Here is a 72,089-nt window from a genome sequence, read left to right on the forward strand (position 1 = left end):
CAAAATGTGTGTAATCTGCAAGTACAATAACTTGTGCTTCTCTATTTCATTTTTTTGTTGGAGAATTAACTTGAATAAAAGGCTATTGAGCAGCTCCCTGTTGGTCCCCACTGGGTTAGTATGCATATATTTTAGAGGCACATTTGTTTCAATTCAGCTAAAATAGTCAGACAAAGATAGCAGAGTATTGCATTGTTTATCTTGTGCCAAAGACACAGTTTGCATGGGTGTAGGTTAGAAGCCAAGGAGAAGATGGAAAGGGTGGGGCTTCCATTCTTAGCCTTTGCATTTTGAACAAAGGAACCTACTGCAAACATGATCCGAAATCTTTGTTGCTGTCATATCTTGTGGTCCATTAACAACCACCATGGTATTCATGTGTGTAATCTATTACCTCTTATTATGTGGGTGCCTGTTCATCTCAGAGGAGTTTCTGAAGGTTTAAAAAAAGAAGAAGAATATGGATGCAGAGGGAAATTTTGATTTGTACCAAAGAGACTGCCAAGAGTTGCGGTTAGACCATCAGGAACATTAGTTGATGAGTCCACCATCAACTGTCTTGGCATGTAGGCTCTGAAATAACAAGGCTGGAGATGACTGCCACCTCATGTCAGCTGAGGGAATTCCCAGGAGACACTGTGGATAGCATTGCATTCAGAATATCCCTTAGTTCCCTTGCAGAAGATGAACTAAAAACAAAGAGTGAAATAAACATTCTACGCCTTTGTGTGGTGTGGAAGGAGGGCTGGGAAGGCAATCTGTATAGGTAGGTTGCGGGGAGGAGGTGTTAAGAAGCAGGGGAGTGCGTGAGAAAGAGTGTGTGTCACGGTGCTGTCAAGGTGATTTTTAAAAACATCCTAGGGAACAAGCCCATGTATCCATCTAGAACTACTGAGTGCAGAAAGTGATACGTTGGAAGGGATGATCAGAGAAAAACAGAATTAGGGCTCCAAAACCTTGCAAACATCATTTGTTCAAGGCCTCCCAACACTTTCTGAAACACTGAACTAGGGAATTCTAGAAGAAAATGATAATAAATAATAAAGTCTGATGCTGTCCTAACTCACTCTTAGGAAGCATCCTACCAGGGGCATTCTTGTCTTCAGTCAGCCTGAGGTGTGTGGGCTGATGGCACCTCCCACCCATGAATACTCAGGATAAAACAAACCTGTCCTCCTTGGGATCACAGGGTCTTTAGAATACAATCTATGACTTAACTATAAACCAGCAGATAAGGCTGAATTATAAGAGAGCAGATTACAGTGCTATGGCTGAGCTACTTTTAGATGAGTGGGTTTGCTTTCATCTATTTATTGTTGTTTGGTTGGTTTCAGAGATAAGATAATTGTGTCCAAACAAGCCAATCCCTAAATACTTGGCTACTCTACTGGACTAATCCAATCCCCCTTTCTTTGGGAATATGAGTGAACTGGATTAAAAAATAAATCCGTAGTTAGCCATTGCAGTTGTACATTGTGATAGTCCACTTGTCTTAAATAAAATCAACCAACCATCAAGGAAACAACCCTACTCCCTAAAACCACCCCACTGCTTGGAATATAGAATTCTGCTAGATAGATTAAGGTAAAAAAAATCCATTGTTAATAAGAGTCTGTATAGCTACAATAAAACAGTGGGTAGCATTTGTCCCATGTTATTCAATAGATACTTATGCAGCATGATTAAAAGATTGATTGACTGATGAATGAATGAATTTTATATGTACTCTAGATTACAATTTTATTTTCAAAAGAAATAGCAACTACATAATCAAATGTTAGAATAAGGAATCTGTGTGTATTCCTGATCCTACATTTTATTAGATAATTGTTGTGTCTGCACCTGGGTGCATACGTGTGCATGTGTGTGTGTGTGTGTGTGTGTGTGTGTGTGTGTGTGTGTGTGTGTGTATGTGTATGTGTGTGCACACACGCGTGCATGCATATGTGTGGACTCCTTTCGGTGAAGGTTTCCTGCCTTCTGGAACAGCTCCTGCGTGATTTCTCAGGAACATAGCAATTTCAGCTTGTACTAATGTGCTTCTGAAATGTGCGATATCCTCCTTTCACTCGACAGAGACCTGAGTGAATGGGACAAAGGCTGTTTAGAGAATCTGCTGGCATCTCAGCAGGATCTGGCTCAGTGTCTATTTCATAGAGACTCCACAGAATTTTGCAAAGAACTGTCTCCTTTCTGTGGATGTGAAAACCATAGCACAGTAAAGAGTAGTGTGCCTGGTCCACAACAGAATACAGCTTCCCTGCATTGTACGCATTTGATACAGATATTAATACAGAGGGGGGCATGGAGAAGGCTCACTTTTATCAAGAAAATCTCACTTATAAAAGTGTACATGCACCTATGCGTATATACATAATTTAAGAAATTTAAATCATGATAGTCTAAGGGACATTTAATTTGCTCTACTTCCAAATTCAAGGTCAGTGCAGCTGTACTTTGAAACTGGCATGTGACAGCAGCCTTCTGTGCCCAGGCTTAACTGAGCTGCAGTTCAATACCTTTTTTTTTTCCTTCTTTTTAAATCCCACCTCCCCACTGTGCCTAGAAAATGATATTACCTAATTGCCAACAAAGCACTCAGTTTTCCTGAGGAGTGTGTCCTAGAGAGGAGGTAGGAATATCATCATCCCTAAGAAAACAGAAGCCTGATGAACTGGGACTTCTCGCCCAAGCCAACTGGATGCGTGGTTTGCAGCACCTCGCTTTCCAGTGTGCTGATGAACATGGCTGAGACATTAAGTCAAGTCATACTGTACACAGCTTGACTACGAGATGTAATCAAAGCCAGGCCTGCTGCTTGGGACTAGGATTTCGGAGTAAGCACTATTATCGCCGACTCTTATTTTCGCTGGTTCTCATGTGACTTACGGTGTAAGAGAACAAATGTTGCAAGCAATAGGGGAAAGCAAGCTAGGGAGGAGCGTGCCTGTGAGCTGGCCGTTCTGTTTTGGTTTTCTGTTGTCCACTTTCCAGATGCCCTCTTGGGATCAGGCATCGACACTATGCAAATCCAATTGCAAACTTAACAAGCAGAAACTACAGGGGGCTGTGTCACAGTTAACCCTGTTAATGTCAGGCTGGAAGCCGTCGGCATGCCTGATCCTTCATTAAATCAATAGTAACTCACTTTAGATAGGAGAAAGAGGGAGGGGATTATGGGAAAATGTTTCTTCCAGATCCTTGTTGTGTTTCTAGATGACTCTCTTAACACTTGTAACAATAAAAAGTGGCCTGCTGAACCAAGCACTCCAATAGGCAGGATTTTTTCCTTATTAATTTATTTATTCACTTTACATCCCAATTGCAGGCCTCTTCCTCCTCTCCTCCCTCATACCTCCTTTCCCCAAGCCCTTATGGGTACCAACCCAACCTGCCACATCAAGCTGTGGGAGGACTAGGTATATCCTCTCCCATTGAGGCCAGGCAAGGCAGCCCAGCTAGGGAAAGAGGGTCCAAAGTCAAACAATAATCAGAGACAGCCCCTACTCCCATTGTTAGGGGACCCACACATTGACCAGGCTGCCCATCTGTTACATATGTACAGCCGGGGTCTAGGTCCAGCCTGTGCATGGTCTTTGTGAACCTCCACTGGGCCAGATTAGTTTACTTAGTAGGTGTCCTTATGGTGTCCTTGACCCCTTCAGGTCCTCAATCCTTCCTCCCACTCTTCCACAAGACTCCCTGAGCTCAGCCTATTGTTTGGCTTCGAGGTTCTGCATCTGTTTCCATCAGGTGCTGGATGAAGCTTCTCAGAAGACAGGTATACTAGAGTCCTGTGTGCAAACATAGTATAGCATCATTAATAGTGACGGGAGTTGGCTCTCTTCTATGGCATGGGTCGCAAGGTGGGCCAGTCATTGGTTTGCCTTTCCCTCAATCTCTGCTCCATCTTTATCCCTACACTTCTTGTAAACAAGACAAATTTTGGGTTTAAGGTTTTATGGGTGGATTGGTGTCCCCGTCCCTCTACTAGAAGTCCCACCTGGCTATAGGAGAAGGCAAGTTCAGGCTCTTTAATCCCCACTGCTAGGAGTCATAGGCAGGGTCTCTCCCGTAAACTCCTGGGAGCCTTCCCTGTCCCAGAGATGCCCACACACCGACTTATGTTCTCTTTCCCAGTCCTTCCCTTCTTCAACCACCTCCATCTCCTCACACCTGGTCCTAACTCTTGTTACCCTCCCCACCCCCTCTCCTATCCTGTTCCCTCCCTCCATCTACTTCAGAAGTCTAATTGTATTTCCTCTTCTGAGTGAGATTCAAGCATCCTCCCCTGAGTACTCCTTGGTTTCTTTGGGTCTGTAGATTGTTGTATTGTTATCCTGTATTTTATGGCTAATATCCACTTATAAGTGAGTACATACCATGCTTGTCTTTCTGAGTCTGCGTTACCTTACTCAGTATGATCTTTTCTAGTCTCATCCACTTGCCATCAAATTGTAGGATATCTATGTTTTTAATAGCTGAGTAGTATTCCATTGTATAAATGTACTACATTTTCTTTATCCATTCTTTGGTTGAGGGACATCTAGGTTGTTTGCAGTTTCTGGCTATTACAAATAAAGCTACTATTAAAGTAGTTGAGCAAGTGTTCCTGTGGTATGGTAGAACATTTGTTTGGATATATGCCCAGGAATGGTATAGCTGGGCCTTGATATAGAAATATTTTTCAATTCTCTAAGAAACCCCACATCGATTTGCAAAGCGGTTTTAAAAGTTATTATTCCTACCAGCAATAGAAGAGTATTCACCTTGCTCTATATCCTCACCAACATATGTTGTCACTTGAGTTTTTGATCATAAGACCAAGCCATTCTGACCAGTGTAAGATGAAAACTCAGAGTTTTGTTTTGTTTTTTTGTGTTTGTTTTTTGTTTTTTTGTAGTTCTCTGATGACTAATGACGTTCAACAATTTTTTAGTGTTTCTTGGTCAATAGAGGGTCCTCAGTTGAGAATTCTCTAGCTCTGTGCCCCATTTTTAATTGGGCTATTTTGTTTGTTGGTATCTAATTTCTTGAGTTCTTTATATATTTTGAATATCATCCCTCTGTCAGATGTAGTATGGTTGGTGAAGATATTTTCCCAGTCTGTAGGCTGATGTTTTCTTCTATTGACTGTGCCTTTGCCTTGCAGTTTCATTAGTTCCCATTCATTAATTGTTGATCTTAGTCTGAGCTTTTGGTGTTCTGTTCAGGAAGTTTTCTCTTGTGCCAATGAGTTCCAGGTTCTTTCCTACTTTCTCTTCTATTAGATTTAGTATACCTGGTTTTATGCTGAGATCTTTGATCCACTTGGACTTGAATTTTGTGTAAGATGATAAACATAAATCTATTTGCATTCTTCTACATGCAGACATACAGTTAGACCAGCACCATTTGCTGAAGATGCTTTCTTTTTTGCATTGTATAGTTTTGGTTTCTTTGTCAGAAATCAAGTGTCCCTGTGTTTGGGTTTATTTCTAGGTCTTTGATTCTCTTCAGTTGATCAACCTGTCTGCTTTTATGCTTGATATCAATGGCTTTTATTACTACTGCTCTCTAATATGGCTTGAAATCATGGATGAAGATACCTCCATAATGTATTTTATTGTATAAGATTATTTAAGGTATCCTGGCTATTTTTTCCATATGAAGTTGAGTATTATTATTCTTTCAAGGTCTATAAAAATTGTGCTGAACTTTTGATAGGATTTACATTAAATCTATAGACTGCTTTCAATAAGATGACTATTTTTACTATGTTAAACCTACTGATCCATGAGCATGGGAGATCTTTCCATCTTCTGATACCTTCTTCAATTTCTTCCCTCAGAGACTTGAAGTTCTTGTCATACAGGTATAGGCACTATTATTTTTAAATCTACCTTATTTGGGGTTCCTTAAAGCCTCTACCTCCCTTCCAACCCCTCAACCCTAGGTAGCAGAGAAAGAAGGTTAGAAGGGAAAGGAGTGTAGACCTCTTTAGGCTTAGTTCCAGATGGCTGGGGTCTTTGGGTTCTTCGGAAACATACCTATCTCAGTCGTCAGGATATCTAACAATCAAAGGCCTTGTAGCATCTAATGAGATGATCATGTGTTTTTTTTCTCTCAGATTGTTTATATGGTGGATTACCTTGGTGGATTTTCATATAAACTCAAAAACGTTAGTAGAAATGGCAAATGCAGCAGGACAAAACAGCAGCTTTATTCCTCTGTCCATCTCCTCGAAGCCCCTGCCTCTCTCTGACTCTGATATTTATACTCTCCCTGAATCCTCAGAACTCTACTAACCCCAGGTGGCAAAGACCATGCCTATCACAAGGCTGTTATCAGCTGTGAATAAACTAATGCAGTCCTATATCCCACACTTAGAATTAAAACAAAAACATATTTATGTAACATAACTGAGTTTTTAGAGAAACCAAAGATTTTCATTACATACAGGTCTTTCACTTGCTTGTCTAGTGTTACAACAAGATACTTTATATTATTTTTGGCTATTGTGAAATATGTTATATTCTTAATTTCTATTTCAGCCTACTTATTCTTTGTGTAAAGGAGGGATACTAATGTTTTTTAGTTAATTTTGTATCCATCCACTTTGCTGAAGGTGTTTATCAGCTACAGGAGTTCTCTGGTAAAACTTTTGGGGTCACATATATACTATCATATCATCTGTGAATAAGGATACTTTAACATCTTCCTTTCCAATTTGTATCCCCTTTATCTCTTTTAGTTGTCTTATTGCTCTAGCTAGAACTTTGAGCACTATATTGAAGAGATACTGGGAGGGTGGGCAGCCTTGTCTTGTCCTTGATTTTAGTGGAATTTGTTTAGGTTTCTATCCATTTAATTTGAGGTTAGCTATTGGCTTGCTGTATATTACTTTTATTGAGTTTAGGTATGGGTCTTGTATACCTGATCTCTCCAAGTTTTTAAAGATAAAGAGGTGTTGCATTTTGTCAAAGGCTTTCCAGCATCTGATGAGATGATCATGGGTTTTTTTTTTCAGTTTGTTTATATGGTGGATTTCATGGGTGGATTTCCTTATATTGACCCATCCATGCATCCCTGGGATAATGCCTACTTGATCATGGTAGATGATGTTTTTGATGTTTTCTTGGATTTGATTTTTGAGAATTTTATTGAATATTTTTACATCAATGTTCATAAGAGAAATTGGTCTTAAATTCTCTTTCTTTATTGGGTCTTTGTTTGGTTTTGGTATCAGTGTAGTGACTGGTACCTCATAGAATGAGTTTGGCAATGTTCCTTCCATTTCTATTATGTGAAATAGTTTCTGGAGTATTGGTATTAACTCTTCTTTCAAAGTCTTGTAGAATTCTGTGCAGAAACCACCTGGCAGTGTGCATTTTTCTATTTTTATTTTTGGTTGAGCAACTTTTAATGATTGCTTCTTTTTCCTTAGTGGTTACAGGACTATTTAGATTGTTTACCTGATCTTGATTTAACTTTGGTCTGTTGTATCTATCCAAAAAGTCATTCATTTTGTTTAGCTTTTCCAATTTTGTGAAGTGCAGGCTTTTGATGTAAGATCTAATGATTCTTTGGATTTCCTCAGTATCTGTTGTCATGTGTCTCTTTTCATCTCTGGTTTTGTTAATTTGGATCTCTCTCTGCCTTTTAATGAGTTTGGCTAAAGGTTTATATATCTTGTTGATTATTTTCAAAGAACCAGCTTTTGGTTTTCTTGATTCTCTGTATTGTTCTCTTTTTTTCTAATTTATTGATTTCAGCCCCGAGTTTTATTATGTCCTGCCTTCTACTCCTCTTCGATGTTTTTGCTTCTTTTTGTTTTAGAGCTTTTAGGTGTGATTTTAAGTTGCTAGTATGAGATAGCTCTAATTTCTTTATGAAGGCATTTAGTGCTATGAACTTTTCTTTTAACACTGCTTTCACTGTTTCCCATAAGTTTGGGTATGTTGTCCCTTCATTTTCATTGAATTCTAGAAAGTTGTTAATTTCTTTCTTTATTTCTTCTCTGACCCAGTGGTCATTGAATAGAAAGTTTTTCAGTTGCCATAAATTTTTAGGCTTTCTGTTTCGGTTGTTGAAGTCCAGCTTTAATCCCTAGTGGTCTGATAAGATATAAGGAGTTATTTCAATTTTTTGTATCTGTTTCAATTTGCTTTGTGACTAACTATATGTTTAGTTTTGGAGAAAGTTTTGTGAGATGCTGAGAAGAAGGTATACTCTTCTGGGTTTGGGTGACATGTTCTATAGATATCTGTTAGGTCCATATGATTCATACTGTTGGTAAATTTTGTTATTTCTCTGCTTAGTTTCTGTCTTGATTCCTATTTATTGGTGAGATTGGGATAATGATGTCTCTCACTTTTAATGGATGGATGGGTTTTGGTGTGTGATTTAAACTTTAGTAATGTGTCTTTTACAAATGTGTGTTTCCTTGCATTTGGAACATAGATGTTCACAATTGAGTGTAATCTTGGTAGATTATTTTCTTTGATGAGTATGAAATGTCTTTATCCTTCTCTTTTGATTAATTTTGGTTGAAAGTCTATTTTATTAGATATTAGAATGGCCACACCAGTTTGTTTCTTGGGTCTGTTTACTTGGAGAACCCTTTTTGAGCCCTCTACACTAAGATAATGTCTATCTTTGTTGCTAAGGTATGTCTCTTGTATGCAGCAGAATGATGGATACTTTTTTTCCATCTATTCTGTTAGTCTTTGTCTTTTTATTGTGGAATTGAGTCCATCAATGTTGAGAGGCATTAATGACTAATGATTGTTAGTTCCTGTTATTTTGAGGTTGTTGTTGGTGGTGGTGGTGGTTGTGTGGTATGGTGTGTGTGTGTGTGTGTGTGTGTGTGTGTGTGTGTGTGTGTGTGCATGTGTCTGTATCTTATTTTGGTTTTGCTGGTGTAGAGTTATTTAATTCCTATGTTTTCTTGGGTGTAGTTAACCCCCTTGGATTGGAGTTTTCCTTCTATATACCTCCTATAGGGCTGGATTTGTGGATAGATGTTGTTTAAATTTGGTTTTGTCATGGAATATCTTGTTTTCTTCTCTTTGGTGATTAAAAGTTTTGCTGGTTACAGCAGTCTGGGTTGACATCTGTGGCCTCTTAGAGTTTGTAAGATATCTGTCCAGACCCTTCTGCCTTTTAGAGTCTCTTTTTGAAAAAAAGTGTGTTCTAATTATGATAGGCCTGCTTTTATATGTTACTTGGCCTTCTTTCCTTGCAGCTTTTTAATATAATCTCTTTGTTCTGTACATTTAGTGTTTGATTATTTGGTATCATAGCTGGAGGATTTTATTTTCTGGTTAAATATATGTAACGCTCTGTAAACCTTTAGTATGTTTATAGGCATCTCATTTTTTAAGTTGAGGAAATTTTCTTCTATAATTTTGTTGAAAATATTTTCTAGGCCTTGGATCTGGGAGTCTTCTTCTTTTTCTATTTCTTATTCTTAGGTTTGGTATTTTCATATGTCCCCGGTTTCTTGGATGTTTCATGCAGGTACTTTTTAGATTTAACATTTTCTTTGTCATATGTATCCATTTCTTCAATTGTATCTTCTATGTCTGAAAGTCTCTCTTCCATTACTTTTATGCTCTTGGTGCTGCTTATGTCTGTAGTTTTTGTTTTCTTCCCTAGGTTTTCCCAGGATTCCCTCAGTTTGTGTTTTCTTTATTGCTTCTATTTCCATTTTCAGATCTCGAACAGTTTTATCCATTCCCTTCGCCTATTTGATTGTATTTTCCTGTATTTCCTTAAGGGGTTTATTCATTTCCTCTAGAAAGGCCTCTATTATCTTTATAAGGTTGGATTTAAGGTCATCTTCTTGGGCTTCAGTTGTGTAGGCTATCCAGGGTTTGTGGTGTAGAATAGCTGGGATCTGGTTGTGTCATATTATCCTGGCTCTTGTTGATTGTTTTCTTATGCTGTCCTTTAACCATCTTGTTGTCCATGGTAATGGCTGGTTGGTTGTGATGCTCTCAGGACTCCTTGGGCAGGCAGCTAGCCATGAACTTGACACTGGAGCTCAGAGAACAGTACTGTGGTCATATCTGCTAGCTATTCCCCAAGTAGACCTAAATGTTCCTGGGACCCCATAGGTTTCAGTGGGAAGGCAGGCAGAGCCATGGAACTCAGAGAACAGCATGGAACATTCAGCACATAGCTCCAAGAGGCAGGATTTTAAGGAACAGTTTTTAGATGCTGGTTTGATTGACATAAATGACATAATGAAAATAAAATGGCTATTGGTTTGATCATAACAAACCCAATCTAAATAGAAATAAATACAAACAACCCTCACCTGTCTTAGGAAATAGACCAGAGCACAAACTGAGTCCTAAAGCTTAGTCTCAGACCAGAAGCATTACTTGGGGATTTACTAGAAAGCCCAACTCCTGGGACACAGTATGGAACCTTTGGTATCAGAAAGTCTGACTAATAGCCACCATGTTTTCTGTGATGCACATTGAAGTTTGAGAACCATTGAATTTATAAATACACAGCTTTTCCCTGAAATTCAAGAATCTCCTCTTCTTGAGCCAGAAAACTTGAGTTCATCAAAAACAAAAACAACAACTATAAACAATTTTAATTACTATTTGAAATAGCTGGTTTTGTTACAGGATTTATATATTAATTAAAAATAATTATATGGTCATAGGCTATCATGTCTTACCTTGGTATCCTGCTTATTCTTTCTCTGAGTGCCACCAGGCCTCCCCACCAAGGGGAGGTAACCATATAGTGGGGGAGGAGGTCACCCTCGGTCATAGAACTGGGGGAGGGGAATAGGGTAAAAGCGAGAGGGAGGGAGGATACAAGTGATGAGATGGCAATTGAGTTGTAATCTGAATAAATTAATAAAATTTTAAAAATTAATTATAATGATAAAATTAAAAAGAACAATTTACCATTTAACTAAAAAAAAACATATGGGATTCCTCCATCTCAGCAATATATAAGATGTACAATGATCATCTTTTGAGGCTGTCATGCATATTCCAGGCTGGTTCTTGCGTCCCTGGCCTCTGCACATCAGCTGTGATCATTACTTGTAGGCATTTTTTTTAAAATAGATGTTTTATATGGCTTCTTGTATCTCTACCTGCCTTCTAACCCTTATCCCTTCTACTACCACCCTCCCCAATGCTAGGTAGGAGAAAAAGAAGGTTAGAGGGGAAAGGGGATGTAGATCTCTTTAAACTGCTTTCTGCTGATTAAGGCCTTTGGATTCCTTGAGGCAAGTCCAATCTTCTTTGTCAAAATATCTCCAGATTCTTCTCAAACTCAAGGAGGGCAAACAGGAGCAGCAGGGGTAGCAGCAGCCTTTTCTTCTTCAGAGGACCCCCCAGCCTCTCTTGGGACTCTCCCATTTATACCCTCTCCAGAGTACCCAGAATTAGACTAGCTGCAGCTGGCAAAGATCATGCCCTTGCTGGTGCACAAGGCAAATCATAGTCACCTGCTGTGAAGCAGCCTCTTATCCCACACCTGGGATTAAAATGAAAGCATAGTCACATAACATAACTGGGTTTTCAAATAAACAAAAACTCTCACTGCAAGCATCTTTCTCTGTTACTCAGAAAAGGGAGTTTTTTCAAATGTCCTTTCTGGTTCACGCCGGACATATGATGAGAGTCACAGATCTAGTTGATCATTGAAAACGACTTCATTTTTTTCATCAACTTAAATGCCTGGATCTATTAAGGCCTTGCTGTTTTCATTGGCATTGTATCTGGAAGCAGGGTATTCCATGGTATACCAAATTTTCTCAAAAATTACTATGGAAACATCTTTGTCTAGATCTAAACTTGGTCATTTTTTTCCAAGTTTGTTCATGCCACTCTTGACCCTAAGAGAGATAAATGATGAGGCTTTATGCTGTATTGGAAAAAAGTAATAATCATAAATTAAGAGAGGTGCCTGTGGCTTGCAGTTTCATCTCTATTACTAATTAGTTATAATGTCCTGGAAACATCATCAAATCTTTTAGGTATAATTTATAATATTGTCACAAGTTGTATAATAATATTCAACATTGGTCCACCCATGCAGAGTGGTTGTCCTAAAAGATCATAACTTCTGGTGGCATCATTAAATTGTGTCAGATGGAAGAAGGAGAACCACCTCTCCCTAGAGGAACAGAGCATTATCAAGCGTTGCTAACTATAAGTATTAATGGTGAGAACTTACTGCTCATTTTTCTGTAAATAAGAAAAGGTCTTGGGGTAACAGAACCACTGCCCTAATTGGCAGTTATTTGGCCCTTCCTGGCTTCCCTAGCTGCCTTGAGTGAAGAGATTGACAATCAAATAGTCAAGCCTACTATCCTTATATTGACACTAGTCTTCTGGGTCATTCCACAGACACTTTGAAAAAAAATGGCACAAGGATAGCAGCTGAATGTCTTGATTTATAAAGCCAAAGCTTCCACTAGGGCTATTTGAAATAGATTATACCATGCTTCCTACTGTCACAACCTTGGTGAGCTCTAAATGACCCTGCAGCCATTTCTACCTAGGCCAGAGGGAAAGCACTTTCCTTGGTGGCCTTGTAGAGGGGCTTCTGTGACTAGTGCTTAAAATACAAAGCTAGTCCAATGGTTGTGAGTGGTGCTCAATGGTGAAGTTATGGTAATTCTATAACAAACAAGTGTGATTGGAATACAAACCCTTTCTATGGCTATAGGAACAGGCTGCTCAGGCTTATTGGATAAATCACTTGGGAGGTACTCTCTTATTCTACTCCTATGGTGTCTTAGTATTAGACTCAGTAAAAGGCTCATCTGAAGTTGTATTTCCTTACATTTATCTTCAGAAATGCAGACATGGAGAAAGAGAAAAGAGAGGGGCCACTATAGCAACTGCTGTTGGCACCCTAGGTTGCAGAAGAGATTGAGAGCTGAGACTAAAGAAGCCAGAGAGTATGCCAGGAGTACACGTTAGTAGCTTTCCAAATGAGAAGATGACAGAGACAGTTTGCTACCTGAATAGTCACCCAAAACTCTCTATAATGTTGAAGCATCTTCTTCAGCCTTCTGGCCCAATATATATGACAGTCAAATTTGTGAGTCAGAAACTATTGAGGACTTGTTTACCCTGTCTTGGCAGAGTTTGGCCATCGACTTTGCCTGCATCTAGGCTTGCCCTTTTTTAGGCAGAATTCTGTTTGTGGTAGAAATGAGTACATTTTGCCCAGTGGCTTGTTTGCCACATTTGAAGCCATCTCCATAAGGAGGTTCTTTGATGCTCATCATCCTCTTTGAGGTAGGCTTGGCATTGCCAAGAGTTAACCTGTCTCATTGTCAGTGAATCTTTAAAATAAAAAAAATTTCAAAATGCCATATTCTGCATGTCTCTGAGGTTATTGAAGCCCTTACCTAACTATCCTACCTTATCTTTCTATAGAATCATATCTATCTGCTGAACCTAAGATTTATATTCTTGTGATAAAAGTAAACTAGTAATTTATATGACCATGATTGATCAACTAACAATTAACTTGTATAACTTATTTATCCTAAAAGCTTGCAATAGCACTTTCAAAGTATTGGAAATAAACCTTATTTTATAAATGAGTTATATGGGTAAAATACCTCATATTAGAATAGAAATATATAGAATGTGTGTGAAGAATAATCTTACATTTGAATTTTATACCACTGTATTTATTCCTTCTCAATTCTTTAATGGAGTTGAAGATGAGGTAGCTTAGTTTTACAATGAATCTTAGTTGTTTAGGGGTTAAGATGTTTTTAGGTCTAGGTAGATGTTTTAAGTTGATAATGCCAAGATGTGATGGAGACTGATTTACATTCAAAATGATAGATGCACCAATATAGGAAAGATATATTTGACAAGGCTGTCAAATACAAATAGCCAAAACACTAAGAATGTAACATTTATATAATTCCTGATTGTGTCATGGTTCTTCTTGCTATAGGTAGTGTATTATAAATATGTGTAATAATGTATATGCATATGTAAAAATGTTTAATTAATAGAAAAAAGACAAAAAATTAAATATAATAAAAAAGAAGCCAGAAAGAAGCAAAACCACAGGCTCAGAAGAAATTCAAAGAATAAGGAGTCTTAAGGGCCAAGGATATCAGACTGCTGACTGACCGCAAGAGACACTTGGCACAGCCAAATTCTGAGAACTTCCAATAACTAGGCCTGGCTAGAAGTGACTAGACCAAGCTCCACCAAGGGGCAAGGAATCCTACTTTCCTAGGTCTACAAAAGAGCTGTACCACATGTACACCCAATGGTCCAGATTCCTGGCATCTAAAGGCTGCAGAATTCGAGGGTACCACCTACAGCTGTCCCACCTGCCCACTGCAGTGGGTGCTGCCAACATCTGAGGGAAAGAAAATCTGCCCAAAACAGAACACGAAGATCTTGTTGGGTAGAAGTAAAAACCCCTCAGACAGCTGATTGGTAACATAAGTACACTTCACAATGTTTGCCTAACAAAATCCCGAGCAATGCATCTCTGAGAACTTACCCCTGTGTTAAAGCAGAGAAAGGACTGTTTGTAAACCAAGGTGGGTGGGCTCTGTGATCTTTACAATGGCCTCTGCTTTTCATATGCCTATAAATAACACATATCAGTCATACTCCATGGTAACTGATGTTTGATTAATAGCTGGGAGCCACACTCAGCACATGTGTTTTCTCTTTAATTTTCCCATCAACTCTCAATTTGTCCAAAATACCATCAGTGGGGGCCAGGCAGCTCTCAGTTATGTTCGAAGTCTACATGGCAGTGTCTAGGCAGCCTTGCAGCGGATTTAGTTCTTCTTACTGTATTGGAATGATTTATATCCACCAAACCTGATGGCTCCGAAAATGTGAAGTGATTGTCATAAGGCACTGTGGAATGAGGAGAAGATCAGGCACATGTCATCTTGAAGTAATTCTGTTTTACTTCTAATAGAATCGACAGAAACAGAAACAGCACAAGCATATGTGTAGCAGAGAGCTGGTTCTTCCACTCCCAAACACCCATGGAGCATCTGACTTATCCAGGCAAGCTTTGGACACATCTGGATCCTGATTGAGATAGGAGGTTCAGAAGTCTGTCAGTGTCTTGAACCTGGATGTAGACCTTGCCTGCTTTTCATTAAGCATCAGAGGAGCCTGCCATACCCAGTGGCCTGCTGAGCACACCTCTTTATTTTTCACTCTTTTTTTTTATTACTTTATTCTTGTTACATCTCAATGGTTATCCCATCCCTTGTATCCTCCCATTCATCCATCCCTCCCATTTTCCCCTTATTCCCCTCCCCTATGACGGTTCCTGAGGGGGATTACCTCCCCCTGTATATGTTCATAGGGTATCAAGTCTCTTCTTGGTAGCCTGCTGTCCTTCCTCTGAGTGCCACCAGGTCTCCCCCTCCAGAGGACATGGTCAAATGTGAGGCACCAGAGTACGTGAGAAAGTCATATCCCACTCTCCACTCTACTGTGGAGAATGACACCAGTAGAATTTGCTGAAGGAGGCAGAGGCAGGAGGATCACGAGTTTGAGGCCAGCCTGGACTACATATTTTTCACTCTTAATGGAGCAGATGGAGACTAAAATTGTACTTAGGGAAGAGAATCCAGAAGATGTCTGCACAGAGTTCAAATGCACTTCATAACCACTTCCAAATGAAAATAATAAGGAATGGAAGTTTTGAGATGGACTTTTGCTTATGCTCTTTCTTCATAGCCCCAGGAGATGGGATGGCCATAGGTACCTGTCTCTGTGCCTAACTCAGTAGCTGTCCAGAGCCCTGGTGGGTTTTTCTGTAGGAGGCTTTGGCCCTTTCCAACCCTAACTTCATGACATGTGTGTCTAACTTTGAGAAGCTGAGACAAAGTTCTTCTTGCTCAATTGCTACTGAGGAAACCAGTCTGTCCTGACCCATGAAGTCATAGCTAATTACTCCACTCAAGCTCATTGCTGCAACATCTGACACTAGGAAACAGGAAAAGGGTCAGAGTCTGACTTCAGGCACCCCCTCTCTCAGTATCAGGTACAATCACACATCGCTGCTGAGAGTCGTTGTTAGAACCGGTACTCCTCGGAGCCTGGAAGCAGTGAGGTGAACTTTCCTCTTTTGATGCAATTTGTTGCAGAACGTTAAGTGTGTCAGCTGCTATGGCACTGACCTGAGCTTCACGCCTGAGAAACTTCTCTTTCCCAACAGCAACCGCAGTTACGTCAGCATTTCTCACTCAACATTCAGCGGAGCTTTGAGGATCTTGTTTCTGTTTTATGACTATAATAAGGACCTGGAAGGAGAAGGATGAAGAAAAACAGAGATAAAGGTGACTGAGACCGGGTTTGTTTTGTTTTCTTTTTTTTCTGAACTTGAGAAAGAGCTTTGTCAGGCGATCTGCACACAAATTGCAAGCCCGGTTGAAGCCGGGCTCCTGGCAGAGTGTTGGAACGGGCTTTCACCATTATTAGTATTCTTCATGGCTGTTTGTTGTCTGCTGGGACAATTATCTTGCTTTAATTTAGGTCACTAATGATATTATGAGATAGTTTGATGGTGGTGTAATTTCTTTTGATGTTGTTTTCGTTGCTATTGCTTATATCAACTCATTGTGATTCCATAAAAGACTGAATTCTATACCCACCAAGGGAGGGCAGGGAGGGGAGTGGGAGGGAAGAGCCAAGGAGCAGAGAAGTAGAGATGCAGTGATTGGCACAGCTTAGCTGCAGGATCTGGCAGCTCTGCTTCCACAGTGACGATTCTCTTGTGTCCAGCAGGAGAGCTGAAAGCTAGACATCGCACCGTACTGTTTGGCATCCTGTCAGGTCTGAAATTACTTCTGACAGGCTACCAAAAGAAATGGTCTCTCACCTCAGCCTCTTTTTACATTATTTGGAGTCTAGTTCATAAGATAGATCAACCTCTCCTGTGCTCCCACCCTGACCCTCCTAAGTGATGTTATACTGAGACTTCATCTTAGAAATGCAAAGCTTCTCCAAGCCCTGCAAGCTCTGCTCTTCTGTCTTCCCTCCCAAACATGGCCTCCTGGAATGGACAGTGGGGAGGCCTCTATTGGTTATTGCTCAATGTCAATATTTTCCTTGGCGTGAGGATTTATTTATTCTTTCAGGAATGTAAAGCATAGTGTTTACCTGAAATGCATGTGTGCTGGATTTTAACGTGTTTAAATGGAAACCGGCTCTGGCATGTGTCTCTTTTGTCTAATCCCCCCCACCACACACACACACACACACACACACACACACACACCTCCCACATCCTGAAGGCCTGGAGATGGCTCTGTGTTGGCTTAGAGAGAAGGCTCTTCCGCAACACCCTGGCTTTCCAGGATCCTGAGTCTTCCAAGGAAGCTGCAATCTAAAGGAAACGGGACTTGGGATTCTCTGTAGGCCTTCTGGTTTGAAGGGAACCCAGAATAAACAAAATACTGAAATATTTAGGGATACTATTGAAAGGTGTTAGCATAGAATAGCAGTACCTAGGAAATCAGTGATGCTTTGAAATGTTAGTACAAATAACAGCTCGGAAATAGTGATCAACGCATGGGTGGGTTTTGTAAAAGGTTGAGCTGTGGAGCTTTTGGTTGTGCAGCTTGTCAAAGAGTGATTTCCAAACACTGTGTTTCCACCTCTAGCCTCAGCATTTCAGGAAACTAAAAACAAACTTCTCCTAGGAGAATTTCAGCTGGGGCCCTTCTCCAACCCGTCTCTATTCCGGCTGTACAATGCCGCACAGCACTGCTTAAAACTCTTATCTAATACCTAGGCAGCCAAGTAGATTTCTCATTTACACAAAAACTACAAGCCAGGCGAGCCCCCTTGTTCGTGGGCTCCTAACTGGACCCCAGAACTCACATTTCTTTTGGCTTCCCAAGATTTATTTGCTGGCTGCCAGGCTGAGTATAGCTTCAAGTGTTTTCAGAAACAGGGAGTGGTTATTTCTTTCACTGTTCTGGGGGCATACCAGACAACTGATAAAAACCAGCTGTAATGTCAGAGGATTCAGGGTGAGTTCAACCTAGCTGATAAAGGTGATATGAGGAGAATTCTCAGGCCATTTTATTGTGGAGCCAACAATTTAATAACCAGAGGTGATCATTGTTTTTGTATGTTTGGTTTTTTGTTTTTTGTTTTGTTTTGTTTTTTTGGTTTTTTCGAGACAAGGTTTCTCTGGGTAGCCTTGGCTGTCCTGGACTAACTTTGTAGACCGAGCTGGCTTCGAACTCACGTGCCTCTGCCTCCCGAGTGCTGGGATTAAAGGCGTGCACCACCACCGCCCAGCTTGTTTTTTTTTTTTAAATAGTTTTTTCAGCATGCACTTTGACAACAAAATCTTGATTTTTTTTTATTAAAAAATAAAATAAAAATGTAAAAGTTAAAGAGCAAAATATCAGAAGGCATAAGGCCTGGGAATGATGATGTCTGAGATGAGAATAGGTAATCATCATTCACAGAGACTGTAACTACAGAAAAAGGAGGAGATAAATCCAAGGAAGTTGAGATTAACACTTTGTCACAAAATGTGCGTTCTACCAATGTGGCCAGGCTAGGTAATTCAGAATTCGCAAAGAGAAATCTGAAAAGAATCAGTAAATGCCATAAAACACTCTTGAAATCCCCCTGCCTATGCGTAGGTGAAACTTCAGGTAGACCAATGTGATACATGACGTATTGACTATACACGTTAGGGGTTAACAGGCTAGCCAACCATAGGCACTTCTGATTTAGGGCATTAGTCTAGTAAGATCACAATGGGTCATCTGTCTGTAATCAATGGAAAGTTTTAGCGTTCATTTTCACCCAGGAGTCCTGTCTCATTTACATAGATTTCCTATCCCCCAGTGGGTCCTAAAGTTTCCACCCTGCACTTGAACCACAGGCAGGAATTTATACTGCTTTTCTTGACATGCCATTTTTAGCTTTGTGGAGTTTTGTTAGTGTCTTAGGCACTATCAAAATCATGAATAAAAGAGAAATTTCAAATTTAGTTTCCCTGGAACTTGTGAAGAAGTGGAGGTAATGTACAGGAGTGACATATCACCTATATCCCACTATTTCCCTTTCAAGCTCTACCATTCCTCATGGTCCCTTTATAACTTTCCGCTTTCCTCAGTTCCTCCATGTCATAGGCTCACGGCCGAAAATTCGCAGTTTGTCTTTCTGGGTCTTGGCTTCCTTACTCGGTATACAAGTCCCTAGATGCATCCATTTGTCTGCAAATTTTATGATTTTATTTTTCTTTATAGCTGCGATGGAAAAATGGAGAGAGGGATCTAATTTGAGGACAAAGAAGCCAATAAAGAAGGAGAATAAGTGGAAAGAGACAAACATCACCAAGGTTTTTTTTGAGAAACATTCAAGTAACATGCTAAATATCTACTAAAAAACTATACATAGTACATATGTAATAACCGGTAGATGTCTAAGTAAACTTCAGGCTCACTCAACAAGAGGGAAGTTATACCTGGTACTAGAAACCTGGAGCTAGTGAGAGAATGAGTCTTAAAAGAGGATCCACATCCACCATTTTCCTAGGCCAGCATAATTCATGATTACATTACAAGTCATATCACTATGCCCACAGAAAAGTGTAGCTGTCACCTCTCCTCAAAGAAAACTCTCTCTATAGCAAAAGGAGACTATTACAGAAAACCACAACTGGACATAATGCGGAGATCAACAGATTACAGAAGAACCCAGCTCCAATGGATACATCTACATCATCTTTGGTTCCTGCATCCTTGGCTCAGGGAGCATCACAGAAGAAAGGATCCAAAGATACTAAAAGCCAGAATACCAGGGAGTTTACTTTGAGCTGCCTCTCATAGAAATGGCTGCATCAGCAAGATCTGAACAATGACATTATCAATAGACATGCTAACGAGGAAGAAGGACAATCTCAATAGATGCTGACTGAATTGTTGGGATGAGCTAATGGCAAGGCAGAGTTATAGTATATAAAAGCAGGTTTATTGGAAGCAGCTCTCAGCTGCCAGGCAAGGGCATGGGGGAGGGAGGGATGGAGGGAAGGAGAGAGAGGTGTGATGAAGAGACAAGATGGAGAAGAAAAGGAGAGACTAGGGGCTGGAGAGAAGGCTCAGTGGTTAAGAGTGCCGCCTGCTCTTCTAAAGGTCCTGAGTTCAATTCCCAGAAACCACATGGTGGCTCGTAACCATCTGTAATGTGATATGGCGCCCTCTTCTGGCTCGCAGAAGTATATGCAAGCAGAGCACTGTATACATAATAGTAAATAAATAAATCTTTTTAAAAAAGAAAAGTATATATATATATATATATATATATATATATATATATATAAGAAAAGGATAGACTAAACACACAAAGAAGGAAGAGAAAGTGAAATGAGAGAAAAAAGACAGAGGGGGAACCAAAATGCCTGGATTATATAGTGTAGGGGGAAGGGTAGGTCAGGAATGAGTTATGCCAGCCGTGCCCTGCAGCAGACAGTGACTGAGGGATGTCTGAAACCAAACATTCTAGCCTTTTATTGATCATAAATGGATAAGGGGCAAAACAATTATCTTTAACTACTTCCTGCTGACATTGTGGGACATCAATATTGGGAGTGGGAAGGCAAAAAGCTGGAATGTTGGCCAAGTCTGGGAAGAGCAGGCTCTTCTACTCACTGTCCAGGATCTATGAGACCAACTGCAGCCCTAGCTGGAGCAGTCTGTGAGGTTTAGGCTGGAGCATTTGAGTTCTGGATACAGCTCTTGGGGAAATCACCTGAACCTGGCAGGATGCTGGACCATATATACATACATTTGAGACTTTTAGGCCCATGGTTTTGATAGTTGGAGGGCAGTGGGTACCAGGACCGGGGTAAGGGGAATAGATCCTATCTTCAGCCAAATAGGCTAATGACTGGCAGTACTGACCTGGAGTACATTTGTTCCATGAGAAGTGTTTTTGAGAAGTCCCTTAAGCTTACAAAACTCTTTTTAGGTTTACAAAAAAACAAGGCAAATTTTAAATATGTCAGCATCACCTCCAACCTTTATAACTTGCACCTTCTTAGACCCTTAAATACTTTCTTAGGTCCTCAGACCTCACATAAATAATACACTTTTCTGAGAAGGCAACTGAAGCCTTAGTTGCTTCTACTAAAATAATCTTTAACCACATCAGAGACCTATGAAGAACAAATTACCACAGGCAGCATAACCCAAGTGGCCTATGTATTGATTAATACAGCAGAGGTATACCCATTACCCCAATGGCCTTCCCACCAGGCTCCTGTGGTCTTTGCATCTCTGTTGTGGGCACAGGTCCTAGGGCAGCATCAGTCTTCAGCTGCCAGGCCTGGCAAATCTGAGAGGCCTTTCTGTGGAGGAGGAACTTGGAGGAGGAGACAGACCTGCCTTATTTTGTCTTGCAAAATGGAGCAGTCAATTATCCAGGTGTCCTGTGTGTCTGCAGTCCAGGCAGGGCCTTCACAGCAGGCAAGGCATTGGGGGCAGTCTTTCCCGGTATCACAATCTGGGGGAAGTCCTCTGCCCTTGTGTCCTAATTTTCTCTGCCAGAAGCTGGGGTCTCTGTCATAGTAAGCTTTTTTATTAAGCATCTAAATGCCATATTTTCCAGATTCTCTGAGAGATGTGAGGACCATAATCTATTAAGTACAGCTGAACTAAACAAACATTGCAGGTTTTTAGTTACCCAATCTAGGCTTAACCTTGAAAGCATAAAACAAGGGAATAGGTAAAGCTTAATCTTGTAATTAACTGCATCAGTTTTTAGCACGACTTCAAATATATTTTGAACTAGTACTAAAGCAAAAATTTCAATCATAAATACACCTCATTGACATGACAGGCATCCATGCTGATCCTACCATATTGCATCATTACAGACCAAACAGCCAAAGCTTAAAAGACAGAAGTTATATTTGGCAGTCAGCAAGGTACCGGATACACCTGGCAATTTCTTAACTGTCATCTGACGGAGGAGGACGCAGCCCACTAATGCAGTGCTATGTCTGGACAATTGGTATCTGGGCAAGCCAGCATACAACATTCCTCTGTGGTCTCTACAATTAAAAAAAAAAAAAAAACTAAAGGAGGAAGTGATGTAATTATATCCAAATTAAACATTTGAAAATAATATTTTAAGAAAAAATGAAGTAAACAAAAAGAGGCCAATACTTTGTCATTTGAGAAGAAGGAGGGCAAGATAAGAGCATAAAATTAAAGAGTCTTCCTCATTGTCCTGAGAGCCTGTCATGGGAATATCATTAGTCTGCTTTACCTATTTGAGCATTCATTTCTTAGTTACTACAATGAGAGAATTTGACTGGAGCACATCTGAGGTGTCTTTCAACTGTGAAGACTTATGATTCTTTTCAAATCAATTGCAAAATGAGATTGGGCAGAACTATGACTTTATAACTCTTATCTGGGGTAAAAACTATTTCCTAAGCTTTCTTTTGTTTAGGAACTTTTTCTGTTTGTACATTGATATTCTCCAATAATAATAATAGTAATAATAATAATAATAATAATAATAATAATAATAATAATAATATAATAGCAACAACAACAACAACAACAGTTACTAACAGTCCTGCTGTAGGCCAGTCAATCAAGAACACAAACAAACAAACAAAATAATCACATAAGCAGACACAGAGGAAGGGCCCTAGACCAGCTAGGTTTTATGCAGTCTTTTTCAATAAGAACTACCACATTCCAGCTGTGTATGGTGTAAATGTCTCCTTAAGTGAAGCTGACAGGAATAGAATAGCAACCAGTTAGCAAGAGGTTCCTCCCTAGCATCTGATAAGCTAGCATCTGGACCTTTTGATAAAGGCACTCTATTTTTAGTGCCATTTACACCATCCATTAATTCCCTTTTAGCACAAACAGCTGACTCCTAAAATGCCCCAGGGCTGCAATGAATTGTTAGACAGGTGGCAGACAAGCATTACCTGAGAGGGAAGAATTTCTAGGTACACATTAGGATTTGCACGTTAACATCGCACACGAAAATACAGAAGAAAACTTTATTAGTCACCCCGGCTGTTAGAACACCCCCAAACAATGATTCCCATGAGTATACCACAATTGGATGACTATAACAATGATACTGGTGATGCTGAAAGGTTAATTACTGACTTAGATTTGCCTGCTGATGTCTTGAAAAGCACACATGTCTAACAAAGCACCGTTTCCCCTTTTGGGATCATATGTTCCTCTTTTAGAAAGGAAAACAATTTTCTTTTCCCACCGTTTACAAATGTCAGACCCTCAGGTTATGTTTTTATTTACAAGATCCTCACTCCACCTCCAATTTTCCTGCCAGTATCTCCCTGGTTTATGTTGTACAACAGTGTCCTTCGGAGCCTACATCTGTCAGCAATCACCCCTCTCCTCCTGCTTTTCCACATAACACACCTCCTGTGTCTTGGTGGTCTTCAGGAAATACAGGTCCTCTGGTAGAGCCAACTCTTTTCCTGAGAAATTTCTATTACTTTTTATCACATGCCCAACCCCTATGTTCCATAAGGCCAGAGGGAAATATTGTTTAAATCCATTCTCTCAGGAGCAACCTATTTTCTAAGGAACCTCCCACCCTACAGTTGCTTTTACCAATCACCACGGCCAGACATTTTCCCCATCTGCTCAGCCTCCTTTTTTTTTTCAGTTTTTTTTTATTAATTTATTCATATTACATCTCAGTTGTTAGCCCATCCCTTGTATCCTCCCATTCCTCCCTTCCTCCCACTTCCCCCCTACTCCCTTCCCCTATGTCTGTGTCTGAGGGGGACCTCTTCCCCCTGTATATGCTTATACAAACTCTGGTGTCCCATATTTGACCATGTCCCTTGGATGGAGATGCCTGGGGGCACTCAGAGGAAGGATAATAGGTCAACAAGGAGAGACTTGATACCCTATCACCCTCCTTTTGAAAGGACAAAAAAAGAAAAGAGTTCTTACTCCGGAAGGACTTCCAAAAGATAGGGTCTGGAGTGTAGTGTTTGAGTCAAGTCCTTCCTTAGATACCACACAGGATCTGAAGTCTTTGGCTAAAAATGGCTGGGTAGGTAAATCCATAGCATCCGTCACATTTAGATTCAGTTGTTAACTCAAAACACCTGGGAAAAGGAAACCTCAGTGGAGGAATTGCCTCCTTTGGGTTGGGCTGTGCTGATTGATGGAGGAGGTCCCGGCCCATTAAAGACAATCTTGGCAATTGGTCCTCAGTTCTATAAGGAAGGTTTCTGGGCAAGCCAGTACAGGGCATTCCTCTGTGGCCTCTGCTTCTGTTCTCCTTTAACCTTGGCCTTATGTTGCTGCACTAGCTTACTTGATGGTGAACTGTAACCTGTAAGAGGGCATTAGACCCCATGACAACAGGAAGGCAAACCAGGACAGCGACTTTCCTCCAGGGAACACAGAAAACTCTAAAAGAGAGCAGAAGTCAACGTTTGACTATTAGTAAATTCATAGCCTAGCCACATCAGTGTTAACTATTGAAGTGGGTAAGGAAACATTCAATATTCTTTTCAGCAGGAAAATGTGTTCATTCAAATAAGCTTTGGGCCATCAGCCCGAGAAAACGTGTAACACAACTGTCTTGCCATTTGATTGCAAACAAAGAAACAGTAAACAGTCAGGTATGGGGTAGGCATCTCTTCCAGGTTTTAACAAGCAAGTGTGAGAAGTAATAGAAATTTTAGTACCAGCTCCCTGCACCACATTGATCAGCCAACATCTCCCTGAAACTCTATTTGAGCAGATCTGAAACCATCTTCTGTAATCAGAGGGAACCTGTACTCACATGTGCATGCAGTAAATGTACATCTGGCCTTCAGTAAATCTGAAACAGAGTACTCCGAACTGCCACTTTACTTTCCTGGAAAACAGAAAAAGGTGAGTTATTCATAAAACAAAAACAAAAACTCTACAGTATCCAGTGAGACAACGAAGCTCATGATGCCTGGGAGTTTCCACTCTCCCCTACACCCAGCTCAGTTGTCCTGATGGCATGAGGAGAGGGTAGTCTGGGACAATGAGGAATTGTGTGGAGGGATAGGATTGGCCTTAGCACAGGACAAAATCCCATAACAAGTGGAATTGTCAATGAAAGCAACAGACATAGCAGAAAATGAAAAGTAGGGTCTTGCCTGGGCAAACAGTGGAAAAGAAGACGGGAGAGATATCTAACATGAGGACCCTGGGAATGAGAGAGTCACAAAAGAGCCGAGTAAGGTCTAACATGAGCTGGCTGAAGGGGTTCATGGATCCAGGAATTTCTGTGAAAGCCCAGCAAACATTAGAGGGACCATGGCGGTGAGGTGTGCTTGCATGGCAGTACAATCTTCTTGGCATTTAAATGGATCTCACTATCAGGTGAGAACAGAGGCCTAATTGCTATGAAGTGTTTGAGCTAAACAGTTGGCCAAATGATTGGCTAGTAACCATGCTATTTAGTCACAGGGGTGATGTGTAGGATTTCGGACAGAAAAAAATTAACGTAAGAATTGGAAAAAGTGAACAGAAACACAGTGGCTGTGTACTATAAAAGGAGAGAAAGCATACAATCACAATCCAGTTTAGTAAAAAACTAAGCCAAACAGGCAATAACCCCCAGGTAAAATAATCATAATCTAAAGTAGCTACAATAACTTACAGAGAATTTCAATGTTGTCATCCAAAGGTTACTATGTTTGCACACAGGAGGAAAGTGTGACTTACAAACAGGGAGAAGTCAAAACAAAGTGGTTGTGAATAAGTAAAGATGTCAGTTGCACTAGAGAACGTCTTCAAAATAGTAGTGCATTTCAAGGACCTCAAGTGAAATGTGATGTCCATGAATCAATAAATAGGGATCACAAATAAAATAATAAATAAATAAATAAATAAATAAATAAATAAATAAAAGACCCAGATAGAAATTTCGAAGTTGAGAAGGACAGTCCCTACGTGGGTGCAACAGGAGATACAGCAGCCATGAAGGCTGGGCCATGACTTGCTCTTCTTGGCTTACTCCACCTGCATTCTTATAGAACCCAAGACCACAAACCCAGGGATGGCACCACCCACAATGGACTGACCCCGCCCCCAGGAATCACTAATTAAGGAAATGCCCTATAGTCCTGCCTACAGCCTGATCTTATGGGGACATTTTCTCAATAGAGATCCCTCCACTCTTATGATTCTAGCTTGTGTCAAGTTGACACGCCCACTTTCTCCAAGAGGGAAGATCCAGGACACAGACACAGGGAAGAAATCAAACAATGTAAATAGTTCAGTCTCCAAATAGCTGGGATTCACTCAAGATCTTCTGTGCTTCTTCAATGGGGTTGGGCCACTTCTCCAGCTCTGCCTGCTGCAGCACACGGAGGAGGAATCTTCTAGACTCGAGGTAGCTCCACTCCACCACTATTGCTGTTCTTGGTGTCCATTTCGTATCATTGGAATCACTAAAACTCCCCGGGTCCCTTGCTGCAACTGGGCTACACTTTCACCAGTAGTTTCTCCTGGGCTCTCTTCAGGGACTCCAAAACTTTCACATAGTGCTAAGCCTCAGTTGCTTTCCATGACCTACTAATGCCTTCAAAACCAGTACTACATGGGTAACTGTTACATGACCAACTTCAGCTGTGAAAACAAGGTACAACCTTGGCTGCTTCTGACACACAGCTTCTGTGTGCCGACCTTGAGGAACCACTTCCCAGGTCTTCATCTCAGTGCTGCCGGTCTCTTCTTAAGCTCTTCAGCCCCAGCTGACCAGCATCCATTGTCCTAGCCAAGCAAAGAGTTTCCTTTAGTGGTTCTGATCTCTTGTTAACCACAACCAGTTAATTATTCAGCCTCAGACACCAGAGATTGTTCATGGAAAAAACCCATTAAAGTTTTTGCTTCCCTCTGAAATGTCTCAATCCAGGCCTCCAGGCTGTAGGCAGGACTACAGGGCATTTCCTTAATTAGTGATTCCTGGGGGTGGGGTCAGTCCATTGTGGGTGGTGCCATCCCTGGGCTTGTGGTCTAGGGTTCTATAAGAATGCAGGTGGAGTAAGCCAGGAAGAGCAAGTCATGGCCCAGCCTGGTACCAACTTGTTGTAGTTAGGATTACTAGTTCTGTGATGAAACACCATGACTACAATCAGCTGAGGGAAGAAAAGATTTACTTTATTCACAGTTCCATATAATAGTTCATCATCAAAGGTAGTGAGGGCAGAAATCTGTACATAGGAATTGATACAGCAGGTGTGGAGGAGTGCTGCTTACTGGATTGCTTCTGATAACATGATCAACTTGCTTATAGAACCCAGGGCTAGCAGCCCTGAGATGGTACCACCCACAATGGGCTGGCCTCTTCCCGGAAGAATTACTGATTAGGAAAATTCCCTATAGGCTTGCCAACGCCTTATTTATTTATTTAATTATTTAATTCACTTTACATCCTGGTCATATCCCCATCCCTTCTCACCTCCCACTCCTACCCTCTGTCCTTCTTCCCTATCCTCTTCCTCTATTCTTCAGAAAAGGGGAGCACCCCATCCCATCCCCCCCTTCCCAGCCACCTTGGCCCATCAGGTTGTATCAGGATTGAGTGTGTCCTCTTTCCCTGTGGGCTGGCAAGGCAGTCCTGTTAGGAGAAGCAATTGAAAAGCTCGCAAGAGAGTCTGTGCCAGAGACAGCCCCGGCTCCCCTTGCTAGGGGACCCACATGAAGCCTTAGTTGCCCATCCCATCAGCTACCTCTTTGTAGGGAACCTAAGTCCAGTCTGTGCAAGGTCCTTTGTTGGTGCTTCAGTCTCAGCAGGCCCCTCTGGGCTCTGGTTAATTGGTTCTGTAATTTGCCTTGTGAAGCTCCTGTTACCTCCAGGTCCTTTTCTTCTTCCCCATACTTTTTCCACATGGCACTCTACACATCTCCCAATGTTTAGGAGTGAGTCCAGCATCTGTTTCAAGGCACTGCCAGGTAGAGCATCTCAGAGGACAACTCTGCCTGATTCCTGTCTACAAGCATTGCAGAGTATCATTAATAGTTGGTTCTCTCCCATGGGGTTGGGTCTTGGGTTGGGCCAGGCATTGGTAGGACCTTCCTTCAATCTCTACTATATCTGCTCTATCCCAAAGCCCAATATTATGGAAATATTTTCTTAATTGTGGCATCCTTCTCTCCAATGACTAGAGCCTGTGTCAAGATGACATAAAGCTAGCCAGCACAGATAACAAAGAAAAAGGAAGAGACCATCAGAAATTTGTATGTCAAATGCAGGTCTATCAACAAATGTTCAGAACTGTACAGAAGGGGAAAAAAAGCAAACTCATTGTTAAGATGGTTACCATATTAGTTACTTTCCTTGTTGTAATGTCTGACAGGAGAAATGAAGAAAGTTATGTTTTGATTCATGTCATGGACCAGCTTAGTTGGGTATAGGTCCTTGGGAACCGGAGTGCTTGAAGAGAGGGTGGTCAGAGACAAGGCGAAGTGTCACGCAGATATAAACACTCCCCTGGGTTTGTCTGTTTGTCACTTCACCTTATCTCTGTCCACCAACACCTTGACAACTCCTGTTCTCAAGGACCTATACCTGACTGAGCCGGTCCATGGCAGTTTCAGAGCTATTTCAATCCACTACGCTGAGGTGCCACAGTGCTTTCATCTGTGGTGGCAGAAGCCTGACTCAGAAGCTATTCACACCAACCAGGTAGTAGAAACAACTCAGGACAGAAACAAAAGCAGACATCCCTTTCCTGCCCACATCTATTAGCATCGTCACATCCTTCAGGCTCAACAACCTCAAAAAAACAGCACCAATAGCTGAGCATCTCATGGGCTATCAAGCTTGAACCTACAGAAGAGACAGTGAATTAAAGCCCTGAGAGAAGTGACTGCTAGCAGAATTGTTTTAGGTGATATATAAAGAGTTTTACAGACTGGCAAAGAACCACTCCACTGAAATTTAGAGGAAAAGCTTATTTTGCAATTTATTTAGAAATCACAGACAGTGACTATGCTTCATTTGTTGCCTCATATACACATATTTGGTTATCAAAGCTGTAAGGATTAGGAAGAAAGAAGCCACATCAACAGCTAAGTTCTAATATTTTACCAAAACAAAGTCAGCATTAGCCTCAGCTAGCTTAGGAAATGTTAGTAGCATATTGTGATGAAGAGCAACTCCTGTATTAAGAATCATGCTGTTGTAAGGCATACTGTACTTACAAAATCTCCAGAGGCATGTGGTAATCCATAGACAAAAAGTGAGTTGTTGCTTTTGTTTATCATATGAAAAACAGGTAGAGAAATTTAATTATATCATTTGAGAGCTCTAATCAGGAAATATAGCGAGAACTCGTATAAAAAGATAAAATAAAGGAGAAACAAAATATTAAGCATACAGGAACAAATGGCAATCACCAAATGACAGACTCAGCCTTATCATAAACAATTACCATTCCTATTACCATGCAGTGTGATAACAGGTAGGGAAGACTAGGTTAAAAAATAAAAATAAGACAACAGCAAGATTCAACTGTCTAGTAGAGAAATAGGAGGTCCTGAGATTTAAATGGAGATTGAAAGCAAAGCTATAGATGTGAATCTAAACGTATCAGATAGCTAGAACAACTGTAATAATATCAGGAAATATTGTTTATAAAACAAAAAAAATATTACTAGATGCGAGGAGAACCACAACATACCAGGGAATCGTCACATTGACATAGAATGATCATAGAAACACCACAAAGCATACGAAGTACATAAAATAAAAAAGCAACACAAAGGTGTCATGAAAAACACACCCACTAGGATGTAGCCTTTCAATCTCAGAATTCCAGTAAACAGTAGAAACTAACAGAAGACAGGACAGTTGAATAGCTTTGTCAGCCATATTGACTTTGGGGTTAGAGAACGCTAGTCCAACAACAGTGGAGCACAGTTTCTTCTTTTAACTCACATAATCTTTTTAAGATAGCTCTAATTTTAGGCTTAAAACAATTCTCCATACATTTCAAAGGATTAAGTTGTTCAAAACACATTCCCCAGCCTCAGTGAAGCAAAACAAAACTAGGCACCTGACAAAATTTCAGGAAATCTGTAAATATTTAAAAATCACACAATATGCATCTTAAAAGCCCCACAGAATAAAGAAGACATAGGGGTCACTTGAATGTACCTGGAACTCAGTGAAAATAAAAAGTACACGATCTCAAATTTTACATCACGGGTTCCTACATGGAGGAACCTCAAAATCATGATGACTAACTAAAGGATCCAGATGAAAAGAGTCCAATTACATACAGCGTCTGGAAAGATCAGGCATCTGGAGTGTATGGAAGCAGAAGCTGTAACAAGAGGAGGTGAATTTTCAGGGTGATGGGGTTATTCTGAAGCAAGCCTTTGTTGACAGTTGTCCATCTCTAGGTGGCCTATGACTCACCACCCACTTGTGTTCGTAAAGAAGAGGCTGTCTTGCATGTGTGGATCACATCTCAACGGAGCTACTACATAAATGGACATATTTATAAAAAAACAAAAAAATGTGTACAGAAAACAGAAGTCATGCTTTAGAGTAAATTGATGGAATTTTGTTCCTAAAATATAATCTCACAAATCTTTGAATTAAAAACAGATTTTCAGATGAAATTATTCCATATTTTCTTGTTATTATTATTAATTCACATTACATCCTGATTGTAGTTCCCTTACTCTTATCTTCCTGTTCCCACCCTCTCTTCCTTTTCCATTCTATTTCCCTTGCAATGACCTCTAATAGATGGGGTTCTCCTTCCCCGCTGTCTGACCACAGCCTATCGGGATAGCCTGTATCCCCTTCCTCTGTGTTCTGACAGAAACTTTCCCCTAAGGGGCAGTGATCAAATCGTGGGCACTAGAGTCCTTGTCAGAGGCAGTCTCCCATTCCCCCATACCCTGCCTCCATGTGGTGAATAAGTTGTCCCTTGGCTACATCTGATCGGGGGGGGGGGTCTAGGTCCTCTGCTTGCCATGTCCTTGGTTGGTCTATCACTTTGTGCAGGCCCCCCTGGGTCCAGATCTTTCAGCCTTGATAGTCTGTTTGTGGAGCTCTTGACAATGCCATCCCCCATCTTTCCATCCCCCAACTCTCTCAGAGGACATCGATGTTAGGCTAATATTCACTTATAAGTAAGTATATAACATGCATGCCTTTTTGGCTCTGAGTTATCTCACTCAGAATAAGCATTTGTAGTTCCACCCATTTGCCTGCAAATTTCAAGATTTCCTTGTTTTTGATAGCTGAATAGTGTTCCATTGTGTAAATGTACCAGAGTTTTTATTCATTCTTTGGTTGAGGGGAATCTAGGTTGTTTCCGGGTTCTGGCTATTTCGAATAAGGCTTCTATGAACATAGTTGAACAAATGTCCCTGTTGTATGGTGGAGCATCTTTCAGGTATATGCCCAGGAGTGGTATAGGTGGGTCGTGGAGTAGCACTATTCCCAATTTTCTGAAAAAGTGACAGATGGATTTCCAAGGTGATTGTAGAAGTTTGCACTCCCACCAGTAGTGGAGGAGTGTTCCCCTTTCTCCACACCCTCACCAACATGTGCTGTCACTTCAAAGTCCTAGTTTTTCCTCAAGAAAACACGAGTTACGGCATTTTGCTATATGTTCGTTCTTAAGTGTCCCCCAGGGGCCCATAGATTAAAGGTTTGGTACCCAGGCTGGTGAGGTGCTGTGGACCTTTCTAGTACAGAGACTTATGGAAAGATCATTCTTGGTATGGCCTTTGGAAGAATGTGGTGTCATGTATTAGCTATTTATCTTCCTGCTGTGCCAAAACACCTGATAAAAACCAACTTAGAAGAGAAAGTGTAAAATCTGGCCTAAAGCTCAAGAGGATCAAGCTCATCAGAGGGCAGGGCATGGTGACGGGAGCCTGAGACAGTTGAACACTTCATGTTAGCAGCAAACAAGACGGAGATGAGCTGAAAGACTTCAAGACCTGCCCCATGGACTCACTTCCTCCAGAGAGGTTCCACACCCTGAAGGTTCCACAACATTCCAAATACCACCAGCTGCTGGGAAACAACTGGTCCACCCCATGAATGAATGGGGGTCTTTTAACAATGAAATCACAACACACTCACAATGCTTCACTTTTCTTTCCTAATACTAATCTGAGCCAGATGCCTTAACCCTTGCGTTCCAGGGTACACAACAATGACTCAGAGCAATAAACTTGCTTAGTTTTAAACTGCAATCTCTGCAGCTGTACTCCAACATGAAGTGTTGATTGCTCTTTACAAGTTAGCTTAGCTCTGCTATGTTGTTGTAGTAACAATACGCAGACTAACACATTTTAGGCATTCAGAATGGGTGACTATCTTTGTATGCTGCTATGCCGATAATTAGGCATTAAATAGCCTAAGACCCTTAGTTGAATGAGAGCTCAAAAATATTCCTCTTACTAGGCATGGGAACTGAAACATGAAGATACCCTTTTAATAGTTTTGCTTTAACTTAAAACACTTAAATGTAAGATAATTATGCAACATAATCCTAGAAACATTTCAATCCTGGTCAGTCCTTTGTGTTTAGGTACACTTATAAGGGTCTCTGAATAATCCAATCTTTTCTATTTCATCCACTGGTTTTAACTAAAATAATTAATATTGAAATTAAGGAGTTGGAATTTCTAAGCTTTTGTTTAAAAAGAAACCAGCAAACTGTTTTAAAAAAATTTATTCTCTGTATATTATCTTTATTGTGTTCATGGAGTTTTCTATTTTCATTATAAAGTTATTAGTATAGTAACGAAAGTACTGTGTGTGTTTCAACTTGACACAAGCAAGGGTCGCCCAGGAAGAGACATTTTATTGAAAAAATGTATCTACAAGACTGGCCTACAGGCAAGGCTATGGAGCATTTTCTTGACTTATGATTAATGAGGAAGACCCAGCCTATTGTGGACAGTTCCACAATGGTCCCAGGTCTTATAAAATACCAAACTGGGCAAGAAATGGAGAGCAACCCGCAAGCCTCTGCTCATTTTCTGCCTCCAGGTTCCTTCCTTGAGCTCTTGCCCCAACTCTCCTTCATGATCTAAGCTACAAAATGAAATAAATGCTTTCCTCTACAAGTTGCTGTCATCCTGTTGTTCTTCACAGCACTAGAAACCAAACTAATGCAAGTACTGAATTTTAAAAAGGTAAACGAAGTGTAAGATGGACAGAATTAAACTGGTAAGAAGCACATGAGGTTTCTTTACCATGGAATAGGTGAAATGGGTATTGTTTAATAGCACACATGTGAAGAGATGTTTTAGCCTACTCAGATTTCCTATTACTCTTTATTATTTTAGAATTCATTCCCAGGTCTTATCAGCCTACTGCTGTCACAGTGTCACTGAGCTACAGCTGAAAACCTGCAATGCCATATAAAAGCCACATTTACTCTGCACTTATCAGGTGTCTAGAGGGTAGCCAAGACTTCTCTATAGGTCTTGACTTCTTTATGCTGTTGACTGTCCCAAGTGACCTCAGCTGACATAAGAGGGCCAACTTAACCATGTGAAGAGTGAAAGGCAGTTTGTAAATCAACCTGTCATGAACTCTAATCTTGGAAGTCAAATTCACACCCACTAACTATAATGCTCAAGTCCTCCAGTCCCTTTTTTTTTTTCTTCAGCTATTTTAGTCATGTTCTCTCTCTTTCCTACAGACTCCTGTGGCCTCTCCCTTGGCATCATTGCGCATCCTTCAATCTCTATTCTGAAAACCCTTCATGAGTGAGGCATCACATCTCTGCAGTTATCCTCCTCTGGTCAGCTTTTCCTGCTGTGATGTCCTTGCCCAAATGCCCCAGCACTGGATCAGCTTCCCTCTTTTCCAAGGATACTGCTCGACTATGGGTACCTTCCATTTCCATGCTAAGCTCTGACCAGGAGACACAGTCCTGCTCCCATCACTCCTCCCTTGAGGAAGCTTCAACATGTGAAACCTTGACATGGTGTTCTCACTTACACCAGATTGTTTGGGACTGCTGGGGGAAAAAAATCACAGAGCCCCACTGGGACCCATGCAGCCAATACCCCGCAGAAGATGTAAGCGGTCTTGGAGGGTTCCCATATGTTTCTAACTGATGTCTCCATCTTTTAGGACCCTTTGGCCTCTATCTGAGAGCACATGCCTGAGGCTGCCCAGTGGAACAGAATTGTGACACTTCTGGACTCATCATTAAGAATAACTTCTGTGATTCTCAAGGTTAATTCTTTCTACCTGCTTCCTGCCTGAAGGGTATCCAGTCAGACTATAGGTCCAAAAGATGGTAGATTTACAAGTGGTCAGAAAACCACAGCCACCCAATCACCAGACTACACTAAATGGGAATCAATATGAATAGGCCACTAATGTGTCCAGGTAGACATCTTCAGAAACATTCCTAAGTAAAGATGAGATGAACAGGATGTGTGCTCTTCTATTTCACTAGATGGTTCTCTCAGTCTGATGGGTCCTGGAGTGTTCTGTCACTCCCTGTCCTTCTCACAGGGTCCTTTTAGCATCTTCACATCATTTCTTTTCTACCCACATTTCAAAGGATTCACTGGTCCTACACTTACATCAGTGAGAAGACAAACAGTTCTGTTTTCACAACAAATACATCCTTTTTCTTCTTCTTCTTCTCTGGAGTACACGTGCCAAGAAAACAGCACACCAGTATTGCATTGCTCAAAGGGACTCAGTGGCAGGAGTTTTTAACACATGAAGAAACCAACTCCTTTTAGTTGCTGTGGAGCCCTGACCTGTTTTTCAAGTTTAGAAAAGGCTCACTTGTAGAAACCATAGATAAGAGGACACTGTCAAAACCATTTATGAGCAACATTTCTTTCCTTTCATGTAGTTTTCAGGCTATTGGATAAAAAAACTTAAAAGAGCTTTTTCTTTACAGGCCTGTCTCAGTCACTGTTCATTTGCTGTGGTGAAACATCATGACCAAAGCAACTCTGATAAAAGAAAGCATTCAATTTAGGTCTTGCTTACTGTTTTGGAGGTTAGTGTATATTATCATGGTGGTGGTGAATATGCAGGCTTGGTGCTGGGGCAGTAGCTGAGAGCTACTTCTTCATCTGAAGGCTGAGGAAGAAAGACTCTGGGCTTGGGATAGGATTTTGAAATCTTAAAGCCCACCCCCAGTGATATAATTCCTTCAATAAAAACCACACTTCCTAATCCTTCTAAATAGTGCCACTCTCAGGGGACCGAGCATTCAAATGTTTGAGCCTATGGGGGTACATTCTTATTCAAACCACCACAGTGATCCTCTTTTAGATAATCATATACATTCAGAAAATTTACAGTGCTGCACTCATGATGTTGGCAGATTATTAGCTCACTTTTAAATACCAGAATCCGCAAGCAATTAAGAAAATAAGGTGAGTCCTCCAAACATTCAATATTGACTGTCCCGCACAATCAGACCTGGTGAACAGTATCTCAAAGGGTTCACAGCTGTGCTGGCTTTTTATTGGAAAATTCATGCACTAAATTGCCCTGCTCTACTCAAGAAAAAATTTCCCCAAAATATAAAATGTCAGCACAGACGCTAGAGAAATTACTCAGCCCTTAGGAGCACTTGCTGACTTTCCTTGAAGTCCAGATCCCTGCATCCACTTTCAGCGATTCGCAACTGCCTATCACTCCAGCTTCAGGAGATCTGACACCCTTTTCTGGCCACAGTGGGCCTCCTCACATGTCCATACACTCACAACGACATGAACACATGTGTATAATATGGCAAGTTGAATTCTACCATTCTATACAGCAACCGTATCATTAGGTGTCTTATATTAAAAACATTGTCCAAATAAAAGAGATGTTTATGCTTCAGAACGCCCTCCCCAGTGGAACCCCCAACCCCCATTTTTGCCATTTATCAAGGGCTTAGAAAACAAGCATGACTTACAGGACGGTATGTGACTAGCACAGAGTGGCTAGCGTAGAGGCAGGAGGGCAAGAAATTCCAACTTGTAAACCACAGTGAAGGTGAGTTAGTTTGTAACTTGATTGGTTCCAACTGAAGAATTCCAAGCAAGTTCATTTATAATACCTAGAGCCACCTATGACACTAGAGCACAGGGACATTTATTCTAGCAGGTGCTGGGCGTTTCTAATACTAAACTGAGAATTATTCTAAAAGGAAAGAAAGAAAAAGTGAGGTTCCAGGAATTGTGAGGGATGAGAGTTTCGAGGGATGGAGTTGTGTGTCCATTACTGTCAGAGTGATTAGGGACAGAGTAGGACAGAACGGGGTACGGAAGGGCACCTAGACCTCCTGCCATTTATCTGGCAGAGTGGAATCATGAAATGTTAAAGAGCCACATTCCCACCCTTTCTGAATTGCATGCCATCCTCAGGACAGGAATAATGATCATTTCGGATGCCTACATGAAAAGATGAGTGTGGCATTCATTTACCAATCAATGAGCCATTTTGCTTGATCCTCCGAGCAATTGAGAAGAACCAGACATCACGATTAAACAAAAAGCACCATTCTAAACACACCAAGCATGGATCATAATTTTAAATAATAATACCCAACATTTGTGTAGCACTTCAGAGTTCCCCGATCTCTTTTACAAAGCCCTTTTTCATTTATCAATCTCTAAATGATGAAGAAAAATCTAAGGAAGGGACAGGATTAATATCTGCATTGTGCTGGATAAATGAGGGTGGGTTTCTAGAATAATGGAAACCCTGAACTGATCTGCATCAGGGGCTGATGAATTGCTCATCTCAGCTTCATTATCCTGATCAGGAGCACTTATGAGAGAAATGAAAAATTGATGAGCACCGTCATAATCAAAGAGAATAAATGTTTCCCTCTTAAAGCGAATGCATAATCTTTCCACGAATAAAATAACAATATTCATTCATTATTAAATTCTGATAATGCTGACACCAAAGCTCACTTCAACCAGTGAAGGAGAATTACCACTATGGAAGAAATATGTTTAGACTTCAATATTATTATTATTGTTATTATTATTATTATTATGTGTGTGTGTTATGCAACAGTACTGTTACAGGACCCAGAAAATATGGGTTCTGTGAATCAAACTCCGGCCATCAGACACGTGCAGTGAGTGCTCACAGGACCTAGTGTCACAGTGTGTTTGTGGGTGTGGGATGTGTTTTCCCTTGCTGCTTGTTGCGGTCCAGTCTGCTTCCCCGCCTCCACCGCAATTGGCTCAATAATTTCATAATCCATTTATAACAGTATGATGATTCACTTGAAAACAAACAGGTTGATTACCTTCCAAAAACAAATTGAGCAGTTTTTGACAATAGAGTACTTTTTTTTCCTGTTTGAAGTTCTTTCAGGACAATTATCAAAAGTATGAGGTACCTCGTTTATAGTGGAAGTTAAATCTTCTTAATACAAAGACTTATCGCTGAGTTCTGAGGTCCATCAGAAGATCGTCCTCTTTGCCTTCACCCTGCCTTGGTTCATATCTGTACAACTGTGATGGAAGACGGTGCGTTTTACTGCAGGAAGTAGCTATCTGCTCTCTGGCTGATCCCATCCATATTTCTATTACATCCACAAATTTTAAAACAGAAAGTGATGATATTTTTCCATCTAGATGCTTTACAGTGTGTGTTTACCAGGTAATTGAGATGTACTCTTTTTATCATATAGCAACACTGAGTTTTGATGTAATATTCCACACAGACAAGAAAAGCTATGAATAAAAAAGTTTCCATATTTTCACTGCCAAAAGATAATAATCTTCCACAGTACAGTTTTTGGCATAGTTTGTTCTAGTCCTGTTTCCTCAACCTCGTGTTTGTGGACTGTGTTTATATTAGGCTGTCTCTGACCTGTGTGTTTCTCATTGTGCTTATAGCCTGTAGCTCAATCCTGCCACATGTCAACCACTTTGTAGACTCTATTAGAAGTATTTGTGGATAGTGGGCAGTCTCCCTTGAACTCATGTTAAATTAGAACACCATCTTTCTGAAGATGTGTTATTCCATCATTACAAATAATTATACAACTGAATATTCATTGACAGAGAAAATGCCTGTGGTATCATAAATAAAGTGTCTTTTGAAACACACAGTGAGCAAAGAAGGTACAGAAAGGCATACCCATGGAAGATTATGACTCAAAGACATATCCAGGAGGCATCAATTCTAAATTCTAATGAGTGCTTGTTTATAAGATATAGAATGCCTAAGGATATAGAATGCTCTTAAATATATAAAATGTGGTCCTAAGCCTAACCATATCACAGGCTGTATTTGGAAATACAGAAACATCTCTTTTCAACCTGGCTATCAGTTGTAATCTTGGAGAAGGAAGAGATTCATTTTAGAAGAAGTAATACACTTCTTTACAGCCAGCCTCTGTCATTTCTCATCTTAAATGTTTCTGGGGATAATGAACTACCTTAAACTTCAGATTGTTCAGTTGCCCCTTCTCTGTGCGGCAACACTCTCCTTTGTCCTTAGCCATGTTTCTCTTATCCCTGCTCCTCCCTTCATTGAGCTGCAAGAGGTATTGATTCAGAGGAAAATAGACCTAGCAGAAAGCACCATCCCTCAATTTTGATCTCAGAACCCACAAGTAATATTTTTAATGAGGTTTTTTTTTTTTTTTTGAGTTCTTAGAACAGTCTTGGGTTACAGGTTAGTTGCTTGAGTGCTTGCCCAACATGCGGGAACCTCTAAGAGGTATCCTCGGAACTTCCTAAAGCTAAGTGTGGTGGTACATGCTTGTAATCCAAGCACTTAGGACAGCATTTATTAACCTGGGAGTCATGACCCCTTTGGGGGGTCACATGTGAGATAACCTGCATATTAGACATTTACATTAAAATCGATAACAGTAGTATAGCTACAGTTATGAGATAGCTATAACATATTTTCAGTTGGAAGATACCACAACATGAAGAATTGTATTAGAGGTTCACAGCATTAGGAAGGTTGAGAACCACTGTTGGAGGCATCTCCACTGCGGAGACGGAGGCAGGAGAACCGAAGCTTTAAGTTGTCTTTGGCTGCACTGTAAGTTCTAGGGAAGCCTGTGCTAATGAGATCCTGTCTTCAAGAAGGATTTTGCCCTCAGAGGAGGGAATCCAAGGCCACCCATGTTTTGCCAGTAGTCTATCACTGAGCTATAAGCCCAGCTCCAAGGATGAAGTTCTTAAAAGAGAAAAACAACATGTTAAGGTTGCTTTTTATATCAAGAGCAAGGCTTAATGATCCAGAGACAGACTTTACTTTAAGCCATGATATTAGAGGAGGAAGGGTATGAATTAGCTTCTAAGCATGAAAGGGAGAATGAATTAACATGGAGAGAAATCCAGAGAGTGACTTGAAGGGAAAAGTCAAGGTCATGAACCACCATGATACTAAACCTTAATTTAAAATAGAGCTAGACCTTCATCTAAACTATGAAGAAGTGGGAGATGAGTTCTGAGAGATGGGAGAATGGCAACTCTCATCACTCAGTTCCTGCATTTACCCTGGGACATCAACCTTCTACCCTTCTCCAAAGCCCCACTCTCAGAATAAAGCAGGCTGGACCTAAGGTTGCTCTTAGAGGAAACCAGAAAGGTAGAAAAAAAAATGGTAACAAAATACACATGAAGTAAGATGATCAAGACATCAAATATTGCTGGATCTTGGGAGAATAGTCCCGAATATGTCTTCATGGGAGAAGCCATGAGCCCCACTTACCAGGACCATGTGTGCTGCTACCTCTTGCCCAACATAGAACAGAACAGAATGGGATGAGTATGGCTTGCGGAAACAGTGACGTCATTACCCAATGGGCCTTTCATGAAACACTACATCTCCCTAGATGGTTTACATACAACTACATTCCAACAACACCCAGGAAGAAACCAGGTAAAGGAAAGGGGAACATTGCTTTTAGAAATTTGAACCTTGATAAAGCTGTTTTTAGGAAGAAGGAGACCAGGAGGAGGGAAAGAGGGGACAAGAGAGATGATGGCAGGTGGAGGCGAACAAAGCACATCATATACATGTATAAAAAACGATTTTAATGAAACATTGCTTTATACAATGGTTATATATTAACTTTAAAAAGTAAGAGAAAGGCAGGATGAGACCTTGAAATAGACTGAATATTCGTTCACTGAAGTGGATAAACAAATTGTGTCTCTTTCTTCAAATTTTGGTCATTAAAGGAACTTCAAGATGTCAATCTTTAGCAGTCAGCGGGATCCGTTTTTTGAAGGGGTGTAGCCTTTCAGAGAACTTCAGATTTTGTAAAAGAGCCTTTATTTTTGCAACTTCCACTTCTTTCTTGAAATAAATATTTTTCAGTTTTAAGAATTTTGGTATTAATTTGAAAAACTTTCTTCAAAAACTAATTTGTCTAGCAAACAAAATATTGCCTTCAACGTGCATTCCTCACAGAAAACAAAAGGTGTGGACCAATTTTGTTGCCTTTGGCAGGTGAGCTGTCAGGCTCTGAAACCCTCTGACATAATTTTGCTATCGGAGAGAGACATTGATCTTAATTCAGAGTATTTTGTCATTCTTAATCAATTTCACTAGTATCACATTTCAAGGAATGTTTTAATACCTCTAAAAGCAATATATGGAAAGATGGAAGTAAATATGTGTTTTAAAAGGTAAACAATAAGATGAAAGAATATGCCATTCTCAGCATTATGTTTCCTTACTTTTAATTCAAATTAGAATATGGCACAGGAGACAAGATACCTTCTTCTGAAGGAAACTGCTAGGTAAATTGTGTCCAGAGTACTGTAGGATAGACAGCTGTAGACTACTCATATCATTGAACCATGATGGAGATCATATTTATTGCTAAGTAAAATGTAATTTTAATATAGTATCTTCCTATGATCTCATTTTAAAAATAAACTTGTATCCCATTATAAAAATAACAATGTGTTAAAAAATAAAATGTTAATAACCAGTGGGTTTGCATTTGGCTTGGCTTGTTTTGTTTTCCTTTTTACAGTTTCCTTAAGGAACTGTATATACCCTGCATTTAAGAAATGGAAGTTAGGGCTTTTTAATTGAAAACAGGTATGTTACTGTTTGTGTTGTCAGTCATGTTAATGACTGCTTCCAGGGTGAAACAAGAAGGAAAGAGGTCTGCCTCACAGGAATAGGAGTATTTGTAATGTAAGAGCAAAGGAAAATTGAAGTGTGGGGTCTCTGTGCAGGAGCTGACTGTGCAAGTTCAGTCTTCTCAACAAGTCCTCACATCTCCAGTCTCCCCTGGCCCTCCTGAGACTGCAGGCAGGAGAGCAGCAGCGGCTCCCAGGCCCTTGGTGTTTTGCTCCCTTAAAGATAAAGGCAGCTCCTCAGTGTGGCTAAAATTTCAAGAGGTTAACTCAAAAGGACAGGATCAATTGAAACCCAGCAGTTGGGACATGCCTCAAGTCTTCAAGCTCAAGACCTAATCGCGCCCTCCCATCCCACCCCCTCGCCAAACAACCTACGAGATACTAAGAAAGGGTCGCCCCTTTCCCGCCCAGATTTCCCGCTTCTAAGCATCACTGATGAGCAGGATCAGAATTGTAGGACCCCAAAAGCAAGATCACGAATGTACATCTATGGAAGGAAACCACCGGCAGCTTCAGTAGCTGGCGTGTGATATTTTTTCTCTTGCAGAAGTTTCTCCGATAGATTAGGAGTGTCAGACATTGACAAGTCTCCGAGAAGTGACCCGTAAAGTAATTAGAAAAGGAATTCCCCCGGCCTCACGCTCTCATCGCTGGGCCAGATGAAAGGCACCTGTGTTTATGTCCTGTAACTAGGAGCCTCCCAGACCATCCCCCAGCAGGTGCTAGGACTGAAACTCATGGTCGCCCCAGGCACCATGGCACCTTCTTAGAGCTGGGAACCCTAATGGATTATCTCCCCTCAACGCAGGTGGCTGCCCACCAGGAGACCCGACTTTCACACTAGGACCTTGGCAAGTGGCTTCAAAGGCCACTGGCTAGAAGCCAGGTTAAGAAAGCAGTGTTTTCTAAAAGATACGTGGATTGCTTGTTTTCCCGCTAGAGCCATCCCGAAGGTGATTTCAAAAGTAAGGCATTAGATAGGGAACAAAGATTAATAAATGATGCATATTGTCATTGGGAATTATAAATCTGCTTTTTAAATAAATAAAATATAATCACCGTACAACGTTTTAAACCCATGTTTAAAACCTAAGAACTCATTCATAGTTGGAAAAAATTCACTATTTTTCTTAATAAACACTTTTAGAAAGTTGATAACTAAATCAAGGATTGATTCCCCTCTTTTTACTGTAAATCTTTCACACGCTTTTTAAAATTAATTTATTCTTGTTACATCTCAATGATTATCCCATCCCTTGTATCCTCCCATTCTTCCCTCCTTCCCATTTTCCCCTTACTCTCCTCTCTTCACTCGCTTTTAAATAACAACAACCTAACAAACAAAACAAAGCTCACGATCATTATTTTCACAGAAGCATCACACTTTAGTTCAAATGCTCACATGAACATGGAAGCTACAGCCTTTCTTAAATGACAGAGATCCCTCAGGAAAAAATATAGAAAGCAGACGAATGAGGGAAAAGCAGGCTAGCTGAGAGAGTGGAGGCTGGGGAAGATGGCTCTGAGGGGCTCACAGAAAAATCTGTAAAGAGTGACCCTTTTGACCTACACAAGAGTCAAACAACTTCTCTCCTAGAGCTAGTCACCCAACAGGAAAGAGCTCACATACTGTTGTTCACGCCCACAGACAGATGTCGAAGTGTGCACAATATTTCTCTAAGTTTTGAACAGCCAGTTGAGTGAATGTACAGAAATGAGAGCAGTTTCTACTTTGAGCTCATTTTTGCATTCTTAAAAGAACCTTTCTGTTAAGAAAATCAGTGCAAAAGAAAACAAAAAAATATTTCTAAACCTTAGTGGATGGCTGGGGGAAGTGCCAGGTTTATCTTATGACGTTGGTTTCTAGTGTTATACCACATGACCGCTATCTATGAAGAAGCACCAGAAAGAATTCCTTTAAAAAAAAAAAAAAACAGATGTGAAGAGAGAAAATGCAAAAACAAAAACAAGAGCAGAAAGATAGGTTTGTTGCATAAGAATAAATAGAGTCTCAGATTGCCTCATAGCAGAAGAGGATTTGTTTTTTGTTGTTGTGGTTGTTGTTGTTGTGTAAGATAGAAAACTGAAATCAAAATTCAAAGTGCCTAGTAAGACACTTGTTATCATGACTGCACTCTTCATAAAAAGGCCCTTCTGTTCTCAACTAAAACTGTACCTTTTACTGCCTGGATGGGACGATGATACATTCACTAATATTTTATGTAAACTAAACTTGGGATTTCTTCATGTGAGGGCAATAAATGCTATGTGGTGATGCTGCTTTGAGGACTGACTTTTCACTTTGCCATACTCCCAACTGTCTTTCAGCAGTTCTTTGTCCAAGCCTGGTTCCAATATGGCTCCGAGAATTCTCCCAATGCCTATGTGATTGTGTTCCTGCAATGTGCTTCTGAATTCTGTAGCATATGATCCATATCTGGGGAGGGATGGATATAGTGATTTGAAGTCTGAGGACTTGAGACAGCTGCCAGCCGAGTGGGCCAGTTGATAGCTTCATTTACACTGCTTCTCATTTTTGCAACAAGAAGGCTGGATTAAGGTTCTAAAGAGGAACATTCAAATATGGGGTGAATTCCACTTAATGTTGTGGTCTCTCAAGATAACCTGTCACCATTTCTGTGATCTTCACAGATGTGTTGAGAAGTCCTACAAGGAAGAGGTCAGCAGTATTTGTTTCTTCTTCTTCTTCTTCTTCTTCTTCTTCTTCTTCTTCTTCTTCTTCTTATTATTATTATTATTATTATTATTATTATTATTATTATTATTATTCCTCCTCCTTCTCCTCCTCTTCCACCTCCTCCTCCTCTTCCTTCTTCTTAAGGAGAAAAGATCTTCTAAGTTTGAGAGACACTCCTGTAAGTAACAGCCAAGAGAAAGAAGCACAGGACTCACTTGCAGTCCTTGCTCTGGAGTAATTATGCATTTATTTAAGGGAAATCTGTAAGCAAACAGCAATTGAGATAGGATTCAACCATGGCAACTTTCTCTTATATACAGGACACAACTGGAACATATTTTAACTATGTTCAACACATAAAACAATATTTACATAGTATGCGGGTCTTGAATAAAATTAATCCCTCTCTCTCTCTCTCTCTCTCTCTCTCTCTCTCTCTCTCTCTCTCTCTCTTTCTCTCAGAAATGACATCTTTTTATGGTCTTTATATAGTCTGTGAAAATGATTGGTGATGCCTCTACCACTTGAATATATCCCCACCTTCCTTTAGGTTTTCTGTTCTAGATCGTTCTTGTATTTTGCCTGCCAACTAGAACAGAGAGAGCTGGCCATAAACCTTATACTCAGTAGATTCATGTGTGGATTTACCCATTAAGTATCAACATATATACTATACAACACAATATACTAACACGCATCTCAACATAGATCACCTTTGAAGACACCATGTTGAGCAAAGCAGGACATTCACAGAAAGACCAATATTTAAAAACCACATGAATATAAAATGTCCAGACAAGTAAATCTGTAATCTCAGTTGCCTAGGGAAAATAGATTGACAGGTAAGGGATGGGACAGGGTTTCTTCCTGACATGATAAAAAACTCTAAAATTTTCTGCCATGACTTTTACGTATCTGACTATATTAAAACTTGCTGAGTACACTGAGGTATGGTGCTCATATTTTACATAATGTATGCTCCCAATGCATAGATTTTATAGAATATGAGCTATGTTTCAATAAAGCTCCCATTTAAGAAAGGAAAGTTCTTAGAAGTCACAAATCACACAGGGTACGTAGAGAGTGAAGCCACACCATGTATGTTTTCTTTTGTAAGTACCCAGAAATAGCTGTCTTTATATTTACCTACAGATAATCACCAAGAAAACTCTGTCACGGGGTTGGGAAAGATGCAGACATTTCTGGAGACATGTGGAAACAAGGAAGAATTGGTTCGTGATTTGCTGTAGGAAAGAGGCTCTTGGGAAGATCTGCAGCCAGAGGAGTGTGTGGTCTGCTCAACAGTGAGGGAGGCCCTGTCCTTCTGGCCTCTCACTGAATGACTGTGATTAACCAGTGCTTGATCTAGAGTGAGAGCGTTCAAACTTTTTCCATTCAGCCCCTTTCATCAAAGGAATTTTAATGACCGGGGACATATGGTATATAAAATAGACACAATCAAACATTTGCTGGTATTAAATCATAAAGAAATTTACTTTAAAATAATTCCTCGGCATATGCGTATTTTTACAATTTGTTAAAGACAAAATGGGCGTGTTGACAACATGGGTGTGCTTACTTATCTTTACATAAAGAATGGAATCTTGGCTGAAGGTTAAATACTGCGGGATGTAGCTCGTCTTCAGTGTTTTTTCAAAGCATATTGATGTTTTGATTTTAAAACCACCAGTGCTGGGCCAGAGAGATGGCACAGTAGGTAATCTGATGACTTGAGGTTGGTTTCTGGAATAAACACAAATCTGTCCTCTCACTTTTAAACTCCTTCTGTGCCACACATGTGCAAACACTCTACACACACACACACACACACACACACACACACACACACACACACACACACACACACATACAGAGAGAGAGAGAAAGAGAGAGAGAGAGAGAGAGAGAGAGAGAGAGAGAGAGAGAGAGAGAAGAGAGAGACAGAGACAGAGACACACAGAGAGACAGAGAGAAATAAATGTTTAAAAAGAAAGTCCAAGAAGAAATATGCACCTGAATGTGAACAAAGACAGGAGATGAGGACACATGTTGACAGTGTCCCCTGATCAGAAGCAGCAGAAACGACACCACTAGAACCTGGCAGAAGAAGGGTTATAGCCTTGTATGCTTTAGCTCCATCTCTTTTTCTGACAAACCCAGAGACTGCTGAATCAACGCCTTCCTTCATCAGTGTCCCTTTCCATGCTAGCCATGTGAAGCGGGCTCCTAATCAGCATGCCCATGCGTGGCAAACTCTGCGCATTTCAGCTCTCAGTTCCTTCCACTGATGAGAGAAAACAATGGTTTCCTTGTGATTCTATGTATTGTTCCATGCACTCTGACAGGTTATCGGCATCAAAGCACACATTTGCTTCTTATTAAATGCCTTCTCCCACGCTGCCCACACCCGGAGAGGCCTGGGCTCCTTTAAAGGGTCTCATGGAGGGATAGAGTTCAATAAAACTCACTCTAGGAATATTGTACATTTCACAATGTTAACAAAATTGTGTTTGGCCAAAGATTTAATTTTGATTTTTACTTCACAGTGGATGTCTTCACTTTTTTGAAGTTTGAAATGTTTTAAGGTTATTAAGTAAAATGATAACAATTTAAAAATTATTGGAAAGAATTTGAGAATTACAATGTTCTCAGATAATCCACCTGATCATATGATTAGGTCGTTTCTCGTTTTTCTTTGTATTTATCCCATTTCAGTCTGATAGCCAGGTGTCTACATGGATACTGAAGTTGGCTGATGGTGAATCCTTTTAATGATTACCAATATGCTTACCTAAAATAGTAGTCACATGGTGGCATTCTCTAGAGGAAATGACATCTGCAGCTAAAGATATTCTAGTCAAAGTGGGTTGCTGAGACCCACTGCATCGGGACATGATAAGAGTTTAATTCAGAAATGGGGAAAATACCTTTAGTGCTTAGTCATGTCAAAATATACTCAACATCAACCTGCCATATGTTTGTAAATTTGCATAAATAGACCTGTATCTTTCAGTCAGTGTGTTAAATTCAACCACAATTTTTGGAAGGCATTAGACTCTGGTTTTTTTTTTCAATATCTGGTTCACATATTATAAATGCTTACATGTTTGTGAACCAGATTGCTGACCAAGTAGCATAGTCTTAAGTGAAGCACACAAGAATTGATTTAGCAAATAGAAACATGGAATTTTGTAGGCTTTGAAAACTGTTCCTATCAAATGGGTGGAATATTTGAGAGTGAATGTGCCTGAGTTCTTCTTTCGGTTGTTTTGGTCCTTGGTCTTTGTGTGAAGTCAAAAAGAAGCCATTGTCATGGATATGATTTTATATAGCTCGTGACTATCTTACATTGATTTAAGAATTAAAGGTGGATACCAGAAAACACAGACTAGCATCACTTATGATGTATACACTTAGACTAATTAAAATAGTGAATCTTTAGATTAGAGCTTTAGTTTAGAAAGCTTTCCTTATCCATCAATTGTGAACCTGTCCTGAAATGGGACATTCTCAGATTTTTGGAGTGTTCAAGTCTTCTACTTCTCCTAGTGGTTGTATGTTTTTTATCAACTTTCTAAAATGACTTTTTTAATTTTTATTTTTTATTTAAGTAATTTATTCAGATTACATCTCAATTGTTATCCCCTCACTTGTATCTTCCTGTTCCTCCCTCCCTCCCTCTTTCATCATATTCCCCTCCCCCTAGGTCTGTGACAAAAGGGGACCTCCTTCCCCACAGCATAGTCACAGACCTATCAGGTCTCATCCTGGTAGCCTGCTTACTCTTCCTCGGACTGCCACTGTGTCTCCCCACCAAGGGGAAGTGGTCAAATAGGGGGCACAAGAGTTCAGGTCAGAGTCAGTCCCTGTTCTGCACACAAATGTGGAAAATGTGCTGTGCATTGGCTAGCTCTGGATAGGGGTTGTAGGTTTACTGCACACATTGTCCTTGGTTGGTACAGCAGTTTGATCAGACACCTCTGCTTCCAGATTCACCCATCATGATCTTCTTCTTACAGGTTTCTAGGATCCTCTGGATCCTTCTGTTTCTCCATTCTCCCTTACCTCTCTCACCTGGAGTCCCAATAGGAAGTCCCAGTCTCCTGCTAAGTGAAAACTTTCAGGGAACATCTCTGTTGGGCTAGAGTCCAGTTATAAGTGACTATATACCATGTGTACGTTTCTGGGTCTGGGTTAACTCACTCAGGATGATCATTTCTAGTTCCTTCAATTTGCCTGTAAATTTCAGGATTTCCTTGTTTTTAATAGCTGAGTAGTATTCCATAGTGTAAATGTACCACAGATTCTTTATCCATTCTTCGACTGAGGGACATGTAGGTTTTTTCCAGGTTCTGGCTATTATGAATAGGGCTGCCATGAACATGGTTGAACATATGTCCTTGTTATGTTGTGGAACATCTTTTAGGTATATTCCAAGGAGTGGAATAGCTGGGTCTTGAGGAAGCTCTATTCCCAATTTTCTGAGAAAGCACCAGACAGATTTCCAAAGTGGTTGCACAAGTTTGTACTCCCACCAGGATTGAAGGAGTGTTCTCCTTTCTCCACATCCTCGCCAGCATATGCGTCACTTGAGGTTTTGATCTTAGCCATTCTTATGGGTGTTTGATTGAATCTCAGAGTGATTTTGATTTGCATTTCTCTGGTGACTAAGGACGTTGAACATTTCTTTAAGTGTTTCTTAGACATTCGATATTGTTCTGTTGAGAAGTCTCTGTTTAGTTCTAAAATGACTTTTCAATCTCATGACTATACCGCATAATTAACTGAATGTTCATTTTGTTGAGACCCAATGATGTGTAGGATTTACATTCCTTAAAGCAGGACAGAATTTAAAAATTTTAAACATACAGTTTTGTGTTGCTCTAGACTATATCATCAGGAACAAACACACCTTCAGGTGGCTTCTGTAAGAAATTGTCGGGGAACCATGTCCTTGCTGCTTGGCTTCCTATGATGAGGGCTTAACTGAGTAGGTTGTCTCTCCGTTTCCATTCTTCAGGAAGCTTCCTTACCCCTCCCTTTCTCCAAGCCCTTTTCCTAGAAACTCTGTTTCTTAGGTTCATCTGTGAGGGCTGCCTGTTAAAGAACTCAGGGTGGTCGCATTCTCTGACTTTTCTCACCAGAAGGCCTACGTACCCCCAGCACTCTTATTCCACCCAGAACAGATCTCAGCTGAGAGCTGACTGGAAGGGGGCAAGAGACTCATTCACAGCGCTCCTTATGGTTGGCCCAACTCTATATGAGCCTTGGCTTCAGAGTTTCCTTGAGACCCTTAGGAAGCTACATATAAGCACAGGACATAGTTTTGCTAGCCTCTGTCCTCTCCTGCCCAGTTCTGTTTCTGGAAGCTGCTTCTGAGAGGAGCGTGAATAGAAGTCTCAGATACAATTACTTTTGTGCCTTCCCAGAGAATCAATGCCTTTATTATTCTATGAATATGAATACTAACAAGAAAATGACAGCAGAGGCCTGAGAAATCCTCATTCACTGGAACACCTCTTGTTGGGAACTAGTTACTACCTTTGAGAAGCCCAAATGGCATGGAGGGTTAGAAAGAACTGTGAGCACTCTTCTTGGAATCTTCAAGTTCACCTTCCCACCAAACTCAAAGTCGTATTGTATTTGGATCTAGTCACATGACCTCATGAGAACAAAAACCTCTTCTTCCCCACCACACACACTACACCATGACAACACAGAGAACCATGCAAGACCCCCAAAATCCTAATTGTTTTAAGTCACTGAGTTTAAGGATGATTTGTTGCATAGCAACCGGGAAAGGAAAAATGTTTCAACTTAAGAAATCATGAAACTTTAAGAAAAAAGATTAGTAAAGTGAACTGTTGTTTTGTTTTGTTTTGTTTTTTTTCATGATAGGACAGAATCCACAAAATGTTCTTTCTTTGCTCTATATTATATCCTGCTAATTATCAAATTTTGTATATATTCCAGTGTCTTCCTTATACACGGTCTGTCAGATGTTTGGATTGCTCCTTGACGTTGGTTACCAGTCAACCCAGTGACTCCTGACAGATCCTGTCAGCATGCTTTCACCCCTTCTTGTGAGACGTGAAATTACTCTATTTTTGCTTTCTTTGAAGAATTTCTGCTAGGCTCTTGAAAGCAAGCATTAAGTCATTTCTGGTCTCAGCCTAGAGCCGTGATTCCAGGAGTCTATCCTGCGAGGTGTGTGTAAAGGGTCGTGGACCTAGTGCACCGAGGGCTTGCTAGGCTTCTCTTGAGAAATGGAAAGTGCTGGCTGCACCTTTATGTTTGCTTAAATAACAAAAGCCAATCCTTGGACCCGTCTCTCATTTTTGTCTCAGTTACGTATTACGTATTTTTTAAGACAGGGAAATTGTGGGTAAGTCATATTATATGCTGTGTTTCCTTCTAGGAGCTATCCAGCAGGAAGGAAACCACCATTCCATTTGAGTAACAACAGTAATACACTTATAGATTCCAGTGGAAAACTATTAAAATGCGCATATGCGTGTGACTCTGCGTTTATCTCTAGCTTAGACATGCTTGTGTATTTATGTGCTTTCACGATTAAAGAAGCAAATGTGAAGAGACAGCTACATACAGCTCTCTAGTTCTGAAGTCAACCTTATTGTATCTAAACAGCCTCCCTACACTTAGGGCTCAAGGGGAGCTTGAAAATCTCTGGTAGTTTCAACACATTTCTAATCTGTGTATCTAAATAATTAACACCAAATATCCACAATATAAGTGTTCCACAAGTACCAACCTGTACCACAGGCCCTCACCTTTTTAGGTAAACAAGTCTTTACACATCTTTTTGCCCAGAGCTGGTATTGCCACATTATCTTGTCAACTCCCATGCAGGTTAGATGGATCAATAATCACAGGTGACTTCTAAGGGACACCTGGCGGTCCAGGCAGTGACATGTTAATTAAGCAGACAGCACTTGTCTTCAAGCACAGGACCTTGAATTTAGCACTTCTTTGGGGTTCTACGGTCTATGTTTCAATACATTTGTTAGCCTGGGGGCCCTAAGGCATTCAAGAAATCCAGTGAAACAGTTATTTTGAAGCTCTTACGGATAGCAGTTTGGCTAAAGAAAAAGAAGATTCCTTTTTAAAATCTTCTATTCTTCATTCCTCTGCACGTAGACAGACGTGAGGCTTCTGCCTGTTAGGAGACACACTTTGTAACTCTGACTTACCAAGCTCTCAATGAAAGGCTTTATCTAATAAACACAGTGTAGAGTTTGGCTTGTTAATAGGATCAACTCTAGCAAGCCTAACCCCAATGCACAAGGGTCACCCTAGTGTTCAGAAGCAGCCAAGGGAAGGGCCTTGACCATAATGTCCTGGCTGGCTTGGCTGAGAGGTTTGCAGATGGTTTTGATTCTTGTTAATTTATTTTAGCATCTACCCGTAATCATTTGAGGAGTTGGAGAGGAAAGCAGCACTTTGAAATGACATTCCGAGTTACTGGAAGAGTGGAAGAGACTTACAAGTGCTCACTTTTGCTTCGCCTTTGCTGTTTCAATTCCTTTTCTCTTACACCTGGAAAAGCCAGTGACAGGAGCTCAGGCACCAATGCCTCAGAAAGCTCTTCCCTTGTCAGTCAAAAGGAGACTGGCTTCTACCTAACGTGTGAGTGTATTTAGATTTCATTGCTTTTAAACCTTGGCTTATAGGATTTACAGTTCATGATTACAGACTGTGTTTTATCCGTTTCATATTTAATTCATGTTCATTTAAAAAGAAAACCCAGTGCTAGTGTTCCGGTAAAATGTATTAGTTCTTTTAATTGAAAACACAACATTTAGATTCATCACGTACAAAAAAAAATATGTATTTCGGTATGACATGTTTACAGCTTGCATAGTATCGGGATTCTGTGATTAAGTACAAAGGGAGGAATATATATCTGAGTATTTGAGTGTGTGTGTGAATGTGCTCCATTTTAATGTTCTAGAATTGAATGCATAAAAACAACATACCACAACCTAAAGCTACATAGACACATACACACACATATCTGATATTAAAAATACTTTACATATTAAGGAAAATAAAATTTCTATTATTCTAAAAGAAAATTAGGTGGAGGCAGGGTAATTTATATAAATTTGATTCTATCCTTTGTTATAGAGTGAAACCTGTCCCAATCACACATATGTGTGTGTATGTATCTAAATATAGCATAAAATATAATTATGGAGGGAGGAATGGGAGGGTACAAGGGATGGGATAACTGTTGAGATGTAATATGAATAAATTAATCAAATATTAAAGAAATATATATAATTATATAAGACATACTATATAACCACAAATAATTTTTCATAATGTTTGAAAAGCTCCTTTTCCTCTTTGACTCAATCTGAAACTTATTATAAAACCTAACAACAACACAACCCACATGGATCTAGTAATGTTAGATATTTTACTATGACCCCTGGACAGTAATGATCAAGTGTGATGGGAGGAGCCTGTGACATCGTGGTGTAGCATCTTACATTGTGAGAAGAACTGAAACTAGAAGCAAAGTCTTTTGCACTGATATAGAAACAATGCTTTGGTGCACTCGCTATCTTCCACGACTTCCAAACTCCCAAATAACAAGGAATACAGAACACATATGCAAAAGTGACACATTCTCCCAGTCAGCCTTGAAAGCAGCCATCACAGGACAGAAGTGACTTTCATTTGCATTTCTTAATTGAAAAAAATCTTTATTCAGTTCTTGGAATTCAAAGAAGTAATGGAGTAGACTATTGTCTCCTCTATTTTATAACTATATGTGAAGATATAAAGTAAGTTTTATTTCTGATAAAGTACAGTTAATGATAAGGTGATAATATAGTTCAAATTTAAAGAGCATGTAATTAATATTACTCCACGTGAGTGTGAGCAGTGTAGTGGACATAATTAGGCACTGCTGGAGAGCGACTGAGTTCATACAACTTTTCTGCAAAGTGTTGTGCCAGCCTTTGAGACCTCAGACAATTACAGCATCTATTGTCCCCACTATACCCAGCCTCCCTCTCAGTAGAGACATCCCTCCTAATGAAATGATTAACGACACAGGCAAAGGATTCAGGGTAAAACATTTATTATAGTGTTCACTGTGGCAAAATTGTGGAAACAAAGTTATCTAAAGTCACTGGGTTAAAATGAACTATGGTTTATTTGTTTGTCTGAAATGTTTCCCAAAAAGAAAAAGATGAAAAACAAAAATATTCATAGAATGGCGCTGCACTGAAGAAAGAAAGTCGTGTGCAAAGCTACACAGTGAGAACTCATGTACTTTTTCCGTTGCTGGTAAAAGGGAAATAACTTGAAGCACTCTACATTTTTCTGTCTAATGGGATTTCAAAATGTTCTTTTCCCAATTGTTCTCTCTATTTGTATATGTATGTATATGGATAATAACAATAGCAATTAAGTATGTATGTATATATACAATAATTTAGGAATCATTTTTAGTCAACTTTACCCACAGTAACCTTTATATATGTCTTCCCACTTTGTAATATAGGTACCTAGAAACAATTTTTAATCCAAAAGGAAAAATAACTAGTTTTTTAATTAGATACTTTCGGGTATTGCTTTACCTAATTACACACAGCTCAATAATGTTTCTGCAACTATGTGTCATATAAGTGAATACATAATCTTGAGAATTTTTTGAAAGATTTACTTATTGTTATGTGTTTGCATGTTTTGATTGCATATATGTGTGTGTGCCACACACATGCCTGGTGCCTCAAGACCAGAAGAGGGCATTTGACACTTAACACTAGCTAAGAGTGGTAGTGAGCTACCGTTTGGATGCTGTAACTGAAGCAGGGTCCTCTATAACAGTAGCATCAGTGAGCCACCCCTCCAGGCCCCAGAGCTTGAGATTGTAAGCCTTCCGTTTGTAAATACTAGGCCCCCATCCCTGCTGTTCAGGACCTTCCTCTCATCCTAACTGATGAGGGCCATTCGGAAATGTCAGTTGTTGTTGTTAGGCCTTGAGTTTTGGTTCGGATGGGGACAGTATCATGCTGTCTATTACATGGGAGCCCCGTTCTCCAATGGGGAAATCTCATGTGATTCTTACTGAGACTAGTAAAAGAGGGAAGAAAACATTTGAAAATTACACAGGGGCTCCTCTAAAACCTATTTTTATTGGGAAAAAATGATGAACTTGAGTTGAATAGTAAGCCCTTTTAAAAAATTATAAAGACATTTTATTCAGATCCTGGTGAAATGGGCGCTGTTGGTATATATGATATAATTTTTTTATTGTGCATTTTTAAGTGTTTTAGTTTAAAATGTTTCCTACAGGGCTTCTCAGATAGATTATGTTATCTACCAAAGTTTCTCTTAAAAAAGGAATAGGAAGCTTCTTAGGAATTTTCCTCTTTACATAATCACTTACTTGCTGTCATTTTGTATTCTTTATTGTTTCTTGCTTCCCCTCATATCAGGATGAAAGACACTGGGCATCACATTTCCTTCCAAATTCCAACTTTGCTGAACAAGGCAATCACCAGGACACACACACACACACACACACACACACACACACACACACACACACACTATCAAATCCTGCAGCATTTCCTAGGACTTAGTAGATGTGAGAGGTAGAGTAGGCATCCGTTGTTTTACCAAGCCCTGGGGCGATCTCAGCCTGCAGTATAGTTCTGGGGAGCATCCTAAAGAATGCATGAACGAAGGAAATGGGTATCCGAGAGGAAATGTACCAGGAAGTGATGATCAAGTTTTGTTGGTTTGGTTTTGTGAGACAGGGTTTCTCTGTGTAGCCCTGGCTGTCCTGGAATTTCTCTGTAGACCAGGTAAACTCACAGATATCCATCTGCCTCTGCCTCCCTGAGTGCTGGGAGTAGAGATGTGTACCACCATTCCCAGCTGCCAATCAAGTTTCCAATCAGTGAAATATGTGTTTCTAGCTTTCTTAAGACTCCAGCTTCTCAGACTTTGAGACATGGAACATGACCCTATGTAAGGACCACAATTAAATGAGAGTAGGGACATAAATTTGGAAACAATAAAAGGCTTCAGAACTAGTAATGACCAAAAATTAAGACAGTTAAGCACTTGTCAAATCCCTGGTGTATCTGGCAATGATCACCTTTGTTGCATTGTGTGAAATCACTGCAGCCTTGGTTTTGAACATACGGCATGTGCACTTTGCATTTTGAATGCTGGTAAGGCACAGAAATCAATGAAAACTGCAAGAAACAGCTCTCACATATTTTAGGCTTAAAATTACACTGTTTTTAAATTTTTATTTATGAAGTTTTTGCTCATGTAGAAATATAGTAATTTAATTACAGAAAACAAAGATATTTAATGTTTCCTTAGTCTTTCCTCAGCATGTATCAAATTAACATATATTAGATTATATGTTGTTAGAATGTTTGCTTTTAAATGTGCTCTAGGAATGGCTACTTGAGTTTCGTTTAAAAAAAAACAACAAAAACTGAAAATGAAATTTGGCTTTGGATTAGGACAGTTCTTAAAAAGTCCTGAATATATTTTATACTGCATATGTATCAAAGCAGCAAGCTCAGCAATGATTTTAATTATTTAAAAATTTTACCTTTATTTACGTGTGTGTGTATGTGTGCAAGCCTGTGACACAACATAAGTGTGCAGCTCAAAAGGTGGCTTTCCAGAGTTAACCTTCTCTTCCCACCATAGTGGTGCCAAAAACAGAACTCAGGTTATCAGCCTAGGTTGCAGGAGCCCTTACCCTCTGGGTTATCTGGACAGACCTCCTTATGATCACTTTGACTCCATATTCATCTTTTCTTAGCCCCTTATGACCGCAGTACAAATCTGAGTCAAGTGATGATTTGATTTTGGGCAGCATTGTCTGTCACGCTGGATAATTAATATTTATCGAATTAATGAATCACCAAATCGAGGCGTCTCACGAGCCACATACTTTTGGAATTACCCTGTGTACTCCTACTCTATTGAAACTAAGCAAGTGTCAAGATTTATGAAAGACAGCTGAAGAGGAAGTTTCTGGTTTCTTTGAAGACACAGTTGTGTCATATGGTGTTTTTCTGGAAGATGTCTCGTGAGAGGGCATGTGATGTTTTGCTAGAACTGGACATATGAGAGGGCGTGTGATGGTTACAATGAGTATAAACAGAACCACAGACAGTAGGGCGATGCTTTTTGCATTGGTACATCATGCGTTTGTTTGTTGGCCTTTGCTGGTCTTTGTTGGTCTTTGCTGGTCTTCATTCATACAGAGAAATGTGTCAGAGAACCTTGGTACTTTGGTTGATTCTGCCTGCTTCCACTGACTCAGGCCAGTTCAGCAGAACCTTGCTGTTTCTGCTGGATTGTGCCACCACTATGGATTCCTGATGCTTTTTGGTGTTGCCTATTGGACAGGACTGGTGTCCTGACACCACTGACTGGAATTGGCCCAAGGAACTATGTCTAAACAGGTCAACAATCCCTTTTTTCTATTAAAACTTTTTCTCCCCTTCCTCTGGTGGGTTAGAAGTGAAATTGAAGTGTTTAAGAACCCTACATAAAGTATGTTTTGAAAAATCTAAGCTTATAGACAACTTAAGATGTACAACTTCCTATTTCTAGTATACAATGTGCCCACAAAATGTTGTCATGTACACACATCCAAAGTCAAATGATTCTAACACTCTGAAAGAAAAGATGTGGTTGTCATATCATTATTGCTAATATCTATAAACAGTCTAGTTTATTCAACACAATGGCACATGAGAAAAATGCTGATGTTCTTTATTATTTTAGAGACATAGACACATTAAGATGTAAACATCACACCATACATACGTGTTTTAATTTTCCAGATGAATCCCAATAATGATAGCCCACCAACTTGTGCAAGCTATAAGGAGAATCAGCATTTTATTCACATTTATCCATAGAATATGCTTAAATGTTTAGTATAAGCCTGTCTAACAACAGTGCTTTCAGTAATTGTTCCTCATAGTCTGAAATCAGAAAGTCCATAGAATGTGACAGGTTTAATGTTTTACTCTGTACTCAGTACCTGTTCTTTAGTGTCTGTGATATCTGATGTGTGACCTGTGGGTATAAGTGGAAAAGAATTTTAACCCAGTTTTTATAAGAACTTTAAAATTCATAAAACAAGCACAGTCTTAATTCTTGAGATCTGTAGGCTACTGCACAGCCACAGATGAGGCTGTTGATGCCATTTTCTCACCATTGACACAAAAGCCACACCCACAGTTCTCAATCCACTGATCGAGACTTTAGGGGTTGCATATCAGATATTCTACTTATCAGATATTTACATTACAATAACAAATTATAGTTATGAAGTATCAGTGAGATAATGTTATGATTGAGGATCATCACAACATGAAGAATTGTATTAACAGGCTGGGGCATTAAGAAGGTTGAGAGCCAGTGAACTGGACCAAAAAAAAAAAAAAAGACCAATAAAAAACAAAACCTTTGATCTTTTATCTGTTGGGAGATCATATGTTATCTTGTTAAATAGGCCTGAACACTCTCAAGATGATTAAAAACCCTTTGGCATGTATTTTCTGAGAATGTAACAGCCAGAAGACTGGATGTCAGCTGTGAGACAGTCTTCTGCACATCACAGGTAGGCTGCACACCTGAAATCTCTACAATATGCTAGTCTGAACAAGGCCATCATAGTGGCCACATCAGTTACATGCCATTGTAGTTTGTAGTTAGGGGGAGTTCAACATTGTCCCAGTCCTAGAAGAAGACTAAAGGCGATCAGTGCTTGCTGAGAGCCGGAAAATCAGTCCACTCAGAGAGGACCTCTCTCACAGGTTGTCCAATCACCAAGTGGTCAGCCCTAGACATATGTGCATACTGTACCAACACAGCTAACTTGATATATATATGTATGTATATATGTACATGTATAGGAGATATTAATTTGGATGAGTAACATGGGAGGAGTTGGCAGAGGAGAATAAGGAGTGTTTTACATGCTTTGTTCGTGTGCAAAGTTCTCATGAAAAAATAAAATTACTAAATAAAAACTATACAAAATAACATGTAGAAGAAAATTCTAAAGTGTTTGAAACTTGAGTTGCACAGTTCTCCAGAATTCATGATTCAAAGGCAAAGTTACAAATACATAAGAACTGCTTTTCATTAAATTATATTAAAATAAGACTTATCAAACTTAAAATATAATTAAAGAATTGTAGTGCTATTTACCCTTTTGTTGATACAAACAAGCACCAGCGAGTTATCTTAAGGGAGGGCAGTGTTTGTTTTTGCTTGTGATTTCTAAGGTTTCAGCACCCAGCCATCTGACCCTGTTAATCTGGGCTCTGGCAGGATTACACCAAAGAAGAAGCTGTTCACTTCATGGGGGAGAGGGAGAAAACACTGAGCCTGGCATCCCAAATCACCTACAAGTCTGAATATAGTCGATGGTCTCCCAGAAGCATCATGGCTGGGAAGCAGGCTTTTACCACACTTGGGAGACATTCAGGATTCTAAGGTGGAGAAGACAATCTGTAGTTTTAAACTCCTATAGCAAGAAGAGATGCCTAGAGTGCACTCGCTCTAGTTCACTTCAATAGCTAGAGAATAAAAGAGCAAAGCATATCCCTAACAATATGAATAAATGTAGAATTAAATAAAAACTAAATAAGAAAGAAAAAGGACAAAGTCAAAATTAATCTTTAAAAAATATCAACAAAATGGATAACTCCCAAATTAATGTTGAAAAACTTAAAAAACAGATACTAATGACGAATATCAGAAATGAAAGTTCCATATACGTTAAGTAATGATGAAGTATTATGATGAGAAAATTAATGAAATCTATAGCACCATGTTCACATACATCAACACATGCACCACATGCACACTCACCCTCATACACATACAACCCAATATACACACCCAATGCATACACACACACACACACACACACACACACACACACACACACAGACCACCACCACCACCACTAGCTATGCACACAAATAACATTATTTATTGATGAATTTTATTAAACCTTTAAAGACTATGAGTTCTGAATAAGATTGCTGAAGGTTAATGACATCTTAACTCTTTTGTGAAAAAAGGAATAATTCTAATATTAAAGCTCAAAAATGGTTGCACAAGTAGAAAAATTACAAGTTGATACTCTTAGGGATGTAGGCTTGAATTCATTCTTCATAGTATATCATGGACATATGGTGTTTATTTCAGATTAAACATCAGTTTAATGATTAAAATTAATGCAATTAATTCATATTATCAGAATAAAGAAAATAGTTATATGAGCATGTCTGAAGGGTATGAAAATGCGTAACTGACCCCTGTCAATCGTATTCAAATTATTCAGAAGTTATGAAGGAAATTGGATCTTTTGAAATTAATAAAAGATAAATTACATAGGTAACATAGTTATCCATTATGCAGAATTCCCCAAACACTGGGAACAAAGGGGAAAAGGAGGCTTTTGTTATTTTTAAATATACTAGTTCTGTAACCACCAAGTTAGCAAGTTGCTGGCAGGAAGATGACCAAGGAAGGAACACAACTCTCTATCTGCAGAATGCACCGTTGTTTAAACAGAGTATTCTCAGAAACCTTTCAAGTGGCTTTAAGAACCACCTAATGCATTTAGCATCTCTGTACAGTATGAGGCTAATGAATAAAATTACATGGATACATATTTTCACATATATTGAGAGGACAGACGATGCTTGTAACAATGTCAAGATTAGAAAACAGAAATGTATATAGCAATGTGGGAAGTTTTGTGGAGATGCTAGAAAAATATTTTCATAATGTACTCCTCTGTTGCTTGCATAAGGGTTTGTACAGATTCCAAATTAACTTGAAAACTCATAAGCAAATTCAGACTTAGACTGTCATGAAAATGACTTCTGAACTTTCTGCCTGGGACACAGTAGAAAAGGCCCAAGAATCAAAAGCTCAGTTAACCTATGAGAGTCAAGAATCAGACCAGCAGAACACAGAGGATAAAAGTTGATGTTTTCCACAGACTGTACTGAAAACTAAACTGTAATTTCTGACATGCTAAAAAAAATAATAATCTGAGGTAGATTAGGAAATGCCATAGTTGAAATGTATCATTTTTAGAGAAATATGTGAACTAATATTTTGATAACTTGGGGGAAAGCAAGTGATTCTAAGAGTTCAAAAGAGGAGGAGCATGATAAAATTATTTTTTGTCAGAAGTAAGACAGTTTCAGAACTTCAATGGCTATGATGTGAAAAATAAGTAAATGATTCACTTAGAAGGATATACTTGAAAATAGTATTAAACGAAGGCCTAATAATTAAGATTAGTTTAACAAATAGTTGCACATTTAACTGAAGGAGAGATAAACCTGTTTTTTAGGATTCCAAGTGTGGGATCAGAATGGTCTCATGAGAGAACAGGTGAGGTTAATCCACTAGAAGAGCAACCACCTCATGCAGGAGCTTAATTGTTGCCGCGCTTAATTGTTGCCTGGTGAAAAGATCCCGTGAACAGACTCTGGAAGGAGATATATAAATGAGCCCAGAACTGGAGGCGGGGCTTTTTGGAGACTTGGGATAGTTTTGGCTGTTCGTTGCTGCACTTTGAGACGCTCTTAGAGAGAACCACTGAGAGAAGACTTCGGGGCACCGCTCCTGCTGAGGTTCTGGGTTCTGGTTACTCCAGGTTCCAGCAGAAGAATTCCTGCTGCTCATGCCAGGAGAATCGTTCCTTGCAACTGATATCCTTACGCTTTTGTTATTGTGTCCATTAATCCTCATTTCCTATTGTCTTTGGTTAGTCGGGTTATAAGTGACGTATGCTCGGTCACTAAGTTGTTAACAAAATATATTGGTTAAGAAAATTGAGCCTACATTTAACTTTTACAGCTTAATAATAAAAGCTGAAAGCAGGGGAATGGGTTGCATGGATATTTGCATAAATAGCCCATAAATACACCAAAGCCATGGGAGTCTTGTTCTCATTGAAATCTGAGTCACAATCACAGTGAGAGATACAGGTCACGTGACCTCATGTGGCTAAAATTAAAATGACTGGCAATACTACAAGTACACATGGATATGCACCAAGTGTTTGAGTATATTGTTAGTGAGGGAATGAAATAGTACAGCTGTCTTTTAAGTCTACTCGGCAGTTTAAAGAGTTAAACGTAAGCCCATCATAAGGCATAGCTGCTCCAAGGCAATCATACAGTTATGTATGTGTCATTATCTACAGATGATCATTGGGACATTGTAAATAACTATTCCCTTGGCTTTATGTATGACAGAGAAAGCTTAGAAGTAGTCCAGGTGTCTATCACAAAGTAAGTAAGCAGACTCCAAAATGAAATATTGGTATTGGATAAAGACAACCAATTCCTAATATATGAAAATATAGAGAAGTCTCAAAAATAACATGCAAACCTAAAGAAGCTTTATGTTAATGGTATTAATACACACACTATGATATCTATTATACATAGTTATGAAATAAGTAAAGAAATCCATGGCTATGAACATTCAGTCCATTGATGGCACTAGCACACGACCAAGTAACAAGTAACGGAGATCAGATGCTGGGTTTATTGATAGGATTGGAGGTACAGGCATGTGCACTAGCGTTAAGAGTCATTGAGTGCCTGCTCAGCAGCACTACTCTCTTCTGTGGTCAACTTCATAGCAGAAAGTGAGGATGCTGAACAAACATTGAGCTCCAGGGATTTCCACACTGAATATTTAAAAGGACACTAAGCCCCTCGATGGGGAAACGGATAATGGATGCACACATAATAAAATTGCTGCATTGAAGTATCAGTTGTAAACGCGTGCTGCGACTATGATGACACTCCCTTTCAGTGTTATTGTACATTTGGCATCTTCATCGCGTTCTTCTGCTTTATGACCGCACTGCTTAGACTGGACTCTGCGAGCAACAGATAACGCCATAACACACGTGGAACAATTGTCCCGTGGGGCTTAGCGTATTGTGGGTGCTGAGTCAGTTGGGATGGTTGGGGTTCTGTAGAAGAATCAATGCAATGTTTATGTTTCAAGGAATTCGTTAGGCTCCCTCTCAGTATTAGAGGCTGGGCACTCCTGTGGCGGCTTACGCAGAAAGATGGGAAACGAGGAGCTGCTCATCCAAGGAGCTGGAGTCCTCAGAGCAAGAGGAATCAAGGATGCAGCCTTGCTAGAAAGCTCAAGGATGGGAAGCCCTTGGGCATCATCACACAGAGGCCTCTCACATCCCTGCTGTTGGGCTGGTTACGTAAGGATATTTATAAGTGTAGTGGCTATAAATAGGTCTTTGTTTTGATCCCAAGTGTGGGACATGTAGTGGATGTAAACACGTTATTGTGTTGATCCCAAGTGTGGGATGGGGAACAGACTTGGGAGAGAGCAGGTGATGTTTATCCACTAGAAGACGAACCACCTCACGCTGGGCCTTGGTTTTTGCCAGCTGAAACATATCTTAGTACAGACTTTGAGAGGAGATACATATATGAGCCCAAAAGCGGAAGTGGGGCTCTTTGGGTCTTGCTATTGTTCGGCTGTTCATTGCTCCACTTCAAAACACTTCTAGAGAGAACCGCTCCAGAGAACGCTTCAGGGCTCCGGGTTCTGGCTGCTGCTCTGGGTTTCGGTTACTGTTCCAGGTTCTAGCAACAACTTTGGTGGAGTTGATGGTCTGCTGAAATCCTTCTGACTATGCCGGGGGAATTGCTCCAGGAAACTGAGTATAAAAAAGGTCTACCTCTCCTGTTCCCATAAATCTCCTTTCTCTCCTGTCTAGGGTAGGTGGGTTGGAAAGGGAGTGTAAGAATTAAAGAACCCCAACTAAAGTAGGTTTGGAAAAGGTCGAGCCTACACATAGGGAAGCAGCAAGTTATGCCTGCTGAAATTCACTGGACTATTTTTTTAATATCTATGTATGGAGGATTGATTGTGAAAGAGGGACATCTCCAGTGCTGAGGATGGTTCAATGGATAAAGGAACTGCTATATAATCATGTGGACTGGAGTTGATTCCTCAACAAACCCACACACAATCTGATGATGGGTCAGTCGGCCTGTAATCCTAGCCTTTGGGAGGTAGAGATAGGGCATTCCCAGGCAAGCTTACTAGTTAGTCTATGTGAACCCACACACTCTAAGTTCAGGGAGAGAACCTGCCTCTGTGATTAAAGGAACAGGAGGAAGACACCCACTGTCATTCTCTGGCTCCACATCCTCATCCACAACATGAATCTATATACATGTGCCTAAACACAGGTGAGACGTGTTTACGCACATGTACAGGGAGAGAGGGAGAGGTGAGTATCACTCTGGGAATACCCCTCAAGAGGAAGGCAATGGGAGCACTGTCTGTTTTCCCCGCCTGATTTTTGCAACAATGAGCTCATGTGCTTGCTTTGCAGTAAACAATGTATTTGTAACCATTGCTTTTGGGGGTTCAGTGGGCTTCATTAGCAACAGGACTCTGTGTATCTGCTGTCTCTAGTACAAATTCAGAATACAGTTTCCTTTAAATATATTTAGATGGGATACATTACAGGATGCAGGATTGTTTTCTAAAGAAGAGACAGATGGTAGAGGCATCTGCAGCCATTGCTGGAGGTCACGCCCAGAGGATTGTCATCTCAAGAGACCATAACATCTCCCAGATATCAGGAAACAACTGATTTTTGATCCTGCACTGGAGCTTGAGCTCACCTAAACTAGTAGCCAAGAAACTCAATTTTGGAGACCCAGCACAATCTATTTTCTTGAGCTATATTATACAAAGGAAGTCCACTCTAAATACCCAATTGGCTTAAAAGCAGCATCATAGTTTTCATTTATTGACAATGGATAACTGTGACCTCCGACACAGGTATTGATTAGAATATTGTGAGCAGGGTTCTGAAGCTCTGCCAGACCCAAGCATGCACCTGGCTGCAGACACATCACACTGTCTTGGTGGGAACATTATCAAATGCATATAGTGACTTAGGAGAAATGATGAACAACCCATGTGTTTATTTGTAACCCAGCACATTCTCCCAAGTACAAATTAGGGTTCAGGAACCTTCCCTTCACTAGAGATATAGTTTGTTCTTAATTTACAGCATCTAGAACTCTGAAAACAGAAGCCACCCATGGTACCACATACCTGTATTCCTGGATTTTAGGAGGAAGAGACAAATGTATCTACTGTTCAAGATCATCTTCAACTGCATAGTGAGTTCAAGACCAGCCTGGGCTACAGAAGGCCCTGTCTCAAAACAACAGTAAAATATTATGAAATATTATCATTATATTTCTGATGTGTGGAAAAGTTGATATCAGATATCAGATATATAATATAACCTATACATATATGTATATATATATATATGTTATTAAACAAAGGAGTTAATATAGAATACTGGTTTTGTGATACAACAAATGAGTTAAGCCTTTTCCAATATCATTATGCAAAATGGTTCACATCATTTCATAGGAGCATGTTATTATCCCAATTAAATTTGGCATAGTTGGCCTGGATCAATGCACAAGCCATGCCCACTCACAGAATCACAATAAAAAAAACACCTCTTAAAACTCTAGGGGCACTACGCATCTGCTTGGTCTGGCCGGCATTTAGAGTGTCAGCGTGTGCTTTTCTTTGTCGGTGCCTTGGTTGCTTATGTTCTCCTATAGTCACTTGCAGGATTCTTTTCACATGGCAAAGGCATCAGTGTGCTAAGCGCAGTGCAGTGTGGGAAGGGTTGAGTTAGTCTAACAACAGGATTATGTGGGACTAAGTCATGGAATGCCATGCTTGGTGCCTGTCACCTTTGACAATATACATGCACAGGACTTAACCTGGAAAATATTCCATTTGTTCTTCACTTCCCTAGATGAACAGCTTCATAATAAGGGAGGGGACAAAAAGCTCAAATGCAGCAAGTCTTAGTGCCTCAAAATCATCTGGTGACAGAATGACAACTCCCTGCCCAAAGTTGACATGAAGATACACGGGCATCAGAAGACAATGTAAGTTCAAACCCTTGGCTTCTTAACCTTGACTGCAAGTCTGAGGTTTACTGTAATCTTGGCTTAATTATACTTTAGGAAGTATATAAAGTATTAAACATTTCTGCAAAATAAACTAAAATGTGGTACTAAAGAGCTATAGAAATAATCTTCTATGAAGTTTCATGACATAGGGTGATGGGTGAGTCATAATCAGTGGGACACTGAGAGAATGCATCCCTAAACACTCTTGCAGGGACATCAAAGGAAGTAGGAATTTTAAGTATTTAAAGAGATCAATCTATGCTTCAAGCACTGAGAAGCCCTGTGCTCTGGAATTTGCACAGATTTCGTAGCTACTCTGCACACGTCAGCTACCACTTTTCTGTTTCAGGCTCACACCCATCCATCAGACAAGCAGAAGTAATCCCGCTTGAGCAGACTGATGAGAACCAGACCTACCCACACTGGATTAGATGTCGGGATGTTACCGACCTCAGAGGTCGTCATTATTGAGTCCCTAGGCATAGAGAACAAAGGCTCATGGGTTGATTCTTGGCTAGTCTGGGGTTGTGTTTACTCACTACATTATGTGCATGTGTGAGAAGATATATTACAGAGGCCAAACATACAGAGAAAACATCTCTTCTGCTTTGTGGATGCATATGCATATGCATGTTGTGTGCACAAGCATGTATGTACAGGCATCAGTGCCTGTGTAGATGGAGTCAGAGGTTAGGTTGGATGTTTCTCTCTCTCTCCCTCCACCTTGTGCTTTGAGTCAGTGTCTCTCAATGAACGTGGAGTCCACTAATGGCTAGGAAGGCAACCAGTGCATCTGAGGTTTCTTCTTATCTACTTCCCCAGGGATGACACCACGTGTGTGCCACTAAGCCTAGAATTTTACTTGAGTGTTTAGAATCTGAACTTAAGTCCCTGTGCTTGCTATGCCGAGTCATCTCCCAAGCTCAAGGCTAATAATTATGGAATGAATTAGGAAAAGGTGAAGTCAGGGACATGGGCCACCTGTGAGAGCCTGAGCTCCCCTGTCTTCTGAAGGTCAGCGTCGCCACCTACCCTGTGACCGAGCTGGAGTCACTGCATGTTCTCATACTGTTCAAGCAAATAGCTGAGAGTGCATTGAAATATGAGATCTGAATGCATCCTGGCCTTGCTAGGGAGTGTCCTTCTGCTTCTGTGGGAGGGGCTTTTGGACCACTGACACTGTCACAATCTGGGAACAAAAAACTCACTCAAAATAGAATTTTAGCCTGTTGTAGAAGATCACGCATGTAATCCCGACACTATGAGGCAGACTCAGAAAGATTGTGAATTCTAGGCTAGCGTGGGCTTCAAGGTAAGACTGTGTTTAAAAAACAAGGGAAGAAATTAAAAAGCGGCTTAAGTGTCCTAATTCTTAATATATCCGTTGAAATAACAACATATATTCCTTTATATCACGAACATGGGCTAAAGTTGCTTTTTAAAAAAAAAACAGCTAGTGTTTAATGAATTAAAATCATTGCTGGAGAAAGGGAAAAAGAAAGCATACAGAAGAAGTCCTCTCCTGGGAGTCCTAATGCTGTGGGAAATGGGCACACTATAATGCTCTAACAATGGGGCAGAGGAATGGAAACTCTTCCAGATTCCTAAAGGCGCCATAACTCATCCGGGCTGGTCTTGTCACCAAGTGCACACTATCTGCTGGGAGTTCGGATCCAGAGTCAGGGCGTAGCCAGCTTATGTAGGTTATAATTTCATGCTGGATGGCCCAGAAAAAAGCTACAAGAGGAAGGGTTAGCTCACAGGCTTTGTTTTCAGAGTTTGTTTTCAGATTCTCTCATTCTCCCGTTTCCCATCAGACATGATATCCCAGCATTCACTCTGCCAGTGATAACTTGCCAGCCATCCAACCCTGCAAAACAACAAGGCAGGAAACAAGTAAGTAGCGTTTGGTCGGACTTCCGAGAAGATACATTATAGCAAACTTGGATGACAATTGGAAAGTTGAGCTGACCAGAAGTGCTGTGTGTGGCAGGCATACAATATCGTGTGAAGTGAGTGCTTTGAATTAGAAGAAGCACAAACTTGGCATAATAGCTACTATATTCAAAGACAGCTCAGATATATTTGTTGGAACTGTGGACCAAAATAGAATTGCAAATATATTAGTGAACAATAATGTTTTTGTTTCCATTGCACTGAACCAAAGAGAGCAAGCAAGTTCTACATCAATAAATACTATTTCCCAAGGAAACTATGTTGCAAGATCTCAGTTAGGATGCTGCTATTGGCCAATGCCCAGACCTCTCTCACCACAAACTCAGAGATGGAACACCAAGGAGAACTACCAAGACATCAACATGCAAGAAAAGTCAGAAGAGTTTTGTTTCCTTGATGTTGTTGTAATCTTGACACCTGTGTTATTCTGGAGTGGTGAAGGCCTCCATTATCAGAGAGACTGGTCTGGGAGTCTTGTTTATGTCTTCAGCAATCTTTGCAAAGAATGTGGTATCCTGAGCAGCATAGTGTCACACACCTTTGTGCAGGGCGCTAAAATTGGGGCCAGCTATCCAAACTCCACAGAATTGTCGGAAAGTTTTTCTGGTATGTACGTCTTCTCAGAACTTAAAGTGGCCTGTGTGGGATATTTACATTATTATTATTATTATTATTATTATTATTATTATTATTATTATTATTGTGCAAGGTGCAGGAGAGAGAGAGAGAGAGAGAGAGAGAGAGAAGAGAGAGAGAGAATATGAGAGCACAATAAAGAAGTGATCTTGGCAGAAGATTGGTTTTCTTAAATTATTTTTACACACTTCATGATTAATTATTGACAAAAATCTCTTGACCTGTGTCAATGCCTGTTTTCCTCCTAGCAAAATAAAATCAGCAGAACAGAGAATCTACTTGCTTTGCAGGAATATTTGTGAAGCTCTGCAGAAAATTGCTTTAATTATTTTTATAGCCTGTTTATTATGTCTTCAAGAATTTTCTATAATGTGTTTTGATCTTAATCCCCTCCTCTCCTTCAATATGCATCGTCTTTGCTCTTATCTCTCTACTACCCAACTTTAAGTTTGTTGTTTGTTTATTTTTGTCCCATTAAGTCTAGTTCTTATTGGCCAGCTTCACTGGGAGAAGACCAGTGAGACTGTGATTGACCAACCATGGGTCATATCATTAAGAAAATCTATTCTTTTCATCTCCCAGTAACTAGAAAATATCAAAAACTTCTCAGCTAGTACACATACACACACACACACACACACACACACACACACACACACACACACAGTGTCATACAACTTTTGTGCAGGACACTGAAATTGGGGTCAGCTATCCAAACTCTACAGGAGTATGTGAAGGTTTTTCTGGTATACACATATTCTCAGAACTCAAAGTTGCCTGAGTGGGAGATTTTCTTTCCATTATTATTATTATTATTATTATTATTATTATTATTTGTGGTGATGTTATTTTATTATTGTTGCTGTTGTTATTATTATTAATTGAGAGAGGTGAGTGCAAGTGTGTCTACCTTCATTTCAGTGTTGGGATTTTATCTTGCTTGAGTTTTATGGGCTTTATGCATGTTGTCATAATCACTGTGAGCTTCCATATGCAACTGCCTTGTTGTGTCCAGAACAGTATGTCTCTGAAGTTACACCCAAGCTCTGGCTCTTCAACCCTTTCCACAAAGACCTTGCAGCCTTGTGTGGAAGAGTGGGATACGTCCTCTCCATTTAGGGTTGAGAGCTCCAGAGTTTCTTATTCTCCATACGTTGACCAGTTGAGAGACTTTGTCTTAATTGCCATGTACTGCCAGTAGAAGCTTCCATGGAACTGACTGAGAGATGCACTGATACACGCATGCTAGCGAAGAAGTCATCATCAACTTTACTCAGCTGGGATCCCTATGAACCAAAGCAACAATTACCCTAGCAAGATATGTCCGCTGGTAGGGCAGTGACAGGAGGCTTCTGTGACTATCCAACCACCTTCTGATTTGCTACAAGGTGTTTTCCACCTGTACCCGGTGCTGTGAACAATACTAAGAACCTGTGGCAAGGTAGGTCTTAGGTCCTAATAACAATACTATTATTTTGCTCAGTGGACATAACTTTTAGTTATTTTGAAGAACATTTTTAAATGTCCTGAAAATGATATACATTTATAAGTTGAAAAAAATCAAAGCAAGACATATTCAAATTAACCCTTTATATCTTAGCCATTTCAATTGAAACAGTCTGAAAATATCGAGCACACGAAGTTGCTCGTAAATACAGAAACAGTTTTGTGATGATGAGCCATTATCAAATATTAAAGTCAGCCACACTTAAGGCAGGTTAAATTAAACCGTTATTATATTACATTATTAAATAGCAAACAAAAATCTACAACTATGAGCAATGGTTTAAGTGGCAAACATTCTTTTCATAGGCTTTCATTCCATGGTCCCCCCCACCCCCCATAGGCTGACAACCTAGACAATTGTAACCTCCAATGTTTACCTCAGGTCACCTTTGAGAGGATATTTGAAAGCATACTACCCTTTTCCTATAGAAGGGAAAGCAGTATGGTTATTTAATTTGCCAAGTATCATAGTAATGTGTTGAATATGATTTTTTCCTTTATTAATTTATTCTTGTTACATCTCAATGGTTATCCCATCCCTTGTATCCTCCCATTCTTCCCTCCCTCCCATTTTCCCCTTATTCCCCTCCCCTATGACTGTTCCTGAGAGGTATTACCTCCCCCTGTGTATGCTCATAGGGTATCAAGTCTCTTCTTGGTAACCTGCTGTCCTTCCTCTGGGTGAAGTGCTCACTTCCACCCTAGGCACCAGCTCAGCGCAGCCGCAGTTTTCCTGCTGTGACGCAAGTTGGGCGGAGCGCTCAGTTCCACCCTAGGTGCTTGCTCAGCGCAGCCGCAGTTCTCCTGCTGTGACGCAGGCTGGATGGAGCGCTCACTTCCACCCTAGGCACCAACTCAGTGCAGCCTCAGTTTTCCTGCTGTGACGCAAGCTGGGCGGAGCACTCAGTCCCACCCTAGGCGCTTGCTCAGCACAGTCACAGTTCTCCTGCTGTGGCAGACGGTTCAGGCCCTGAGAATCTAGTTGAATATGATTTAAGGTGTCTAAAAAAAGTATGTCGGGGTGCAAGTACATTTGATGACAAATGATGAGATAGTGAATGTGTAAGCCCTGTGTGTTACCTTGAGAGTCCTGATGTCTTTCATGATTATTTACTCACAATAGATAGGCAAGCTCTCTTCAAAGCATGCTCTGCTATTCTGAGAGTAGGAACCCCATGCTGGGCCAACCCCTTGAATGAGGAGATTTTAAAAAGTGCTTACTGTATCTGACACCGGTTTCTTCATACATAAATAGAATATCTAAATTATAGCATTTTAAGCTAAAACAGCACTTTTGAAAGTTCAAGTTTCCTTGATCTATAAAAGTAATTTATGACTGCACAGTAGGCAAAACAAAGGTTACTAATCCATGGCCCAAATTATTAAATAGAAAAGACCAAGGTGGGCATAATTATTTTTTCATTTCTGACACTGGTGATTTTTCACATACTAATTCTTAGCTGAGTGATGGGGAAGGTTAAGAGTGGGTTGTCAGCACAAGGTGGAGGCACTTCTAGGAACTGCCTGCTGGGGTGCAGCCGCAAGTCCATACCCTTCTCCTGCGGTTCCCTGCACACAAGAGCTGATGTGCGCTGTAGACAGGGAAGAATCCCTCCTTACTTCTATTTAAATGATATCTCATCATGTAGCCTAATGTTGAGAGCTTGTTGGAAGCAGTAGCAGCAGCAGTAATAATAATAATAATAATAATAATAATAATAATAATAATAATAATAATAATTGGCAACAGCTCTGTGAGAAGCATCTATAGCTCATGAGTGACTACAATCCAATACCTCCAGTTTCATCACCTATAAAAAGATCTGTTATTTCTGTAAAATCTTTCATAACTTTAAAATGTGTTCTTTTGTTTCATTTTCTTAATTCTATGTCTTTATTAGAAAGAAACCTCAATGAATAAATAAACTAACAGTGTTTGATAAAAAGAGTAATATAATCTTTTTGAAATATTGTTTTGGTTTTTTGACACTAAAATATAATTGCATGTTTTCCCCTTTACCTTTCCTAACTCTACTCATTCCCATGCACCCTCTTTCTGTCTTTTTCAATTTAGGGCTCCCTATGTCTGTCTGTCTATCTGTCTGTCTGTCTATCTATGCATATATATGTATATATGTATATATATGCATATATATTTTCTCAATATTTAAATGAAACCTACTCAGTCCAAATAAAGTTACATGTATGTATATAATTTCAAAGCTGACCATTTGGAATTGAATAACCATCTTGGGGTGCCTCCCTGGAGAAGACATTTTTCCACTCTCAGCATTCCTTAGTTGCCTGACACTGTTTGTCTAGAGTTGTGGTCTCATAAGATTTCCTCATTTCATGTTATGTTGTCCATTGGTATGGTCTTTGTTAAGGCCTTGTTTAGGCAGCCACATTATTATATATATATATATATATATATATATATATATATATATATATATATATATATGTGCTGTATGTTACTGGGTGGGCACAGTTGGCAAAAATGGCTTTGCTCTACTTGATAGCAACAAGTATAACGTGTTGAGCAGGCATACCTCTATGTTATAATGAAGCTTCTATAGCATGCAATGGGTCATGATTTATTCAGAATAACAGAAATCATGAGAAAGAGTTCTGGGCCAAGGACCACAGTGCCCACATCCTGTTGGACATGGGAAGACTCTAAAGAGAAGGAAGACAGAAGCTCAAAGTAATACAGCTGCCTAAGGATATCCTCAGTTAGAAGTTATTGCACGCCTTCTACAGAACCCAAACAGATGATTTTGAATGGTCCCGTCTCACAGAAACAGTAAGTGTTTGAGATGGTAGTTCTAAATATCTAATTTGGGTCACTGCATGTTGGGCATGCATAGAGTTGACATCATTGTGACATATACGGGCAGTTAATATATGTCAAGTACAAATTTTTGAGAAGAAAAAGAGAAATGGATTTGACCTACAAGTAGCTAATAGTCAAATTAGTAAGAAAGGTTCTGTCAAGTAACTAACAATTTTAAAGATGCTAATGGATTAAACCTTGTTTAGGTTAAAAACACAAAGAGCAATAACAAAACTATTTTCGTTCCTTAGTAGTAATTCTTAAATTATCCAGAAAATTTGG

At 40.0% G+C, this 72,089-nt stretch overlaps 2 long non-coding RNA genes across 3 annotated transcripts; both read left to right on the top strand.

Moving 5' to 3' along the window:
- Positions 1–15,958: 15,958 nt before the first annotated feature.
- Positions 15,959–45,275, top strand: LOC311606118. Of its 2 annotated transcripts, none has more exons than XR_014782212.1 (5): positions 15,959–16,092; positions 16,198–16,318; positions 33,691–33,880; positions 34,128–34,232; positions 44,952–45,275. It is a non-coding gene; the product is annotated as an uncharacterized lncRNA (long non-coding RNA). The 2 variants fall into 2 exon arrangements; XR_014782213.1 differs by lacking the exon at positions 44,952–45,275 and adding an exon at positions 34,918–36,872.
- An 18,730-nt stretch (positions 45,276–64,005) lies between these two features.
- Positions 64,006–68,870, top strand: LOC311606119. The gene is made up of 4 exons (XR_014782214.1): positions 64,006–64,051; positions 64,714–64,849; positions 66,691–67,435; positions 68,667–68,870. It is a non-coding gene; the product is annotated as an uncharacterized lncRNA (long non-coding RNA).
- The last annotated feature ends 3,219 nt before the right edge of the window (positions 68,871–72,089 follow it).

Source organism: Acomys minous, assembly GCF_964271855.1.
Source record: "Acomys minous genome assembly, chromosome: 9".
Lineage (NCBI taxonomy): Eukaryota > Metazoa > Chordata > Mammalia > Rodentia > Muridae > Acomys > Acomys minous.